Raw genomic sequence first — 72,089 nt, forward strand, 5'->3', positions numbered from 1 at the left:
TGTGTGTTAATATGAATAACCTTATAAACATTTTATTTGGTAATTGTTTCTAAATGTCGATGTATAATTAGTGGACTGCACTTTTGATAAAAATAAGGAAAGGAATCATGGAATAAGAATCAGAAGACCCGGGGAGTTCCCGTCGTGGCGCAGTGGTTAACGAATCCGACTAGGAACCATGAGGTTGCGGGTTCGGTCCCTGCCCTTGCTCAGTGGGTTAACGATCCGGCGTTGCCGTGAGCTGTGGTGTAGGTTGCAGACGCGGCTCGGATCCCGAGTTGCTGTGGCTCTGGCGTAGGCCGGTGGCTACAGCTCCGATTCAACCCCTAGCCTGGGAACCTCCATATGCCGCGGGAGCGGCCCAAGAAATAGCAACAACAACAACAACAACAACAAAAAAAAGAATCAGAAGACCCGGAGCTCATGCCCCTCCACCTCTAGGAATCTGAACCAAAAGACTTCCTGAGCGCAGTTTCCTCATCTGTAGGAAACCAATCCTATAATTCCTCACAAATATATAAGGCTATGAGAAAGATAATATAACCTAGTTGAAAATGCATAGTAAACTGTACAGACGGTAAACTTAGGCATTCTTTTTTTGGGGGGGCTGCACCTGCAGCATATGGAAGTTCCCGAGCTAGGGGTCAAATCAGAGCTGCGGCTGCCAGCCTATGCCACAGCCATGGTGGCAACACTAGATCCTTAACCCCCTAAGCAAGGCCAAAGATCAAACCTGCAACCTCACGGACACTATGTCAAGTTCTTAACGCATTAAGCCACAGTGGGAACTCTAACTTAAATATTCTTAATGTCTGCTCAGGGGAACCATTCTCTGTGAGGCCTCTAGCAATTGGCTCCAAGTTCTCAGCAGTTTATGGAATCTCAGACATTTCATGAGTTAGGATGTTTTCGACTGTAAGTAATAGGAATCTATACCTAATCTAACCTAATCTATAAAGACTTTTACTCATGTACGTTACAGGGAGTCTGTAATCTATGGTAGCTGTAATCTGTAAAATAAGAGAGGTCTGCAGAGAACAGGGAACAGGCAGGGCCTGGAAATTGTTGGGAAATGAATGCATGATAAAGATGAGTGCTTACGATGACTTGTTTCTTGGAGCTCTTTAAGGTTTAAGATTACTGGTAAATCCTACCCAGAATGCAGGATATAACTCATGAGCATTAGGATGACACATTTTAAAACCTCTAGGAGTTCCCCAGTAGCCTAGCAGTTAAGGATTCAGTGTTGTAATTGCTGTGGCTAGCGTTCAAACCCTGGCCCTGGTAACTTCTGCATGCCATGGGTGCAGCCAAAAAAATACTCAAAACTCTCTATAGCAGTGGTTATCAATCTTGACCATACATGCAAATCATACAGGAAAGTTTTCAAGGCTACTATTTTCTGGACTCAGCTCAAAATCTTCTGATGGGTCTGGGGTGAGGCTCAGACACTGGCATTTTTCAAAAATTTCCCCAGGTAATTCTTAAGTGCTGACAGGACTAAACTCATTACATATTTGAGAGCCAAGCACAGTGTCTAGGTATAGTTCCAGCATATCATAAATCCAAGTGGTCACCCTGAACTTGGAGCACTCCAGTTGCCAACACCAGGGAGTTACTTGTGGATAGAAGTGATAGGAGAAGGTGGTACTAAAACAAAAATGGGATTCATATGCCTATTCAGTCCCGAGCTTCTTCCCCTCCCTTTGATAACTACATCATCAGAGCTAATTGCATGCCCAGTGCGTACACACACACACACACACACACACACACACACCACACCACTTATTTGCTTTCCTCCTATGTGTAACTTTCTCCTTCAAGGTTACCTTAATCTAACCTGAATGCCATCTGATAAATGTGCTATACATTGGGCAAAGAGTAGGACTTAGAGTGTGATTCACCCCTCTTCCCTGGTCCCATATTCCTTTAAGAAAGTGGATCTTAAACTTTGATATGAATAAGAATCACCTTGAAGAATTTTTAATGCAGATACCTGGGTACCAGGTTATGATTTTAGTAGGACTGGAGTAAAGTTCAGGAATCTTCATTTTAATCATCCTCACAAGTGCTTAAGAGATAATTGGTCTTCAACCATCAATTTTAAGAAACTTTCTTAAGGATGGCCCTGGTGAAAAATGGTAAATACTATCCACTAAGGAGATGCCCAGAGGGCTCAAGAGATTTTAACAGTTAAATCTCCAAAAAAGACAGATGGAGGGCCAATAAACACATGAAAAGATGCTGAAAATCATTAGTCATTAGGGAAATGCAAATCAAAACCTCACTGAAATACCGCTGGGAATCTATTAACCTATTAAAATGGCTACAATAAAAGTAACAGCAATTTTCTGGGAGGGATCCACAATGGTTTGGCATTTTAGATATCAGGTAATTTCTTACAAGATTAAAAATACACTTACCTTAAGATCTGGCACCCTCACTCCTAAGTATTTGACCAAATGAAATAAAAATTTGTTTGTAGAAAAACTTGTTCATGGATATTTATAGCAGTTTTATTCATAATTCCTAAAAACTGGAGAAAAATCAAATGTCTTTCAAAGGTATAAGCTGCCTGTAGGACAGCCATACCATAGAAGAGCACTCAAAAGTGAAAAAGAATGAACTACTGACACACAGTGATATGCATGGATCTCGGAAGCATTATTCCTAGTGAAAGTAGACAAAAAACTGCATATTGTGTGATTCCACCTACTTGACATCCTGAAAAAAGGCATAGTGATAGTGACAGAAAGTAGATTGAAGGTTATCAGGGGCGGGGTCTTGGGGAGGATTTGACTACCAAAGCATAACGGGGTTGGAGGCTTTCTGGAACTGTTCTATGTCTTGATAATGGTGCTGGCTAAATGACTGTATGCTGAACATTGGAAAAGATGCATTTATTATATGTAAATTATACGTCATTCCAAAGAAAACTTAACCTGGAGGGGGAAAAAAACCAAAGGATAAAAAGTGGCTTTATTCAGTTCTCTTGCAGCACAGGGGTTAAGGGTTCAGCGTTGTCACTGCAGCGGCATGGGGCCCTTCTGTGGCACAGATTGGATCCCTGGCCAGGGAACTTCCACATGCCTCAGGCATGGCCAAAAAAAGAAAAGAAAAAAAAAGGCAGCTTTATTCAGATTAAACTCATTACATATTTGAGAGCCAAGCACAGTTTCTAGGTATAGCTAGGTCTAATTTCAGCAGCTCAGAAGGATGCTTAAGTGTAGAGATAATGCCCAACTTGTCTCTCCATGGACTCTCACATAGTACTTCCATATGTGACTGAATACTCAGAGTAGCCTACAAATGTGGCTTTAACTGGTAGTTAAAAGATGTGAGGCTAAGGACTTAAAAGAAATCAGGCATCCAGCCTTGCAGTACTGTAAATGATTCTGTCCCTTCATCCTATTATTTTGGTGTTTTGAAATCACTTTAATCACGTTCTGCATGTGTGTGGTCCTTCAAAGCTGGTTTGGAGAATAAATGCAGGGGGTTGATAGCAGCAATAGAGTGGAGCATAAAGAGGTAAGGTACTGAGAGATGAGGAATAAATACACTGCTTTTTTTCAAGTGAATAGTTCTAAGGAGTGTGAAGCCATTTGCTTTTAAAATCTATCTGCTGAGTTGTTCCTTCTCTAGAGAGTTTCTCTCATTTACAGCTTTCCTAGAATTCCACCTTAAAACAAACTGAATGTACTTATGGCCAGGATCTCTGCGCCGAAAACTTTTGCTTAAACGATGACACACTGCAGTTGGAGCCTGCTCACCCACATCTGGAAGCCACATGTCAGCAGCAGCTGTATAAAACAGGCAGCCCAGCAGACATAGGGTCATATTTTTTGCCAGAATCCCAGGCAGCATGGACCTCACTCTTCTGTGGGTGCTTCTGCCACTGGTCACCGTGGCCTGGGGACAGTACGGTGACTACGGGTACCCATACCAGCAGTACCACGACTATAGCGACGACGGGTGGGTGAATCTGAACCGGCAGGGCTTCAGCTACCAGTGTCCCCATGGGCAGGTGGTGGTGGCTGTGAGGAGCATCTTCAACAAGAAGGAAGGATCTGACAGACAGTGGAACTACGCCTGCATGCCCACGCCGCAGAGCCTCGGGGAGCCTTCGGAGTGCTGGTGGGAGGAAATCAACAGGGCTGGAATGGAATGGTAAGAGCCAGAGGGCGGCAGACGGCTGGGAACATGACAGCCCTCCTCCTGGGGGCTGCTTGACCCTCAGGGAAGAGCGCGCACTAAGGATTGGGCAAGTCCTACCAGGAACCTTCCCCTCGCGTGCTCTGGGTGATGCAGGACTGCGATTGAGCTGATGGCCCTACAAGACAAAAACCCAGGATGGGGAGTGTCCATGGCAGACAGACTCCCCTGTGGTTCTGCCCCTTCTAGAAGCAGCCCCACTCTCAATTCGGTCCACGGACTACTGTGGGTCTGGGAAATGTTCTCCCAGTTTGCCAAAAGATAAGTGTAAAAATGGAAAGTATTTAAGAAACTTTGAAGCAACTTAACATTGCTGTGATGTCCAAATGGCATTTAAATTTGGTAGTCATTTATTTTGACTCTTTAACAAAAGTATCAGTACCCAATTGTTTGGGGATAGTAAACAACGAGACCCTTACCCCAGACAGTTTAAGTCCTGATTTAGAGAAATGTAGGCAAAGAGAAATGAAATTAAATATCTCTCTGCTGCCTGATTAAATGTGCTCTCTCAGTTTTAAGTACCATGGTCCTTCTCTCTGTCTGAATTTGTAATGGGCTTTATTTCTACGAAATAGTTTATTTACTAAAGTCTTTGGGGAGAGAAGTACTGATCTTACCTGACTAGGTTCTGCTGTGGTTAATGACATAGGAATGGCCTGAGTCTGTGTCTTTGCTGTGGGGTATCACTGGCTCACCCTTGAACTTGATCAGAACTCATCCCAGGAGGTATGGACTTTGAGGCCAGTTAGTCACTGCAGCCTAGATGGAGGCAGGACTGCTGGGTGAGTTGGCAGAGAGGGTGGAGGCAAACACTGGGGGAGGCTGGCTGGGGGAGGAGGAAGCCCGGCTTGCAGGCTGCCACTGTGGTAATTGTTGAGAGAAGACTGAGGAGTCCCATCAGTGGTACAGTGGTACAGTGGGGGTCAGAGCACAAAACTCTGTGAGTCACAGAGCAATGATGGAGATCAAGACAAAAAGACTGATGGGTGGGGGAGCCAGGCAACAGAGTAGTAAAAACAGCTGCCATTGATTGAGTGCTTACCCTGAGCAAGCACTGTGCTGAGTGCTTTATATGGATTATCTCATTTAATGATCAAAACAAATCTGTAAGTCATTTTATAGGTATACAGGCTACAGTCTAGAGACCAGGGCTTTCCTCTTCTGGAAAGTGGTAGAGCCAAGATTTGGATTCAGTGAGCCTCAATACCAAAGCGTTTAAGTTCTTAGCCATGGTAACAGGCTACTTGAGAGTTTGCTGCCTCTGCCCAGTGGGGGCTTGGTCAGCACAGCCAGGGCCACAGTTCTGGACTCAGGGAAGTTCTTCATACTGGGGAGGGCAGGAATCTGCAAGATCAGAACAGGAGCTAGGTCTGGAGGGATGGAACCAGCTTGATTAACACCAAGATTGAGGAGGGGTGCAGCCAGCCTGTACAAGGAATGCAGAGAGGGTCGTGGGCAGCTGTAGGCAGGGGCCCCTTTGTTGCGCTTTACTCATCCATGCCCACTGCCCCTAAAGAGCAGATTTAATTATCCCAAACCCCTTCTGACGGATGGCTGACTCACAGCCCAGCCTCCCATCAATGACTGACAGTTTCCAGTGGCTCCCCATAGTCAGGCCCACTGCCTGGCACAGAGTATGGGAATGACCTAATTACAATGGTCTGTCTAGTCCTCCCATTTAGAGCACGATTATATGGGTGGGGCCCCTTTCTGATGCCCCCTTTTGAGCCACAGCAAAATAGTACCCAGATGATTTCTTAGACCCAAGGGAAGAGCCCTGGGCTCTGAGTCAGGAAGCCTGAATTTAGATCCTAGTTCTAAAAGACAACTTGCCGGGTGACCTTGGACCATGAGTTCAGCTCTCTAGACTCCTGCCACATTCGGGAAAATGAATGGTCAGACTGCATGATCCTGGAAGACTCCAGGGCTCCAATACTCTATGCTCTGTTTGGCCCTGAAAATACAGCTGGATTTTTCTTGTATTCTGTTGATGCTTGTGTTTATCTCTGCTAGGCAGAGAAGGCAAATTATGTTTCATTGAAAACTTGCCAACGTGTGACTGGTTTGTCATTAACTCTCAAACTATTTGAAGGGAAGCAAGAGAGGGAGTGGAAATTATATGATTTTATCTGGCCATTGGGAGTCAAACAAGAAGCTGACAGGCAAGATCTCTCTCTTTTCCACCTCTTCTTCCTCCACATTTTTGAGTATGAAGAGTCAAATGATTTTTTTACTTTCACCTTTCCACCCCCTGTTGCCTCCTTCTCCTGCTCCATTAATCACAGAGTAAAAAATGTACAAACGTGAAAAACAGTAGGACTCAGCTGCCCCAGGACTGAAACCAATTACCCCAGAGGTTTTTTTTTTTTTTTTAGATGATTATTGCTTTGAGTTTAGACTCCAGTCTCAGTGAAAAATCTGGAAGGAGAGAAATTGCTCATAAACTAGGGAGCAATTTAAACCTCCCCTTTGGCTTCAGGCATTTAGTCTGTTACAGGAGAAGAGTAGATAATTTTGTGCAGTTTGACTGCCTTGTGTAAGTACATTAGTTTGCAAGTTTATTTTATTTATTTATTTATTTATTTATTTATTTATCTGTTTTGGGGGGCACACCCAAGGCATATGGAGGTTCCCAGGCTAGGGGTCAAATCGGAGCTGTAGCTGCTGGCCAACACCACGGCCACAGTAACGCCAGATTCAAGCTGCATCTGTGACCTACACCACAGCTCATGGCAATGCCGGATCCTTAACCCACTGAGCAAGGCCAGGGATCAAACCTGCGTCCTCATGGATGCTAGTACAATTTGTTTCGGCTGAGCCTCCTTGGGAATTCCTGCAGGTTTCTTTTAAAAGGGGGGAGAAGTCTTGAACACAGATTGACAATAGTGCATAGGATCTGCTAAAGACACTTGCTAATTGAAGCGCAGTCTTTTTTCTTTCTTTCCTTTTTTTATTTCCCCAATACATTTTTTTTTCTACTGTACAGCATGGTGACCCAATTACACATACATGTACACATTCTTTTTTCTCACATTATCATGCTCCATTATAAGTGACTAGACATAGTTCCGAGTACTGCACAGCAGGATCTCATTGCTAATCCATTCCAAAAGCAATAGTCTGCAACTGTTAACCCCAAACTCCCAATCCATCCCATTCCCTCCCCACCCCACCCCACCCCCAAGCAACCACAAGTCTCTTCTCCAAGTCCATGATTTTCTTTTCTGTGGAAAGCTTCATTTGTGCCATATATTAGATTCCAGATGCTTTCATCATGGCTGATTGACTTGTAACACTACTGTTTTGTAAAGTTTCTCTGCTGAAAATCACTTCTTCAGGAGCCAGATTCTAAACTGTGCATGCTGCTCCCTGCATACAACTGCCTGGAGGCTTAACTTGGGTCCTGTGAGTGGTATTTTGCCATCTCAGAGTGTGCATGCTTCAACTGTTCTTGGGGAATCTTCTAAAACTTGGGTTGGCACAGGCTGTAGGTCATGTGGGTCCTGTGTGGAACAAAATGAAGCTGGGATTTTTCTAGTGAGTTTGAGATGGAGTGTGGTGGAAGGAGCTCTGGTCTTAGAATCAGGAAACTTTTATTCACAGCTCCTGTTTCTCTCATCTCTGAACTCTATGGTCTTAGGCATTCAGTTTCTCATTCTGGCGACAACAAAAAATGTATGAACCCACTTCACAAGCTGTTAGGGGGTGTTACTCTGATGCTTATAGGAGGAAGTGTAGAAGAACTCTAAAACAAATCTATATCTAAAACAAAGTCCTGGCATGTCATGGGCAGTCAGTAAAGATTTTTGTGAATCTGAAATTTGATGAAGCTGATTTGAGGCAAGCCAGCTTTGCATGGAGTCTGAATTCAGAGGAAGAGTGTTCAGTCTACTGGCACCTGTGTTTTTTTCTTTTTTTTTTTTTTTCTGAGCTTCAAAGAATCCTGAAAAAAACATTTTAAAATGACAGCTTGTATTAAAGCTAACTATTTGAATTTACAAATTCACCAAAGATAAGCCATGTGATAAGAGAGGAGGAAACCAGCATTCCAAAATCATGAGCTACTCTGAAAGCATATCCACTCTTAGTGCAAATTTTGGCAGTTTTATTTTTGGTTAAAGAATGAGTCTGAGTAAGAGCATATAACTCAACCTGCTAGGCTGAAGGAGCCATAGATTAAGGTACCATGTAACCAATATAAAAAGGAGTTGCAGGAGTTCCCGTCATGGCGCAGTGGTTAACGAATCCGGCTAGGAACTGTGAGGTTTCGGGTTCAATCCCTGGCCTTGCTCAGTGGGTTAAGGATCCAGCGTTGCCAAGAGCTGTGGTGTAGGTCGCAGACATGGCTCAAATCCCACGTTGCTGTGGCTCTGGCGTAGGCCGGCGGCTACAGCTCCGATTAGACCCCTAGCCTGGGAACCTCCATAGGCTGTGGGCACGGCCCTAGAAAGGACAATAAATAAATAAATAAATAAATAATAAAATAAAATAAAAAGGAGTTGCCATAGCATAAAATATGCAGCACAATAATCACCATTGTTATCTTTTAATTGGGAACGAGCAGTGAATATAAATCCTGAGTGTTACCCAAAGAAATTTCCTGCAGATCATCACAGAGAGTCAGGATGTGACCCATCAGTGTTAAGCAGTCATGAGAAACTTTATCAGTAGCAGCAGGGAGAAGAGTAACAGAGTTAAGGTTATGCAAAGTAAAAGAATTATGTGAAAAGACATTAACAACAGGACTTCTTAGGAAGTAAGGTAGCTGGCTGTTGAGATTAAGGAGGGCTTCTACAGCATGAGGTACGAAAATAGTTAAAGGGGATCCCACAATGATTTTCTCAGTAGACCTAACAAAAAAAGTAGTGTCTGTAATAGTTGTAACTTAAGAGTTATATTCTCGAGCTACAGGGTTAGGTTACTAGGTATAATACCCTATGGGTTGATGGTGGTCTCTGTGTTTTTGAGTGAGTGCCCCAGTGGCATTTCCTTCTTTTTCATACACATAAAGGAAAAAGGGAATCTGATAATTAGGATGTAAAATGCAGGTAGGTTCGTCAAACTCTCCTTTAAGGTCTCCAAGGTTATATCATTCAGTTTCTGCCAAAAAATTGGGTAAGGGTTGTTGTTCTTTAACAATGCATACAAAGGTCTGGCTATAAAAGAAAATTTGGAATCCAATTTTGGCAATAACTAACTAGCCCAAGAAAACCTTGCAGTTGGCATTTAGTTTGGGGTTTGGGGAACTTAGGAAACCATGAAGACTATTTGAATCTAGATGTAGCCCTAGTTTCAATATCAAGGGCCCTAAATGTTGAACTGGGTTTGGGAAAACTGTATTTTTTCCTTAAATAATGTTATGTCCCTTTAAAATCAAAAGCTTTAGGAAGTTGATACTGTATTCCAGTGAAGAGTCTGGAGAAGGAGAGCAAAGAAGCAAATCATCTACATATTGCAATGAAGTAGAACTCCTAGGGAACTTTATATCATCCAGATGGGCCTTCAGGATTTGTGATAAATGAAAACTCTCAGTAAAACCCTGATGCATTACTGTACAGGTGAATTCTTTCTTCCCAGGAAAAGAAAAGGGTATTAGCTAGCTTCATCACCTGAACACTAAAGAATATACTTCATAAATCGATTATGGTAAAAAAAAATTCTTCCAGTGGGAATGGATGTTAGTAACATGAGATCAAGGGATAACAATACTCTTTTTTGCTCAGATGTCCTGGACAAAACTCCATTCTCAGCTCTTAGGTTTTCTCACCAGTAAAATAGAAGCATTACAGGAACTAGTTAGTATACAAGACAATGAGGTCTTGAGCCTTGTAATCTTCTAATATGGCCTTTGTGCCTTGAAGTTCTTCTTATATTGATTGATTCTAGAAAGATATTTTAAGGGATCTATCTGAGTTTTAATGGGTGGTAGGCTGTGGATTTTGCCAATATCAGTTGGCGATTTTTCCCATAAGGAGGGGGTGGTAGTTGATTCCATATGGGCAGATGATCAGTGTTTCCAGAATCAACTCTAGTACCTTTAAAAACAAAGAAAAAAAAAAGGCAAAGTTATTTAATTCATCTGGTTGGCTGCTTTGATGACTATTGCCAAATTCTAGAATTACTTTCCGTTTTTGGGAGTAAGAAGTTCCTGCATGATGCTTCTCTAAGTCTTGACCTCATAAATGGATGGGCTGAGAAACTGAGGAGAAGGTGGTAAGTTTCAAAGTGTCAACAGGCCTAAGCCAAAGAAAATAAATTCAGACAGTAACCTCTTGAGGTTTAGTAAAGATCCCCACTAACTGAGGTGTTCTAGAACTTCATGTCAGGGGCTTTCTCTGGAACACAGAGAACTGGCTCTGGTGTCAGTTAAAGCTGGAAGTGATTCATCCCAAATCTCGAGAAACTTTCTTCATGTCAGTTAAGAGGGAGGATTGGAAAGCACTCCTGCAGTTCCTTGGAGCCTGGTCATTGAAAATTGGGAGGATGTTGGAAAGGCTAGTTAGAGGGTGCCTAAAGCACTTAAATTTGTAGCAACTTCTTTTCCAATATTCTGGCTTTTTGCAATAATAGCAGAAACTTGGGGAGGGGGCGTTGGTTTCATTCATGGGCCTTAATCTGCTAGAGTTGAAGATTAAGAATTTTGGTGGTCTTCCTTTTCAGTGACTCATCTAGAGTATGAGAGAGCTGGTTTATCAGATTATCTAATTTGGGGTGGACATGGTTTTCATTCCATCCTGGTCCTTTTTACTAGAAGGGAGAGGTCCTTGCCCAGCCCATTAATAAAGTTAAAAGCTACCTGAGTGGAATCAACATCTAAAAAAAGACCAGAATTTTATTTATTAATAACCTGAAGTCAGTTTTGTAATAGTCATGAACAGGTTCATCAGATTTTTGTATGTGCAAGCCTAAATTTTGTTCTAATCAACTAGCTTTGGAAAAGCCCTAAGAATTGTTCAATGAAGTCTCCTGGTGATTGTCCAAGCCTGAGCAAATGATAAGTTAATGAGCTGTAAATTCTAGAGACCTTTCAGGATTTTCCCCATTAGTGGTTTTCATCCAGTTCTGGGCATGGACTTCACCAACAAGCCTATGAACTAGCTGATGCAAGTTGAAGAAATCAGGTTGATGAATTTGAATGATGATATTAAATTTTGAGGCAAATCTGTGAGGATCTCCAGTTACTTTGGAAAATCTTTGACTGTGGCTCTCAGCTCAGCTTTATTCCAGGAAGTATGAGAAATTAAAAGGTTAGGCTCTGGACCCTCAGATCTCTTAATTTTAAAAGTGACAATTTCTGATAAGTTTGGAAGAAAAGAGAGTGGGCAGAGTTTCAGAGAAAATGGGAGGTTTGGCAAGAGATTTGGTATGGGGAAACTGGGTATATAGAGGAGATGTTGGCGGCAAAGAAGGAAGGAGGAGGATGGCACTGGATTTGGGGCCTGAGCAGGAGGAGCTGAAGGTGAGAGATAAGATAGTGCCAGAGGTGGAGCCTGAGTCAGAGAAGCCAAGAAAGAAGAGCCTGAGCCTTCCAGAACCATTTATCTTTTTTTAAATGTTTACCTCAGTTAATCTTAAAGTCCTATTGTACAGAGCTGCAATTTTAAGCTCCTGATAATGCTTGAAAACCTCAAAATACCAATCAAAATAGGCATTCCACTTAGTTAAGGAAATTTTAAAGCCATAGTTGTCCAACTTGGGTTTTTGTTTTTGGTTCTGTTTTTTTTGTTTTGTTTTATTTTGTTTTTTTGTCTTTTTGCCATTTCTTGGGCTGCTCCTGCAGCATATGGAGGTTCCTAGGCTAGGGGTCTAATTGGAGCTGTAGCCGATGGCCTACGCCAGAGCCACAGCAACGTGGGATCTGAGCCGAGTCTACAACCTACACCACAGCTCACGGCAACATCGCATCCTTAACCCACTGAGCAAGGCCAGGGATCGAACCCCCAACCTCATGGTTCCTAGTCGGATTCATTAACCACTGAGCCATGACGGGAACTCCTCCAATTTGGGTTCTAAGAAAAGTGAGTTTAGGGATTTTTAAAAGTTCTTCATAATGGCCATTGTATTCATTTAGTTAGAAATGCTCATGAAAAATGACCTTGGTTTTCAAACATAAAATGAGCCAAGAGCCCTGTAGGAAAGTGGTGCCTTCAAAATATTTATTTATTTATTTATTTGTTTGTTTTATATTTTATTTATATATTTTTTCTACTGTATAGCATGGAGACCCAGTTACACTTACTTGTATACATTCTTTTTCCTCACATTACATGTTCCATCATAAGTGACTAGACAGAGTTCCCAGTGCTACACGGCAGGATCCCATTGCTAATCCATCCCGAAGGCAACATTCTGCATCTATTTACCCCAAGCTCCCAGTCCCTCCCATTCCCTCCCCTTCCCCCTTGGCAACCACAAGTCTATTCTCCAAGTCCATGATTTTCTTTTCTGTGGAAAGGTTCTTTTGTGTATTATATTATATTCCAGATATAAGTGATATCATATGGTATTTGTCTTTCTCTTTCTGACTTACTTCACTCAGTATGAGAGTCTATTTAGTTACCTGGGATCCCATTTCTCAGAGCTTTTTCTCTAGAGTAAAAGAATAATTTTCAAACAACTTAAACTGCTCAAATAGCTTAAGCAACATGCAGGCTTAATAACAGCCAGTTCTAAGGGAACAGTCTATTACAAAAGAGCCAAGCAGAAACCTGCTCAGCACAGTTACAATAGAATAGCCTCTGTCCCCAAAGGAATAGGCTGATGGCCAGCCCTTTCCAGCTGGATCAGACTGATTTCAAAAACTGGGCTGAAGTAAGGAGTACTTACATACAGAACAAAGGCTTAACCCCAAATAGATGAAACTTTAAAAGAGATCTCTTAAAAACTTTAAAACATGGATAGCTTCAAAACACGGAGAGGCTTAAGCTCAAATCCAGGATACAGACTTACCCTCAAACCCCAAGAGTCAGTTAGAAAAGCAGCGAGCAACAGCATAGGTACCACACCTATTTGCTCACAAGCTTCAGAGTAATGGGGATGGGGGTGGGGGTTCTTTACTGTGTCCTCATCTGGAACAACAAAATGTTGACCTAAAACAAATAGACTGTCAGCTATGTCTCCGGAAAAATAAATAAATAAATAAATAAAAAGGGTTCATTTGGGATGAGCGAGAATGGCAATTTGGAGTCTGCAACCATGGTGAGCCATGTGCAAGTTCCCCACAGGATGGAGAGGAGAACTCTTTTACAGGGGGAAAGGAAGGTGGGAAAGGGCTGTAGTAAGCAAGGAGCCCGTGGCTTTTCATTGGCTGTGTTATAATACTCTCATTGGCTGAGCTCTTGCCAGGCAAGAGGAAATCTCTCATTTTCCTGTTGTGATCCACTATCATCCCAGGATCTGAGAGCTCCCCCTTCTGGTCTCCTGACTCTATTTTATTGAGGTTTCTGTTGATTAATTTTTTTATAGTGGGAACTCAGTTTTCCATAATCTGATTCTAATTTGAGACCAAGGTTCTGTATAACACAAAAAAAGCTGACCATTCAGTACACACCGTGATCGCCTCCTCCGAGAAGTTTTCCCAGACCACCTCCTCTAAAACATCTCCCACCCTCTAGTCCCCAGACGCTTTGTCTTTTCTGTGGTGCACTTGTCATCACCTGACTTGTATTTGTATATTGTTTGTCTCCTTCAAAATATAAGCTTCACGAATGTGGGAACTTTGTCTCATTCACCACTGCATAGAGTATTTCCCAGCACTAGAATAATGCAAGTACATAGCGGCTCCATTAAATATGTAGTGGGAGACCACATAAGACCAATTAGTGCATGGAGCAGCCGAAACCCCAGCCAGTGTCCCAGTGCCCTCAAAAAAGAAGCCTGAAGAGCTTCCTGTAAGGGAAACCATTTTGCTTACATTTATGATTCTCAGTATTCCAATGTCTATAATTTGGGGTTCCACTTGGTTGTCTACATCTCAGTTTGGCCTGTTGCATTTACCACCATGAGGGATGCCTTTTTTCGACTCCCTGAAGTCTCTAAACTATGCACAGAGAATGCTAACATGCTTGTTATCTCAGGATAAGTTCTTTATTAGATTTCCATTATCCCCAAAAATGTAATGTCCCCATAAGCTTTTAAAGATAAAATAGAAAAACTCTTGGAGTTCCTTTGTGGTACAGCAGGTTAAGGATCTGGCATTGTTACTGCAGCAGCCTGGGTCGTTCATTGCTGTAGCACAGGTTCGATCTCTGTCCTGGGAACTTGCATATACCACGGACGAAAAGAAAAAAAAGAAAGAAAATAGCAAAACTCTTAATTGCAAAAGCCATATAATTTAAATGCTGCACGATACCCTGGTTTGGATTGTGTAATATAAAAACGGCATTAATGGAAAAACTGATAAAAACTAAAGTCTGAAATTTGAAATATTAATTTCTTAATGTTCATAAAGCTACAGAGTTGTGAAAGATAACTTTAGTGGAAGCCTGGTGAAGGGCCTACATCAATCCTGTTTATTATCTTTACACCTCTTCTGTATCTCAAAAATCATTTAAAAATTAAAAGATTAAAAAGTAAGGATGTGGGCTGATAAGAGTACACATTGGGAGTTTAAAAGGCAAACAGAGCATAACAGAATCAAAGAATCTCAGCACTGTGAGTGATCTCATGCATAATCTAGATCAACCTCCCTACATCAGAGATTAGGAATTAAAGCCCAGAGAGTAAAGTAATTGAAAAAGCAATGAAAGAGGAACATAAAATTTAAGCGCTATTATCCTCATACTAATTGATATAGTGTTTTATAATTTATAAAGTATTCCTCATTCATACATTCATTTGCTTATTCATTCAAAATGCTTATTATCACAGACTTTGCCAGACTCCATAAATATGAAGATGAATAGCATACAGTCTATACCCTTGAGTTACTCATGGTCTAATCTTGTCTGATTTTCACAATGGTACTGCAAGGCAGCATTACCATTTTTCCCACTTGATGCATGAAGGAGAGTGTCTCAGAAGCACTAGGAGACTTACCCTCTCATAGTTAGTGCAGAGGTGGAGCCTACGCCACAACACTGATGCCACAGTGTTATGGGTGAATGTTAGACATCGATGGTATTTTCAGTCTTGAATAAAGCCATAATGACTTCAGGGCCATCACATCCCATGTAAGAGTGACTTCTAAGGGCAAGAAGGTGACTGTGGGAGAATAGACTTATGGCAGATCTAGGATTCATGCTAATTTTCCATCTAGGTCAGTCTCCTGAGTACCAGGAATCAATTGTCTGAGGGACTTGGGCTTTGCAAAAATGGCTCTTGGCTGTGCTTTATAACGATGGCAAAGATTCACTCCTCTTAGTAGGGGATTTCTTTTTGCCTGGGTACTTGTCAGATATAATCTTCCCAATAAATAAGAGATTTTCACAGAGTTAGGATATCTTTGTGTGTGTGTGTTTCTTTAAGGTGTCTTGAAGTAATAGAAAGATTATGAACTTTGGAATCAAACAGAACAATTCTCAAAATTCAGCCCCATTACTATCTTTAGGCTAGTCATTTTCAATAAATAAAATTTATAAGCCTGTTTCTACTTCTACAAAGGCAACCCCCCAGAATTGCTGTGAGAATTAAATGAGATAACATATATGTGTTGGAGTTCTCGTCATGGTGCAGTGGTTGACAAGTCCGACTAGGAACCATGAGGTTGTGGGTTCAATCCCTGCCCTTGCTCAGTGGATTAACGATCCGGCATTGCCGTGATCTGTGGTGTAGGTCGCGGATGTGGCTCGGATCCCGCGTTTCTGTGGCTCTGGCGTAGGCTGGTGGCTACAGCTCCGATTGGACCCCTAGCGTGGGAATCTCCATATGCTGCAGAAGCGGCCCAAGAAATGGCAAAAAGACAAATATGTGTGTGTGTGTGTGTGTGTGTGTGTGTGTGTGTGTGTGTGTGTGTGTGTTATCGGCTCTCTGTCTTTTGGAGAATTACATAATTTCTTTAAATCTGAGTTTCCTTGCACATCAAACTCTTTACTGGGGACTATTCAGGAGTAACAATCACGTTCTGGAGAGTGAAGCAGAGCCTCAGGAATGTCTTTTCACCATCAGACTTTTTTAAAAATTGAATTTGAATCACTTTAGTAATGGAAGCCCTATCCAACTTCCTCAGCCCCTCCCATTAACAGGCTGCCCTCACCCCACTTGTCACCTGCCTGGCTCCTGTATTTGCAATCCTCCAGTTTGTGGCCAAATGTTTAGGTGAGTCTTATTAAATAAAGAGCTTTTTTTAAAAAAAGGTGATTGAAAGGGAGGGGAGTGGAGGAGAGAAATGCCCCAAACTATGTCCATTTTTCTCCTTCATCCTGGGGCAGGCTTTGTTTCTGGAGGAGAAGGAAGTGGGGAGATGGATTGCTCATCTGAGTTCCTGGAGGGAGTTTCAGGGCCCTTCCCAGATTTGGGTGATGGGCTCTTAAAAGGTCCTTCTGCCTCTGATAATGGAAGATGTCTTGATCATTCACTCATTGATTCATTCATTGTTCTATTAAATATTTCCTGGACCAAGTGTCAGGTCCTCTGGGGAATTCAAATTGAAGATTAAGTGGTCTTTTTTTTCCAAGGACTTTAACATCTACTGGAGGGCAATAAGTCATACTCAATATCTATTCTGCAAAGTGGGTATATCTGCAACTAAGACATCCAAACTCCATAATCTTTGTTTTAAGGAAGCAGCAGCTCAAAGAATACATTTGAATCTACCAGCTTTCCATTGAAGGAGACTGGGAAGCTAAGGGCAGATTTTGTAGAGTATACTCACAAGTGCTGTGTGGACTGAATGCAAGTACAATGACAATAATAAGTAATTTACTAAGCATTAAAAGACGCTATCACCCAAGCTACAAAATGGTACAGCAAAATTGTATATATATTGCCTTATTTGGTCCTCACTTTAACTTCAACTGGTGCATATTGTTATTATGCCCATTTTACAGATTAGGAAACTGAGACCATTAGAGGGTAGGAAACCTGTCAAGATGACACAGTCAGGAGTGGTTGGAACACCAGCAACATATTATGTTCTTAACCACTGTGCAATATTGCTCCCACATAAGCAAGAAAATGTACCCTTACAAAGATCCAATTCTAGAAGAAATATTTTCATTGTGTTGGCCATACATACTACCAAACTCCAGTGCCAGCTCACTCTACCAAAATGTGAAGGCAATGAGACAGAATCTACAGGAGGTGTGTTCTGATTGGTTATCCAACTTTTAGCATGTGTTGCTAGGCCCTGGTCCTGTAGTGTTCAATAATCTCCACAGGGCAACGTTATCTAAGGTAGTATATAAGAAAGTGACACACACACTTCCCATACAGGACTACAGGGTCAGCTGCCAGCTAGCACAGAATTCGTGGGACTTGGATGGCCTACAGAACTGGTATCCCATGAAACATTAATTTTTGTTACAGGAACTTACCACCATGGGAATGCTATCCCTGTGGTAGCCTGAGAGATCAAGACAAACCAAGGCAATGGAGCAACAGCTCCCAGGAAACCACAGCCCAGCTAAGTTCCTAAAGGGCTATTTCAGAGGAAGGCAAAATTTTAGTTATGGTGAGAAAGAAGATCACAGAGAACACAAGTTTGCTGCACCATCTTTGTTTGGACACATATGAGCTTTGTTTACAACTCTTAGAGCTTTCTTTTGAAGTTGCCACTTACTCACACTGCTAGAATTAGGATAGGCTAGACCATACTGGAAATCAGCTCCCAAAACTACCCTTCAGATCACAGTTGTCCATTCCAACCATGTGGCTTCCTGAAATGTCCCAGGTGTTTTCCAAAGTGGTAATACTCCTGATGAAAGGTGAGCAATGGTACAGCAAAGAAGGCTGGATCATTAAAGGGCATACTTCTCAATTTACATCTTAATTTGCATTATTGATCTCCCATAGCTGAGTTCTCTAAGGTCTGTAAGAATTCTTACAAGTCCTGGGAACCGGGAATTCATGCTAATTTGCATGATGACCAAGTAGCAAGCCCCTCTCTCAATTCTTCTCTCAATGCAGAAGCACAATGACTGATACAGAATAGTGAGAGAGTACAAGTTTGTTGAATGGAGGAGTGAATAAACAGATATCTGAATATATATATAAGCATAAATGAATGAATGAATGATAAATGAATGAAAAGTATGTATGCTTTCTGAGCAAACACGAAATACTTTAATATCTGGTTTTGTCAGATCCAGAAGATCATTTATAGCAGTTAAAAACAAAATGTAATCCGGTCATTGATGGTTTTATCGTTTATGTCTTGGCAAGTTCCCTCTCGCCTATCAGCACAAGATACTTATTCTTACTTTATCTATTATATTTCCTGGAAACTTATCTTTACTCGGAAAGCAGGGTTATATTCCAGCAGCTGTCAGGTCATGCCACAGGGAGAACTGCCTGCTCTGCTCACTCATAAGAGGGAACATGATCAGTGGCCAGGTGGGTAAAAAAACACAAAGAAATGGATATAGCTTAAGACCTATTTTGAATTTTTTTTCCTTATATGTCATATGAATTTTTTTACTTTTTTGCATATCCATATATCCATTTTTTCCCACATAAGTTATTACAGTAGATTTCCCTATGCTATCCAGAAGGTGTTTGTTAATTATCTATTTTATATACAGTAGTGTGTATATGTTATATTCGTATCCTCCTAATTTATTCCTCTCCAACACAGTCTCCCTTATGATAATCATAAGTTTGATTTTGAAATCTGTGAGCTTGTTTCTGTTTTTTTGTTTTTTTGTTTTTGTCTTTTTAGGGCCAAACCCAAGTCATATGGAAGTTCCCAGGCTTGGGGTCCAATCAGAACTGTAGCCACAGGCCTACGCCACAGCCACAGCAACTCAGGATCTTAGCCTTGTCTGCAACCTACACCACAGCTCACAGCTATGCCAGATCCTTAACCCACTGAGCAGGGTCAGGGATCGAACATGCATCATCATGGACACTAGTCAGGTTTGTTAACAATGAGCCACAATGGGAACTCCAGTTCGTTTCTGTTTTGTAAATAAGTTATTTTGTACAATTTTAACAGATTCCACATGTAAGTGATATCATACCATATTTGTCATTGGAAGGGCCTATGAAAGCTCTTACATAAGTTGGGAATCCACTGTGGCCAGGTGGAGCACATTATCCTTTTTATCACCGCAAAAAGTAGCAAGCCTTAAGGCACTGGTGGAATGTGAGGCAAGAGTGGGATAATATAGCACTGGAGATGGAACAAAAGAAGAAATGGTTATCACTGTTCTAAACCAACACTTGCTTAGGAAGGTGCTGTGAAGATGAAAGGGACTGATTCCTAGATGAGCCTCAGCCCAGATAGAATGAGAGAGTGAAAATTCATGTGACCACGGAGAGGTTCTGTGGATTAGAAGAATAAGAACTGAGCAGCTAAGACAGGAAATGGACCCTTAGAGGGTGTTTGAGTTCAGGTGGCTGGTCACCACTCTGTAAGGAGGGCCTCCATTTGCCAGGACCCACGGTGGGCATTGTATAGAATTTTGACCACAACACTCCCTGACCATGTAGAGCTTGCAATCTGTGAGTGATAGAAAAATTCCTGGATAGGTAGTGAAATGTGAGGAATGGTGGAGAAAAGAAGGCTGGATAGTGCAAAGGGCATAGGTCTCAATTTACATCTTGTGGTTGTGGTCCCAGCTCCCTTGCTGATTCACCCTTTATAAATCACTGTGCCCATCTGGGCTTTGCCTACTGTTTAGGGGTAGAATGAAGAGTATCCTTGTGCTCAATCTCCAGGGTTCTATTCTTAAGCAGAAGAAAAGTTGGAATTTCATCAATCCACTGTGTTTCTCTTTGTCTTCTTTTTATTTTAATTCAAGTAAAATAAAATGTATGAGCTCTTATTTTAAATGGCATAAATAATACAATCTTGCTTTTGGTAAGATACAGATGCCTCTATATCTATTGATGCATCCTTCCATCTAAAAATATATTCATAAAGGTCTAACAAGAGCAGAGTTCCTTGATTCTCCTTCAGTTGAGAGATTCTGAATCATTTGAATTTTAATGGTAAGTATATGTCATTGATACTAATAAAGTATTATTTGCATAAAAATGGAAAAAAATTGTTAGGAATCTAGGTCAATTAAAGAGTGGCCCGACTCAGTAACTGTGGGAGCTGTGATCTCAGGAAGGGGATCTGTTTGTATGTCATTGTGGTTAGTTAATTTTGAGTTCTCTTCTCTTCAGGTACCAGACATGCTCCAACAATGGACTGGTGGCAGGGTTCCAGAGCCGCTACTTCGAATCAGTGCTGGACCGTGAGTGGCAGTTTTACTGCTGTCGCTACAGCAAAAGATGCCCATATTCCTGCTGGTGAGCTTAACAGCTAAACTCAACCTCTCACTACCACCGAGGCTGGAGAGCAACTGAGGGGAGGGTGCTCTGATCCATGTTTCAGGTTTCAGATAAACCTGGGTTGTCACAAAGAAGTTTTAAATACGGCAGCTAGCCTATAAAAGAGAAGAAATGAAGGAATGAAGGAACGAAGGAATGAAATGAAAGGCTAGAATAATATTCACACTGAGAATGACCTTACAAGCTATCAACCCAATGCTCCTACACCTCTCTTTTGGCAGAAAAGGAATGAAATACAATAGAGCAAGGTGGTAACTGGCCCCAAACCACCTAGCTATTTCATGGGGACTCATCTCCAAGCTGAGGTTTACCAACACCTGTTCAGTGCTCTTTCCCCTCTATCACCCTAACTTCTCATCACATCCAAGGCTGCTGGACCTATTCGAGAACCTATGTTTTGCTACAAGACTTCTTCGGAAGAAGCCACCCCTCTTTCATGTCAAAGTGGCAAATGCAGTATATCATTATAGACTGAAAAAAGAGGTTGGTGCTCTCTAAATCACAATTGTAATTTCAGTCTATAAAATTTTGTACCTTTCCTGCTCCCTGAGCTGATGCCAAATATCCTTTGACCTAGTCTTTGAGTTGACTAGGAGAATGTGTATGTATTTATTTACCCTTATAACTTACACTGGATGTTGACAACATAGTTGGTCCCAAGTTCTTCAGCATGGAAACAACCAGGCACTTCTTTGGACAAAGGGATCCAAAAGTGTCAACATTTGAAGTTTGGATAGCTCAAGTGATATATCTCTCTATAGTGTGATGCTGGGGAGGGCAGCCTTTGTGAGTTATGCATATTCTCTATAACCAGACAGCATTACTCTGCAGATGCCCGAGTAGGGCACAATGTCTCTAGGGATAGACAGCTCTAAAAGCTATCTAATGTTTTTCTGTCTGAGGCAATGATAAATGGTAAATTCAAGCTCAAAGTGAGCCAATATTAGTAGCTATTTGATAGGTCAGGGACCTCATCCAATCCTCCAAAATATCTCCATAAAGCCATTCCATTCCACCACAGCAGGTGAACAGGCACAGTTAGGGTATAGGATATAACTGAGACAGGTCATGAATGAAAGATCTAAAGGTCTCACATTCTGGGGTAGAGTGGAAGGAGCCCACCAACTGCTAAGATGCTAAGAATTCAATGAACATGGAGCTATGTGTGTAGGAACAAGTCTTGAGGTCCAAGACTGACCAATGGAGATGAGCAACTTTTCTTAAGTTGCCCAAGACATTTAAATCTCAGGTATCAAAATTCACCCTTGGCTTTGATCTGCAAAGGTCTGCCCACCCTCCCTCACCATCACACCCTTCCCCTTCCTCACCTTCCATCACCCAGACGTGTCACAAATGGATGGTTGAACCAAAGGGTAGGGGGAAAGACACAGCAAGTCAACTTTGAAGTGGTCCCTCTAAGGAAAGCTTCACTTGGCTGCACCTCTTTCTTGTTTTGTGATGATAGAGCTGAGAGCTACCTCAGTTGTCAAGAAAATAGTACATTTTCAAAGGGATACTTGGAGCAGAAGCAGAATAGATTGTCTTGTGCACCATGGTAAGCAGTGCATGACTCACTCTCCCACTGGTGTGTCTAGACATTTTAGTGGCATCTTTAACTTTCCTTAGTCATGACGTTATATGTTTTTCTAAATTGACTGAAGCCTCTTGGGCAGGAATTAGGTCTTATTTCTTCAGCATCTCAGTATATTGTCTGGCACAAAGTAGGCCCTTAATAAATTTCCTGAATGAACAACCAAATGTGCAGGCCCCTAGGAACAGTAACAGTGGTAAAACCTTATATTGATATGATGACGTTTTACAGTGGAAAAAGACTTCATTTACATGTATTGTTTTATTTGATCATTTTAACTACGCTTCAGAGTGAGAACTGTTTTCCCACACCTTCTTCCCACAGTGAAAATTCCTGATAAACTTCTTATTTGAAACCTTCCCTTTCATCACTTTAACAAGCTTAAATCCCTTCCCAGGGAAGTGGACACGTTTTTCTCTTCCCACTTTGAAGGCTATTATGCAGCACAGAGCCTGCCACTGAACTAGCAAAGTGAGCATCTATCCTCTCTGTACTTGCAAGCTTTTAGGGATTCAAGAACAGCACCATTCCACACAGGAATAAAACAAATCAGCCAACTGGCTCCTGCATGAGTGAGGGATTTATTTGTTTGGTAGGAACCAAGGTGCTGCTCCCATTTCAATCTCTGCAGTTTCTCATGAGATATGATTGCATCACTGAACTCTGGCAAGAAAACGAATTCTTGATAGATGCAGACATTCCGTCACTAACCGGTCCCCCTGGAATTGGATACATTTGTAAATTTTACGCATATTTATTTATATATGAGAATACGAGTTCTTAGTCCCATTCGTCTGCAAACCACATACACATGTCACTGGGGAAGCCACAACCTTTCAGAGACTGTTTGAAATAATTCCCCAGTCCCCAAACAGCTCCAGCAGCTGCATGTTGTACCCCAGGCTGTCCCCTGTCAGCATGCTGAGGCTGTCCAGGCATAGAATGTGGGTTCCAGGAACCAATAGTTTTGAATTGAGCATGTTTCCTTTCCTAAATGGTTCTCCTCCAGATTCATGGTTTTTTAGCAGTTTCCCTAGATAACATGTTTTGGCCAAAAACAACAACAACAAAACAGTGCCCTTCCTCAGAATCAACATAGATGAACTTGGAGTTTTCCTTCAGTCTTGAGATTCTATAAGTCTCAGATATTAGATTCTTTTCTCCATTGCCTATCCCCTCACTCCCTTATGCTCAAGTCATAAGCCAGAGAATGTTTTTTCTTAATAGCTAGATAGCTCCAGCTAACAATAGCAACAAAATCAGTTCATCAGAATCATCTTCCAGTCTTTCTACCCCAAAGCATCCCATCAAAGATAATCTTTAACTGCTACTCTCCTTTTTCAGATTTCAATACAAGATGAGTAGTGTTTGCATGACCATTCCCCATGAAATCGTGGCAAAGACTGATGTCAGGCACCTCCACTATGGCATCTGTCAGTCACCCCCATCTCTGCTCGGCAGCAGCATGTTTCCTAGAGGCCTGGTGAAAAGGGCAGCTTCTATGCTGGTTCTTCTGAGCAGGTTGGAGCTGTGATTATAGAGATGGAGACACCTACACGTTGGGAAAATAGGACTGGATGTTACATTTAAAAGCAGCTTGTATGGGGTTTAGATGCTTCTGTGCCCTAGAACAACCATTGCCTGGCATTGCATGATGTATCCCTCTGAGCCTGAGCAAAATCAATCATATTCCCATCAATTGGGGTAGCTATCATAACTATTGTGCCATATTTATCATTTAGAAATGTATTTGCTGCCTGCATGTCAGTGTTGCCTCCCTCACTGTGTTCAAACTCCAAGAGTAGAAATTTCAGAGGTATGCCTGGTTGTCCAGTAAGTACTGGGTAACCCAAGGCTATGCTCTACTTGCTACTCAGAACAAAGTAAACCTCCCAATTCCAAATTTGTGGCTTTTTTCTCTTTAGTCTGCCTCCCTTTACTGTATTATAGAAGTAATCATTCATTCCTCCATTCATTAATTCACTTAATCAGACTCAATATAAATGGATATAAAATAAGTACAATTCATAGACTTTGATTCAGTTCCTAATGATGATGATAAACTTTTATTTATTGTTATTTTATTTAACCTACCATGTTAGCTCATTTACTTCTTATGCACGGACATTATGACACTATTACACAGATGAGGGAATTGAGGTGCAGAAGTTGTAACTTGTTCAAAGTTCTGAATTCAATTCCAACAGGTCAATCTGCCTCTAAATCCCATGTTCTCTGCACAATAGTGAGCTCCCTTGATTTCAGTGAGGAAGTAAGAGCTGGACAGATGAAGTATTAGGTAACAACACAGTAAGCATCCACTAGGGAAGACAGAGAGGAAAGTGATTGTTTTTGCTAGACGGGAGATGTTGCAGGTGGAGTTGTACCCACCAAATGCAGGGAAAGGGCAACCATGATGTAATGTGGCCAATGAAAGCCAACATGAGTCAAAACAAATGTGTTTGCTGACCAGCCCTGGGCTTGGCCAGGGAGCTAGAGACTCGGTTCCAAGAGATCAATTTGGAAAATTATAAAAGAGACTTTCTTTCCTTTTCTAATTTAAGCCACAGATATCTCTGAAACTGTGTTCCCATGTTGTGATACCTATTTGAACTGTTTGATGCAGAGACTGTCAAAATACCAAAAGAAGACATGAACAAACTACATTCTTTCTCATACCCCCAGGGTTCAGTGTCTCTGCAGAGAGAGGCACTTTGGTGACTGCAGAGTCATTTAGTCCCACTTGACCACTTTTCACAGCTCTTTGCAGGAGAAGTCAGGGTGGCCTTTGAGGATGCCTTCCTTTAAGCATAATTGCAATTTCTCATCTTTGCAAAAATAATTCAAACAAGTTCTATCAGAGATGCCAAGCTATTGGCAAATTAGTCTAACCTAAAATATTTTCATGCCCTGTAACCTACCTGGAAAAGCATTTATTATGCAAGAGGATTGACTATGAACAGATTCCGTTCGTTTAAGACACTTCTCAATGATTTGTCTGTCAGAAAGGGGCATCCTCTTTTTAGCTGGATGTAGAACACATCAAGTCTACAAATGTTGAATTCCTCCTCCAAGCCCACTGCTGAATTATATCACAAAGGTGTATATGCCTGCTTTTGTACCAGTGTCCCCTTAAGGCGCTCACCATGAAGCAAGATGCTATAAGGTATTCTGTTTTTTAATCAGATACTAAATATATGATGTTGACTAGTTAATAGAACATTAAAATATGATATTTTAAATAAAGTGCTAAAAAAATTGGGAAGTACAGAAAATAGGAGCAAAACAAAATCAGAGATTGGGCTGACCAGAAGTAGCTACTCTAAAATGTTATTTGAGCATGGGCTGAGCTCTAAAGAATGGATTGGAAAACATTATTTATTCTCATTTTGAAAAAGCTGAAATATGGCTTCCTCAGGTATCTTTTCTGGTTTGTTAACTTGTAAGTTCTGGGTTTTCTTCCAAATTTTAAGATATCTGTGGTGTGTGCTTCTCTGATATGCCACAAATTGGGATAAGGCTGAGGATGCAACACTAACTGACTGGGGTCATTTGTGGATGTGCACACAAGTTGGAAACATCCTTCTAGGATGACCCCAAATAAACCAGTTGTCCTACTGGCCAGCAGGTCAGACACATACGTAACCAATAGGTGCTGATGCTATGAACTCTGATTTTGTGTTCAAGTCTCAGTAATCAGTAATATAGGTGGCATTTGATAAAATTTTATCCTGGGTCACTTTCTGTTGAGGAATAGATTCAAAACCCTTTCCTTTAACTATTAAAAATTGAATACTTTCTTAAGCAAACTCCTGACCATAAGTAAAACTGGCCTCTTTATCTAACCAAATTCTATCTCTTCTTCAGTTTTTAAGATGAATGTGATAACATATATCTGGGCTAAGCTCTGTGATGTGTCCTATTCTCACAACGAAGGAGGATGCTATCCATCACTTCAGCTCAGTCTTTTGTAATGCACTGGCCAGCAATGATTTATTGGTTCTAGTTGGATCCATGGATAATTTTGGAGCTTTACTAATCTTAGATGAGAAAATCCTATATCAGTCAAAAATCCCTCCAGTTCCATGAGTTCTCTTCAGTTCATAACAAAGACTGAAGGGAATAATTTCTTTCTATCTCCTTCCATCTCATCTAATACAAAAAGTTGTACAAGTGGTTCTGTGTTGTCAAATTCTTGCTTTAGCTTTGGAACATCTTTCTGTCTCTCTTGTATTATCTGTAGATGGCATAAAAAGTGGTATGAAGCAGAAATGGTGCCCTAGTAGTTATTCATCTAAAAGTGATAAAATGAACACACACACACACACACACACACACACACGCATGTAGTTCTTTGTAAGGGGGTATATAAGGCTCCTAATAGAAGAGCATCAGTAATAGACTCATTTCAGTAAACTGAATAAAGGCATTTTTCTGACTGGCCCTCCCTTCATCTTGCCAAACTAAAGCCTTGTTTGATTGTTGTAATTGGTCTAGGAATGTTTGGCAAGACTCAGTATGAAGTATTCTTTGCCAGAAAGCCGTCTGAAGTGACCTGGTAATTCACAAAGAATCTGGAACTACACAGAACTTTTCCCCACCCTCAGGAAGTTCAGTACCATAGCTTATGAAACCATAATCTTCTGCTTCCTTGTAGTCGCTTTTAATTTCCTGGCAAGTCCCTATGCCTTTGTCCCAGTGTCTAGTTCTGAAAGTTTAAATTCATTTTTTTTCCTCTGAGAAGCTATTACCAGGACTTTCGTTTATTAGAATTTTTTTTCACTTCTCATCTTTTTTTTTAGGGCCATACCTTCGGCATATGGAAGTTCCCAGGCTAGGAGTCAAATCGGAGCTACAATTGCCGGCCTACACCACAGCCACAGCAACGCTCCATCCAAGCTGCATCTATAACCTACATCACAGCTCATGGCAACACCAAATCCCTGACCCACTGAGTGAGGTTAAGGATCAAACCCTCATCCTCATGGATACTAGTCAGTTTCATTTCCACTGTGCCACAATGGGAACTCCCGTATTAGAATATTTTGTGCCTGCATGATGTCATCAAGAACTAAATGAAGACATATCTATCTGGTTCTAAAACTCAGAATCCTGGATGATATTGAAACAGCAGTTCCCTCTAAGAGTGGTGTTTGGAAGTTTCACTGATTGGGGCTTTTTTCTAACTGTATTTTTTTTTTGGTCTTTGTTGTTGTTGTTGTTGTTGTTGTTGTTGTTGCTATTTCTTGGGCCGCCCCCGCGGCATATGGAGGTTCCCAGGCTAGGGGTCTAATTGGAGCTGCAGCCACCGGCCTACACCAGAGCCACAGCAACGCGGGATCCGAGCCATGTCTGCAACCTACACCACAGCTCACGGCAACGCCGGATAGTCTAACTGTATTTTTAGTTTCATAAAGTAGGGGTAATTTCTATCAGTATCCAAACTCCTTCCTTACCTCCTTTAACCTAGGGTTCTATGAGATAGTCTAGACTTCATCCTATGATTTTTATAACAAAAATGAAACAACAATAAACTCCCCAAATCAAGTAAAACAAAAACCTGTCTGGGACCAAGATGGAAATATACAAATAAGCATGTGCAACACGTTCTCCAGGGCATTCCAGAAATTCACTGAATAGCACTCCCCAGAGAGGCTTTCCAGACAAACTGTCCAGTTGAACAGGAGGCCTTGGGTCTAGTCACTACCAAAAATGAAACAATTGAAAACACTAAAGGAAGCATTGATGATTTTGTCTCCCCTTTGAAGTTTAAAACTTCATGATTTTATAAAAGTGCAAACCTCTCTTTCCCACTTTATTCCAAATGTACGTAACTATCCAATCAACCTGAGGATAGTTCAATAAGAACTTAAAAAAAATAAAAATCTAGCCTAATTATTCCGAAATAGTTTTGGCAACCAAATGTAGCCTAATGCATTATGGCCTTTTGTAGATTCTGCCTCATGTTTAACATTTGGCAATTAACTTTTGTACATTGTATCTAAAGAGTGCTTTAAAATTTCTGGAAAATATTTTGTCCTCCCTGATTCAAGAAAAACACCTCGCACTCCATCTCTTGTAGTCCTAATTGGCATTATCCATATTCTGAACAAATCCCTCTTTCTTTGGGTAAACTTGAATCTAGCATTTGTTAGAATCCTCAGGGATCATAAATCAGTGGAACTCAAATGAGACCCTATTAGGTCCATTTATGAGTCATTTAATATTATTAGAAAGATAAAGTCCTTGTTCTGCATCTCTTCAGAAGCACAAAATAGACTTGGTATTAGCAACTGCATAATGTGGGGGAAAGAATGGTTATGAATGATGAGAGAAGTTTTAGGGCTCTGACTAATGCAGGTTATCTTGACCTAACCATTGATCTTGCTGCATCTAAGCATTGAGACCCTCCTAGGAGACCTTCTGGTTTATAAATCAGTCTTTCAAGATATCATGATAATACCTGTAGTATTAAGTCTACATAGGGTGAGATCTTTCTATCATCAATGTATAACGACCTGGTGACCTCAAAGCAGCTTAAATTATTGACACTCACTATTTGTTTCCCAAGCAAACTTGGAGGTGCAGAAAAAGACTTGTGGGATCCCATATCATACTGAAAGGACTATTTTGATCCTGAAGATCCCCAATGGTGAAGCCTTAAGACAATCAAGAAATTCTAGATTTATTTAAGGGTGGAACACAACAAACCTACTCAGAGGGAGGCCCAGAATTCACTTAATCTTGGAGGAGAGAGAAGGATAGGAGTAGGAGGAAAAATAAACAAAATTTCTCCTGGGAGTTCCCTGGTGGTCTAGGTGTTAGGATCTGGCATTTTTTCACTGCTGTGGCCAAGATTCAATCATTGCTCTGGGAACTAAGAGTCCACATCAAGCTGCTGCACACCGCAGCAAATATATATTCTAATGACTCAACTTCTTCCATGTTCTTGAGTATTATTGGTACTAGTCCCAATGACAAACTTATATGGTAGATTTCATTCTTCTATAGATCATGAAACTGAGGTTAAGTGACTCTCCAAGGCCCTTTGTTTGGCGAATACCTAATATGTACCAGGAGCTGTTTTAAGTGCCAAAGAAACAAAGGCAGACAAGGTAAAGACTACATTTGTACAGCTTAAATTCTACTTTAATATTTTTCAAATACTTTTTTACCATGATTCACAGTAAAAAAAAAAATATTAAACTATCACACAATACACACACCATGTAAGCACATACACATGTATGTATTTGAAAGTTTCCACACACATACATAAGAACTTATTATTAGTGTATACAATGAAGTCTCATTTTTTTTTATTTCTTCCTCCTATTTATTTATTTATTTATTTAATTTTTTGTCTTTTTAGGCTTGTACCCATGGCATATGGAGGTTCCCAGGCTAGGGATCGAATTGGAGCTGCAGCTGCCGGCCTACTCCACAGCCACAGCAATGTGGGGTCCGAGCCACATCTGCAACCTACACCACAGCTCACAGCAACATCAGATCCTTAACCCACTGAGCAAGGCCAGGGATTAAACCTGCATCCTCATGGGTACTAGTTGGGTTCGTTAACTGCTGGGCCATGATGGAAACTCCTCTTCTTCCTTTTTAAATTTCACCTAGTAATAACCAATTCAACTGATTTCATAATCTACTAATAAGTCACAATCCACAATTTAAAAACATGATTCAAGTGGACTTGAATGGAAAAGACTAATGTTGATATTAATCAATATCTCCTCAAGGCCTGAGGAGTCATCTCCATTTTTTTAGGGTATAGTGTAATGGCAGGCAGGAAGATGAGAAGTGGGAGGAAGCTGCCCATCTTTTCACAGCCTTCAGTGACTTAGTGGAGGCCATTCAACTCTGGTTTGGGTCTCCAATGATGTCCCAACTCCATCTCTCCTTTAGAGCATGTCTCCTCTTTGCTCCCAGCAATGATAGCTTTATTTTTTTTTCTAACCTTTTTTTTTTTCCTCCCACATAGGATGACAACAGAATATCCAGGCCACTATGGTGAGGAAATGGACATGATTTCCTACAATTATGATTACTATATGCGAGGAGCAACAACCACTTTCTCTGCAGTAGAAAGGTGAGCCTTTCCCCATGGGTTAGAGAGGTCAGAGAGTAGCTCCATGCAAGGATCATGTCTGCAGGAATTTTGATCTGAGGTTTTCCCTACTTTAGTTTCCTCCTTGGTGTAGGATTAACTGGGAAATCTACATAGAACAATGGAAAGCACTGGAAATTGAACTCATGGAGCAGTTTACCCTTGGAGATAAGGATGAGTTCCAGCTTGCTCAGAGCAGGAAATCCACAACTTGGTATTCCATGACATTCTAAGCTCTTCTTTTTACTCAAAGGGCATTTTTTCTTACCAAACATCAGGAAGAGAGGGCAAACATGATTGAAAGAGTGAGGACTCACTGGCCAAATAAACCCTCTCCACTGCCGTTTCTCTCTATGGTTGGGTTGTGGGAAGGGAAAGAGAAGCAAAGGGCACTGGAAAGGAGAAACAAAACTTAGCAGGCATATCTAGAAATTAACATGGGGAATTTAAATAACAGAAAAGAAAAACAATGGTAATTCTTTTTATCCCTTTCTCTTCCAATTGCTCCCAACTGCATCACAAACACATCAGAACAAAACAATAAGGAAATAAAAACTGTTCTCCCTACTAATAAAGAAAGATATGTGAATACATCCAGATGTTAAAAGGTTGATTTGACCTACTTTTAATCAGGTTATCATCACTTTACACAGAAAACAAAGTCCTAAAAATGTTAGCAATAAATGTTTGCAAATAGAACAAAACAACTCATTAAATTTAACTTATTAAATAATGGACTGGTAAATTTGAGTGTGCCATCTTTTGGGTATATTTATATCTCCCCAAACTGAATTTAACTTATTTAATATGACCAATAATTTAAAAAAACAAAAATAAGACAAAAAATGAACATGAAGTAGCTCTAAAAAGACACAATACATGTGGCAGTATCCATGAATAAAACCCCTTACATTTACTATAGGAGAACCCTTCAGTTCTCATACATTAATTATTTATATACTTTTTCTTTTTTTTCTTTTCTTTCTTTTAGGGTCGCACCCATGGCATATGGAGGTTCCCAGGCTAGGGGTGGTGCCTCCGGCCTACACCACGGCCACAGCAGGATCGAAGCAGTGTCTGCAACCTACACCACAGCTCATGGCAATGCTGATCCTTAACCCACTGAGCAAGGATTCATTTCTGCTGAGCTATAATAGGAACTCCAATTATTTATATTTTAGATACATTTTTTAACTAACTTAGTTATTATTTTCTAGAAGTGGCAAATTAAAGAAATAACAGGGAAGATACAACTTAAAATGATATTCACTTCACCAGTGAGAAGGAATAGCTGAATGACATGACACACACAAAAATATATTTAAGAATAGAACTGGGAGTTATGTCTATTCACATGATGAAGCATGATCATGTGAGAAAAAAGAATGTGTACATGTATGTGTAACTGGGTCACCAGGCTGTACAGTAGAAAAAAAAAATGTATTTGGGAAATAACAATTAAAAAATAAAATAAAATAAAATCTGACCAAAAAAAAAAAAAAAACCCTAAAAACTCAAAAGACCATGGAAGACCAGTGACATTAAGCAGCAGTGCATAGCCCCAAAGGGCAGCATCAGATAACAGTACAGCAGGGTGTTCAATTTTCTTAGTGCTGTCTCCAAGTCAACAAGAAAATTAGTTCTGCATTTCCTGTTTAAGAAGGTAATTAATACCAAATATATATATTCGGACAGTTAAAACATCCAATTGCTATTGGCATGAAAGTTTTCAGTTACACGGTTTAACCTAGAATCTTGGAAAACTGAGATATTATAACTTGCCTTTGTTTAAAATGAAATTACCCATGCAATTTTGCTCCTGTCACTGATAATCAGTGGCTGAAAGATCCACAACTTGGATTTCTTCCACTTTGTTGAAAGACGCTGCGGCCACTGCTTTAGAGAATTATTGTCAGTGCAATACTCACTGGGCAGGAGCTTTTCTTCCACATGCAAATCATAGTGGTTTCTTCCTGGAATGGATTTGCCCACTTTGGGCACTATTGACATCTGGGGCCAGATAATTCTTTGTTGCAGGAGCCTTTCCTATACATTCTAGGTGTGCAGCAGCATCCTAGCCCCTACCCATGAGATGGCAGAAGCAACTTCCCTTCACCCACAGTTGTGCCCACAGCAACAACAAAAGCCTGAGGAATACAATTTCCCCTGATTGAGAACCTCTGTTCTGGAGGGAAATCAGCAACTAAGCCTCATTCGAGTATCTTGGTTTTTACCACCAAGTCTAAATTTTGCTTTGCATTAGTGAACAACCTCTTATAAGAGTAGTGTGAATGCCTGGCTTAAGATCTCATGTATTTGTGTCTGTTGGCACAGAGATAAATAAGACTTGTCTACAGTTATGAAATTCATTTGTTAAACATACACGCCACCAGTTTTCTGACCTCCTTCTGAAACAAGTCATGTCCTCTGCTGACAATGGCAGGAATAAATACTAACAAATATTCAGGTATCCAGGCTCTCGAAGGTTTGTACTGGAGCCCCTATGCCCAGTCACTCTAAACAAGCAACCTTGAGCAGCAGACTCTAAATTTAAAGCTGTCTTATCCTGCTGGAGCAGCATGTTCCATAGCTGCTGGCAAGAGTTATCTCCTAGGACAGAGAGTGGTCAGTTTCCCTTCCAGATCCAAGGCTGGATAGAGATCTTGTCAGTGTTAGTGTTTAAAAGAAACTGAACCGTGAAGGGGACTCACCGATTGAAAAGGAAGAAGGCTTTTGTAAGGTTAAATAACCTCACTATGCTTTGGAATGATTTGCAAAATCGTATATAGAATGACTCTTAATTTTGCCCTTTATCAAACCTTTGCTAAGAATGGGACGGCCGTGTGCTCGATGGGATTATAGACATCCCGTTATGGAAGTGTTGTGGTCTAAGAGAAAGAGCAAGATTTGAGTTCAACAACTTGGAACTTGAAATTGTCAGCTAATGAGTTTAATAAAGGTCATTTCTCTGAGCCAGCTTCTTCACCGAAGCAATGACTTGCAATGACTTATCATGAGCGTTAAATGAGAAACTAGATAAAGCACCTAGTGCAATGCTGCATGTGTTGGAGGACTCTGCAAAAGTACTTACGGTTATCATTACCATCACCAATATCACTGTTAAAAGATGTTAGACCAGAGAGCACTGTGCAGATTAGGCTTTTGATAAGTTTTTGCTAAATGGGTGAACAAAGAACTTAGGCTAGCTCTTAGCAAAGAACATTCCTTGAAATGTATTCACACCATGTTTTTCAAACTTGAGCAGTTCTATGTCCTCTCATACCCCTGCCTGATCATTTAAACAAATATGCAACTTAATTTCTGTTATCTAAGAATGGCAGGCATTTTCTCTTTCACTTCACAGGTTTTAGATGTTTTCTCTCTCTTCACTTCCCTGTAATAGCGCTTTCTGAAAGGAAACACATAGGGTACAGCATGGAGCCTAGCACATGATAAGTATTTAGGAAAAGAGGGAATGAGCAGATGGATGGCCTATGTAAATGAAGATTTTTTTAGGATGAAAATGGAGACCATATTAAATAAATACTTTTATTCCAAGCTGTAAACCTCTATGTCCAAGAGGTACCTTTGGGGCAGAGCAGTGGTGAGCTGATCACTGGTGATGAACAGGACCTCCACACACAGGTAACCTACTTAGACCCCTCCAAGGTGCAACCTGGGCTGGAGAAGGAAGTGTCCAGGACTCCTGACCTCACAGACAATAACCTGTAGGTTTTCTAGAGACTTCGTAGAGGTGTCTTCTGAGAGGAAAGTGAGATTATGTATCCCTTCAGTTTTTAAATTTTCCAAAGGTTGCTTTGGAGAATTGCATTTTCCACAGCAATGGGAAAAGCTGCTTCCTTTTCTTCCTAAGGTGTCTTGTCTCACTGACATTACTTTTCTGACTCTCTCCCCACAGGGATCGCCAGTGGAAATTCATAATGTGCCGGATGACTGACTACGACTGTGAATTTGCAAATGTTTAGATTTGCAACCTACCAATCTGGGTGAAGGGAAGGGGGCCAGGAGACCAGAGGATGTCCATATAAGTGAACATCAGTTGGGACTCCTAAGTGATTTCTGCTGCTCTCTTTTCTTCTCCCCGAGCTGGTGGGTAGTTGCAATGCCAGATTTCTGGGCCTTTCTGACTGGTATCACACTTATAATAAAATCTACAATTTCTCACTTTCAACATGTTCCATAGCAACCATTTTATATGAGTGACAATGGCTCTCTTGCACACCATATAGTCTGTGTGCATGCTCATAGCCTGAAAAAAACCCTGGTTCTTGGAACACCTGTCACAGCCTTTCTGCTGCTTTTACTACCAAATGAGCTGCCTGATGCTTAGCAATGTCTGTGAAGAAGTTCAGTGGAGTGAAGTGAAGGGGCAGCAGTTGAGAAGGTGGCAGTTAAGGTTCTCTCAGCTACATCTGTTTGAGTGACATCTGGGGTCCCCCCAGAGAGCAGACCTTCTGCCTCAAGGGGACATGCTTCCATTCTGTCTTTCCACATAAGCCACATTTGCCTGGAAGTTTAAGTGCAGAGCTCTGCACTCCATGAGGGAGAAGACAGGGAGGTTGAGAGATGGAAAGTTTTGGGGATTGAAAGACTGAGGATCAGAAGAATTTCCAAATTGGAAGATTATTAGCATACCTAGTAATGAAAATGAGCACAGGAACCAAAAAAGCCTCCTGTCTCAAGTAAGACAAAAACAAGAAGGAGGAGAGAGGTCAGAGAATGGGACTCAAATTAGGAACTTGGAAGGGAAAGGGAGAAGGGTCAGGTTGCATTGGGAAATCAAAAAAGTGCTTTGATTCACTGGCACCTGGGAACACTGGCACATGCCCTGTTGATGTGAGAGCTGCTGACAAACTTACTTGGATTGGCCTCAATGTTCTGGATGGGAAATCTGCCATGGGGGCATCTACTTCTCCTCTCTGTGTAGTTGAAGGGCATCTTTCTCAGAGGTGGCACTGTCTCTCCTCTTCCTGTGATGTCTCTCTCTCTAGCCCCTTGTACTCACTTCATCATAAAAGGAATAAAAATATTAACATTCAGTATGCTGCAAATGTTAAGGGTCAGTTTTTGCTTGTTATTCCTCCTCTTTCTAATTATTTGTCCATCAATTCAGAAAATATAGCTCAGCCTTGTGATTTGTGCCAAGAACCATGCAGAGCACCAGGAATGCAATACCGATAAAGACAGAGTATGGCTGAGAAACCCAATAAGTAAAACGAAGTGCTAAGGGCTTTCATTAAAATTGGACAAAGAGCAGAACCACATTTCCTCAATTTTAAATCTAGGCTGATTTGTCCTCAGCAACCTACAAACCTCCTAGCACTGATCTGTCACATGATTTTTAACCAAAGGGAGCCCCTATTTCTTTTATACACACTGTTTGCCTTTTCCTTTCAGATCTAGGCTGCCCTTCCCTTCTCTTCTCTCCTAGGAGACCCAGGAGAGCAGGCAGCCAGGCAAAACCACAGGGGTCACCACCTTGTTATGCACCCCATGAAGGTGGCCAAGAAAACGAATCTCAGGTAGTGGTGTTGCATTTCCCGTAGTGAGGTCCCAATATTAAGAAGAGGGTGGTAGAGGACTCCTTTGCCCTAATGCTGAGGCCCTTTTTTGTACAGTGGTTTTGCTTTATTTCCTCCCTTTGATTGTTTCTACCTCTCTGGCAATTTTAACTTACAATGAGCTTCACAGGATCATTTTTCACAAAGGGCACCATTAATATTTTAGCAACTGCAACACTGGGTCAGGATGGCGGCCAGGAAATGGCCTTAGTTGAGTGTTTGGAGCACAGCTGAAAAGGAGGCAAGCAACGTGGACTGACTGACTTGGCACCATGGTGAAAACAAAATGCTGAGGAGGGGAAGGGGGCACCAGGGAGTGGGTGCTGGGAGTGGAGGGATGCAGCTGGGAGGAGCAGTCCAGGAGATGCCAGAGAGCACAAATCAAAACAGAAACTGATAAAGCGGCCCAATAAGTGTTTGTGCCAAGCCGAATAAATGAAGAGATAGAAGAGAAGAACTCTTTTTGCATCTAGGCCAAGGACAGTAACAGTAAAGACATGATCAATGCGGTTCAGATCTGAATAATTTATACTTTCCACCATATGTCAATCAGTAAGAACTACCAGACTGGGGCGAAATCCCAGATCTTCTGACTGCAAGTTCTCGCTCTCCATGCTCTCATTACTCCAATGTTTCTACTAACTTGCTCACAGCCTTCATTAAAACCTCTCCACTCTGTGAAGACATTTATCTGGGGAATTATCGTGGTTCCTTGCAATTCTAGAACTACATGAATGTGATCATCTGCCCCAAATTGTTTACAAAGGGCTTTGCTAAGGCATTTTCTTCCAGAGAAGAAGCTCGGGATGAGAACTGAGAACCTGGGTCCTACTCCTGGCTCTGATAGAGTGTGGTTGTGTAAAAAAAACAAATATCTAAGCCCAAACATTTTTTCATCTTCTTGGTATGAACAGGAACCCCTTTTCCAATAATTTCACAAGATGGTGCTCACGTAAAATGGGAAGAAAAGAGACAGATTCCTGCCTCACAGAGCCCACAGTCTAGGAGTGAAAGATGAGAAAATAGACAATGAAGACAAGAAAGTTGCCTGAGGAAGCTAGATCTATGGTTGGCCCTGAAGGACCAGAAGAACTTGTGAAATGAGTAGAAAAGAGTGTGGCCTCGAATTCCAAAAATTTATGGGCACAACTCCTGATTCTGTCAATTTTCAGCTGCATGAACTTGGCTCAGTCCCCTACCTTCCCTGAGACTCTATTTCCTCACCAATAAAAATAATAATAGTACCCACATCATGGGGTTGTTGTAAGGATTAAATGAGATCTCATAGTGTCTTGTACATAATAAGTTTCCAATAAATGTTGTCAGAGGAATGGAATATTATTAGTATATATTAGAAATAGCATTTCTCAGGTAAGCTGGATATTAGTATAGATAAAGAATAAGAATATTTATAAAAGAGGAGGGACTTGAGTTCTGCAACATTCATTTTATTATTCATTTATTCTTGATTTGATGGTTGAATCAATAAATTATTAAGTGCTTATTATATACAAATCCCTGCACTAGGCACAGTTCTTGCATTCCAGAGAATTATAAAGTAAGGGAGTCAGGCAAACAAACAAACCTTTACAGTCCAGTTCGATAATTCAAGAATTGGTAGCATTTCAATAGAGAGTGGTGAAGGGTTAGGGTCGCAAAGAGGAATGTGGCATTTCAGGCAAGGGAAAAATATAGTGCTGAAAAGATGCATAGGCTTAGCAAAGCTTCCCCAGGAAACACTGATGTCATCAAGGTGTCCAGGAGGCCAATCATGTAGTCATAATGCCTTACGGATGGATGGGTAGCTGACATCAGCACCATAAGGCATTCTTCTATTTGTGCACCCTAATTACAATTCATGTATTTATCTACAACTCAGACTTCAGCTGAGACCTCCTAGAAACAGGAAAAAGGAATTTATCAACTCCTCTCTCCACTCCCCCAGGTTCCCTCCCCTCTGTCTGGGAAGTTTTCTCTCTATCCTGGATCTTTATTCACATACATTATCTTTATAATCAACTGCTTTGACCCAGATATGGAGCGCCACATACTTTTAGTCCCTTCAGAGGACTGTATTCTCACAAAAGCATTAATGAATGTACAAACTCAAATTTTTAAAAAAATTAATTTAGACATTTCCTTCTTCCCTGTTTTTTTTTTTTTCCTTGTTGTTCACCATGTAGTCATGGGTTTTCCATCTCTGTAGGTGGTCCTCCATCTAGCTTCCAACCTACTTGGTTCTCTTCTTACCCTTCCAGATTCTTCTTCTCCTATTCATAAAGAAGAAGGTTGCTCAGTGCAGCCGATATCCAAACAGGCATGCACATCAAGGTGGCCCACACAAGCAAAGGCCATAGAATCAATAGCATCCACTCTCCTTACACACTTTCAAATTAATTTTAATTAAACCACTTCTATTCTGGTCTCTCAAACCATTCTGTTAAGAAGTAGTACCCGAGCCTGTTTACCATTCTGATATCCAGAGTCATTGAGGTAAGTGAAACCCTTGGCAAAATGGGTTTATTATGTTACCCATTAACTTGTTGCATTTATTTTGTCAACTTATTCCTTTGTAAAGCAAAGATAAGAAAACACGCCTACCTCAAAAGTCATTTTTAACAACAATAGTAATAGTAATATATTCATATATATCTCATATTTTCATGGGATTTAAAACTTTTCACAGAATGGGATAACCATTATCTCCTAAAAACTAAAAGCCAACCAAAACTACCTACGTATTTTAAAACCTATTTATTAGACCCACTGTGCCTTGCTAAGCATAGAAAATGTACCATTAGTGAACTCTTTCTCCTCCTCTTCCCAGTGCTCCCAGAAGGGACCCAGTTATTCCTGTGAATGAATATCTGTATCAGTGAATAGAAATATCTTTTAAAAAGGTGAATGATGATATTCCCTGAATTTTCTGAATTGTAGCATTACCATTTATTTCTTTGTTCTTTTTTATACTTTTCCATCTTTCCCAACATTAAAAACAATTACCAGAGTTCCTGTTGTGGCTCAGTGGTAACAAACCTGAATAGTATCCATGAGGACATGGGTTTGATGCAAGGCCTCGCTCAGTGGGTTAAGGATCCGATGTTGCTGTGAGCTGGAGTGTAAGTCTCAGTTGTGGCTTGAATCTGGTGTTGCTGCGGCTGTGGCATAGGCCAGCCACGGTAGCTCCAGTTTTACCCTCTAGCCTGAAATTTCCATATGCTGCAGGTGTGGTCCTTAAGAAAACAAACAAAAAAAAAATTAAAATTAAAAAAATAAAAACAATTTCCATAGTTGTGTTTATAATGTTTTTATAATCTTATGGAACAAAAACGGTCACAAAGTGCTGCCAAGCAATTCAGCAGTATCCCGTGTTCCAGCTGAAAGGTGAGCATATGGTGACTTCATAGAAAGAAAGAGATTATAAAACCAGACTCTTTCATCTAACTGGCTGCCTAGTGGGTTATAATTTAATATGTGGAATTACCTGCTCTTTCCAACATCTCTCATCATCCCCAGAGACAATGGAACAGATGTTCATTCTGTCATATGGCTAATGTGAAACTAATGTTTAAAAGTCCTCCACTCACTGGAAATCCTACTTGTCCTTCAGGGCCAAGAATAGACTCAGCATCCCAGAAAACTTCCTATTGCTTCTTAAGATTGGTTGTGGTTCATTCCCTTTCTCCTTCAGAACTCTGTGTCTTGTTTTCACTCCCCTGAGGGCAGTTTCTAGTGCCTGGCAAATGTTTTACGCATAGTTGGCATCCAAGATATTCGTTTTAAAATTAATCTGGATTTCTAATTTTTTCAGTTTTTATTGGGAAGACCTGTCAAAGCTCTAAGCAATCAATAATTGAAAACATGTGTAAAGGCACTTTGAAAATTGCATGGTTTTATGAAGGGATGTGGTATTATGATGATGCTGTGGTTTTGAGGGGGGTTGATGCCATCTTTTGCTCTCTTTCTCCAGCATCATTAGACAATCATTGATTCCAACCTTTTAAGAGTTCGAAGACACACCGGTTAATCACAATCACCACTTACATGTTTAGAAAGTGGGTCACAGTACTAAGGACCAGATTGTGAATTCTGGTGTTTTATGACTTTTGAGCTATACAGGGCTAGGTACTTGCTGGACATGAAATAGAGCCTTGTTAACTAACCCCTGAAGAGACTGGGGGACTGAGGAGCAAAGGGGCTCAGGTTGATAAATTGGTGTAACTCAGTGTTAATTTGGATAATTTTTTGAGTCTTACAACAGCATATGAATTCCAAGGGTGTGGGAGGGCAGTGATTTTTGTTGGATGCATTCCCTACACAACAAATATTTGATGAATAAATAAAAGTAGAGCCCTAAAACAAATGCCAAACAAGATTATAATGTCATGGATATAGACTTTATGACCCTTGTTACTTGTTACTCTCACTAAAAGTCTACTTCTGGAATTAGCTGGTGAATAGCTGGATTGAAGCAGTGAAGCCAGTTTCTCGTTCCTGTTTATATGGTTGTCTGACAGGCATTGATAAACCATGCTGGTGTCCCACATCTTCCCTCTCTGTGACTGGTGAATTTCAGTTGACCTGGGTATCTCCCTGGGCCTCTTTTGTTGGCAGACTCAAAGGTGAGCTCATTAACCATTACCCCTTGGAAAGATGTTCTTTGTAATCAAACAAGGTCTGAGTCACACCTGCCTGTCCCCTATGGAGACAGTAAAATCTCATGCAGATTTGTTCTGCCCATCAACTTTCAGGAGAAAGAAACTTAAAAATCTCTCGCAGCGTAAAACAGTACAGCTCAAATTGAAGGACTTCACAGAAATTCAAAGAGAAGGCAAGCTTAGTTCTCTGCATGCATAGGTAAGCCTTAATAAAACTCACCCCACTCTGCAGAGGGAGAGAAAAAATTGAAAATATGTGGATGAGTGGATTATTGGGGCCAAGCATCAGACTTAGCCCTTCCCAGAATGGCACCATCACTTGTTCTAAACCCACAATCTCTCACTTCTGTGCTTTTGTACATTTAAAGTTGACTGTTCTTCAACAAGATATAATCAATCACCTGCTTTGTTCCTGTAACAAACTGAAAGAAGCCCCGAAGCATAAAATATACTCCTTTCCTCAGGGAGATTTTTGTTCTAGATAGGGGGGAAAAAAGACATAAAAATCTAGAAAGATTAATAACTGAAAGAAAGCTGCTTACCATCAAGTGCCCAGTGAGTGACAATCAAGGACATAGTGAGTGATAGGCACAGGAAGTCTTACACGATTGTAGCATTAGGAGGATCACCGTGGGCCAATGAAATAGAAGATGTTAGGACGAGGAAAGGGACAGTAAGAGTTATGGCAGGAGTGGAGACAGCCTAGGAAAACCTATAGAAACGAGGGCTTCTCAAAGAGATGAGGGAAACTTTGGGGCCCTTGAGTCCAGTTCTTACATTCGTCAACTAAAAAGTATGCACAACATAAAAGCTGAGAGTTATGTTTTATTTGGTGGTCAAAACTGAGGATTTAAGCCTAGGAGGCAGCATTTCAAGTAACCCTGACAAAACTGCTCTGAGGAGGTGAAGGGGGAGTTGGATAAATAGGAGTTTTGCAACAAAGGGCAGGTAGTAGGAACAAAAGATTATTGTTAATAAAGGAAAATCAGATATCTCAAGTTAAAGAATTTGGGGCTTCTCTCTATATGGGAAAATGCAAGAGTCTTGGCTCACCGAAAACTTTCCTTTGATATGCACCTCAGCCATCTGCAGCCAGGATCTTGTGTTTTCACATCCCAAATTTCCTCAGGGCTCATGCTTGGGAGCAGCTGCAGTCTAATGGCTGCTAGGTGGCAGGTATTCTTTGTTTCCTGAGTTCTTTCTGGGCTCACCAACTCAACCTATGAGGTGCCTACAATCACTGATGACTATGACATCCTTTGTTTAGTGATATGGCGCCAATATTTTATTTCTCAACAGGATGGCTTACTGCTATTTCAGGTGGGCTCAAAGGTTTCTGAAATAGAAGGTAATTTGCCCAAGGTCACACAGCTGGTGGATATGGACTTTGAACTCTAGTCTGGCTATTTGCAAAGCCAAGTTTCTCTCTGCAACATTAACCCAGAGTCAAGGGTTTTCTTTTAGAGACCAACTATAATGGAAAAAATGAAAATCATTAAAAAGAACATTAAAAAAATGGTTTCCTTTTAGAGTAAGGAGAGAAGAAATTTTTAGACTGCTTTTTATTGTTCCATAGCTAAATGTTATACAATATACAGAAAAGATCTACAGATTTATTCCAATATTTTACATATTACCATTGGAGAGAGAGATATTTTGGGGGGGTTTGTTTTTTTTTTGGGGGGGGGTGTTCGTTTGTTTTGCTGCACTTACAGCCTATGGAATTTCCTCAGCCAGGAATCAACCTGTGCCTTAGCAGCAATCCAAGCCACTGTAGGTATCCTTAACCTGCTGTACCACAAGTGAACTCCTAAGATTTATGTTGCTGGAGGTTTAAAACCAGATAAGTGGTCTGAAAATCGTAACATTAATACTCCGCTTTTTCATATGATTGTAGACTTTATCCATTATAACAAAACAAGGAACAGATTCAATATCTCCTATAGGAGTTAACGTTGCCAAAACTCAGCTTCTGTCCACTGGTGCCAAACAGAAATGCCGAGACAGAGTTTTGGGTGAAATAGAAAGGAGTAGTTTTTATTGTTTGTCAGTGAAGGAGGGCACAGTGGGCTCCTCCTTTTGGAGAGAATAGGACGTGGTCTTATAGTTTGGGAATATAAAATAGGGCCACAGATAAGTCTCAGGGTAGATGCAAGCTTGCATTCTTCTTTAAAGCTGGGCTGGTTCTGGTGGTGTTTAGTATCTTCTTTCTGGAATGAAGAATACTTCATCAAGTAGTTAACAATTTCCATTTGTTGGGGGGTTTAGTTCTGTGAAGAACTCAAACATATTGCTAAATATATACTCCTTGAGGAGGAATCAGGAGCCTGCCACAAGGCTGCACTATTTTTTCTTGACTGTTCCTCCCTTCCCTGATTAGCAACCATTTGAACCTACCCTTTGAAACGTAGGGAAGCTCAGGGAGGCTGAATGAAGCCTATTTCCTATAAACAAGAAATGGGGGACACAGAAAGTGTTGTTTTGTCCCCAGGATCCCCATAGGGTCCTGCTCAGTTTCATTTACAATAACTCTTTGTTGCTTGTCTTCTAAAAGGATTTTAAGTAATAAATCCTCAATTCCATAAACTCATTCTAACCTAAGTAAGCAGAATTACTCTGACAACTGAGATAATAATTATCTTTGCTTGGTCCCCCAGCCTCCACAACTGTTTCAGCACCCCACAGAGTCACAGCCTCATTTCTCTTTGCTGTGTGTGCCCTGGGAAGATTTCTATCTAGAGAATCATTACACTTAATAAGCACCACTGTTCTCTTCAGTTGATTAAGCCCCAGGATACCCAGTCTGTGAGCAGAAATGTGTTGGGCTGGTATCAAAGCTCTAGCACACCTCATCTCATGAGGCTCTTTTCCAATGTTATCTTGAAGGATGAAAGTTACCTACATCGTTAATCAAATGCATCACTGGAGTTTGGTAGTTACAGTCAATTCAATAGATACATAAATTATTTTTTCTTAGCTTTGATTCACAGTGAAGGAATCTGGACATCTCATCCAAGGAAGTAGAATAATGTGTCCCAGCTCCAATCAAACATTGTAAAAGATCACACTTGTTAAAAAAAGTAGGAAAATAAAATTTATAGTAGTGGCAATTTTGAGGTCCTTCCACATGAAACCAATCATCATTAAAGAAGCTACTATTAACCTTATATGCAGCTTCAGTCCATGCACTCCACAGTAAATTCAAAGTCCATCTCCATGTTATGAGGTAATCAGTTCTTTGATTTACCTGTGGCTCTAAATATAGGTATCAAATCATGATGATAGCAATTGTATTTGTATGAACTCTGAGCCAAGAACCCTACTTAGCCCTTCAGTGCACCTCATTTGATACTTATAGCAGACTTACAAGACTTTTTACCAATAAGAAAAACTACTCAGAAATTGAGTTACTTTTTCAAGGCCCCACACCCTACCAGCAGAGCTGACTCAGACCTGGCTGAGTCCAGTGTATTCAATATAGACTGTGTAGACAATGCTCTGGAAGACCAATCTCATCCTTTCCCCGCCTGAGACCTCAGCCAGCAGGAGCACCAAATCAAATCAACTCAACATCTGAAACCATGAAGTCAGTCAGTCATGCCCTGGTATCACATGGTCCATTACTGTATTCCCAACACCTAGCTGAGTACCTAGTACTAACACAGTGATCTTTAATTCTAATGTTCTTGTCTTCCATGTGCCCTATAGTGCATGCTTCTTAAATTCTGCTTCTTAACGACATATCCCATCTTCCATGGGATCGTCCTCTGGTCCATGATTCCCTATCCTCACCTACCTTGATTTCTCCAGGCTGGTTAGGAGGCCTTCATGGAGGATCTCACAATGCTGTGTGTAGAACACCATCACTACCTTTGCCACAACACTTTATGGTAACTATTTAAAATGATGTTCCCACCCCCAGAAAGCAAATTCCTTGAGGACAGGGACTGTGTCATATTTATCTCTAAATCCCTAGTAGTTACTACAGTTTCTGACCCATAGCAGGTGCTCATCAATAAATACTGAATTAATAGTATCTGTCAAAAGACACAGTAGTTACTTGGCAGGAAAAGTGCTGCAAAGGAAAGCCAACTTTTGGACAAAGATTAGACCTTCCAGGAGACTTTAAATTTAATATATCTCAGAATGTTAGGGGACTTATATTTCTCACCAAAGGTTTTCAGCTAAAGACAATGCTCTTTAGTACAAACTGAAATTTGATTATACCATCAAAGGTAGGTAGAAAATAAAAATGCAAATAATCTTCATAAAATGCAATGAATTTTATAAAGCAAGAAGTTTTTAATATGTGTTTTCAAATCTAACAATACCTAATCATTATCATCATTACATTTATTGGTTAGTTTACACAGCAGCTAAATGCATTCCAAAACATGCTCTGTCTCACTGTTTGCCACTACATAATGCTTCTCATCATCAGGAGAGGTTTCAGTTGATTGGCCAACAAGTGTTTATTAAAAACATCTTGTGGGGACAGCACCACATTGTTTGCAGTGGGAAAAATAATGAAATAATAGCACTCAAGTATCTCATAATTTATTTAGGTAGAAAAGAGACACCCAAGGGCAATAAGAGGTAAGATATAAATACAAAACTCAGAAGCTAACCACTGCAGATCTGAAGGGATGAGACAATCCCTGTAGGCTTAATGGAGGAAGCAGAGATGATTTGGATAGTTGGAAATAAAAATAAAAGGCTCTTACAGGATTTGTGGGTCAACATAAGATTCATTTGTTTGTCTCTTCAATTCATTTACCAAGTATGAATTGGAGCTAAGGGTCCAATGCAAATTCATTTCCATCTCCAAGGGCTAGTTCTGTCCCAGTCTTGTGTGTTCTGTTACCAATAAATACAAACATAATGAATAACCTGGACAGCAACATGCAAATCAATTAAATTAGAATACTCTCTCACAACATATACAAAAATAAATTCAAAATGATTTAAGGACCTAAATAAAAGAAATGACACCATAAAACTCCTAGAAGAAAGCATAGGCAAAATATTCTCTAACATAAACCATACTAATATTTACTTAGGTCAGTATCCCAAGGCAAAAGAAATAAAAGCAAAAATTAACAAATGAGACCGAATAAAATTTAAAAACTTTTGCACAGCAAAGGAAACTATCAACAAAGCAAAAAGACAACCTATGGAATGGGAGAAAATATTTGCAAATTATGCAACAAAAAAGGATTAATATCCAAAATATACAAACAGGTCATACAAATCAATATTGAAAAAATAAACAATCCAATCAAGAAATGGACAGAAGACCTAAATACACATTTTCCCAAAGAAGACATATAGATGGCCAACATGCACATGAAAAGATGCTCAATGTCGCTAATCAGAGAAATGCAAATCAAAACCACCATGAAGCATCACCTCATACCTGTCAGGATGCCTATCATCAAAAAGTCTACAAATAAATGCTAGGAAGGGTGTGGAGAAAAGGGAACCCTCCTATACTGATGATGGGCATGTAAATTGGTATAGCCACTATGGAAAATGGAGATTACTTAAAAAACTAAAAGTAGAGCTACCATATGACTTAGCAATTCCACTCCTGGGTATATATCAGAAAAAAATCTAGATTCTAATTAGAAAAGCACAAGCACCCTAATATGCATAGCAGTACTGTTTACAATAGCCAAGACATGGAAACAACCTAAGCACCCATTGAGAGACTTAAGATGTGGTTTATGTGTGTATATTTATCTATATGGTTTGTGTGTGCATATATATATACACACACACAAACACACACACACATATATACATATATATGTATGTATGTATATACACAGACATATGGATTCCATTATATATATATAATGGAATATTCATGGATGGACTTAGGAATATTTTACTTAGTGAAATGTCAGAGAAAGACAATTATTAAATGATATTCTTTATATGTGGAATGTAAAAAAAAAGTATTAATGTAAAAAGAATAGCAAATAACCATATACCTCTTTTGCAGATGTGAATGGTAGGTATTGTTGCCCCTAATTTACTAATGAGGAAGTAGACACTCAGGTATTGTGACTTGACCAGGTTTACATAGTTATATAAGACAAGGCTCAGACTTGAACTGAAGTCTTCTAACCCCAAAGCCCAAACTCTTTCCAGTACTGTGAAAGAGGCAAATGTCAAATTTTGCCAAAATTTATCATTCATTCTTCCAAATTCCTTCCAACATGAAATTTTATAAGTGAGATTTATAAAAGCAGGTTTAGCTGTAAGTATTGGAAAAAAATCTACACTATGTCATTGAATCTAAAAAGTACATAATCATTCCTACACTCTATCTATGGGAACCAATTCTGCCATTATTCAGACATTTTGACTGAATTGTTCCATCAGGCAACAAATCAGGGCAGTGAAGAAATAAACAACATATCTAACTTATTTAACTGGGTGATTGAAGCGTAACAGATGAACCATTTAAGAGTGAAACCACCATAGTCTTGGCCAACTTTAATGTTACCTTATTTCTTCAGTGTTATGATATATAATATGCCAGATTCCTACTTGTAAACAGTATCATGCTCTCATTAAAACTGCATTTTGGCTATCAGAGGTTCTAAAAAAATTCAAGTTGGCTATTCAAAAATATTCATATTAGTCTCATCTCTTCTGGTTTCTTTCATACCTCTACACTCATATAATATCCTATTATTCATTTGTTTAGTTTTAACAAATTGCTGAATGTATTATTATTGCTTTGATTTGAGCATTACATGATTACTAAATGTTCATAGATACCGGTCAGATTTATTACCACTGAGCTACAATGGGAACTCCATCCATATTTTTTTTTAATTGTGAATATTTTTTGAGTCTGTAACATGTGTAAGATGCGAAGGTCTTTACACATATCACCTAATATATATTATCTTATTTGTTTATTTATTTAGGCTACACCCAAGGTATGTGGAAGTCTCTGGGCCAGAGATCGAACCCACACCACAGCAACAACTTGAGGCACTTCAGTGACAACTCCAGATCCTTAACACTTCACCGCAGGATACTCCTCTAAATTACTATAACCACCCAGTGAGCTAAGTTTTATATCCCCATTTTCCTGATGATTGAACAGTGAATTAACTTGCTCACATTAGTGGCGGAGTAAGAATTCTAAAAGACATCTTTTTGATTATCTTAGCAAACATTTATTTTTCTCTTTTATTTTCATGACTTACTTATTCATTTAGATGTTGAAAAGTCACAAAAACATTTATGAGAGAGCCAGTTAAAAATCTATTAGCTATTCCATAATTTTGTTTTCTCTGTGAATTGGGATGTAACCTCCATTTTTCTATTTTAGTGACAGAAAACTGCAGCACTAAACATTTTAGTCATGGAACATGGAATGTTCTCTGTAGGAGACTGGTTTGAAAACCAGAGCTAAGCAAATTAAAATTCTGAGGAAGGCAGAAGCAGGGATCCTTGCCTGGCACCAAGAACACTCCTGGCAGAAAATTAATTGATCTTCTTTAGCATTTTTGCAATGCCAAGGGCTGGGATTCTAGGCAGCACCAAGAAAATCTCTGTTGGGCTTTGTGAGATCCAGCCCCATTAATGACAGCTGGGTAAAATATGGTTTTAACAACCCTAAATTTTTTTTCAACATTGCCCTGAGTTCTACTTGGCAACTCTGGATATTTCCACCTCTGTTTCCACCACCAAACTGAAAATCTCTCGATATGAAAGGAAAACCTTCCACCCAGCCATAGCAGCTCTTCATCTCCCTGAAAGTTTCATGCAGGCTGCATTAGCCTGAGGAGCCCTATAAAATGGGGATGAGGGAGGACACAACATTTGCGTCTTGCTAGACAACATTCTTCATCTTTCTCTTGTGTTCCAGAAACATGCACATAAGTCATGGTGCAATTCAGTGTGGTTAAAATATTATACAGGAAATAAATGTGCTTTTCTCGTTGTTTTATATTGCTTTGTTTTATTTTAGTAGAAGTATTCAAAGTTCTGCAGAAACTTTATAGAGTTCCCTGGACACCTAGCAGGTTAAGGGTTCAGCATTGTCACTGCAGGAGCTTGGGCCACTGCTGTGGTACAGGTTTGATCCCTTACCTGGGAACTTCCACATGTCATGGACACAGCAAAAAAAAAAAAAAAAAATATGAAAGTTTGCAGAAACTCCCTAATTTTGCTAATACGCACCTTTATAAAAGGACCTTTATAAATGAACAACATAGAAAAAGGGGGAAATTTGGACAGCAGGTCATTAAAGGAAAGTCTTCTTCCCCCAGGACAAGATCAGTGGAGTCAGTAAAATTTTTAAATCCTCAGAAGCTCTCATTTAGGCTTTTCGTTTTTTGTTTTGTTTCATTTTTTGGCAATGTAAGTAAGGTCTCCGAGTCATAGGCACCCTTAGGAAAATGGACCTACTGGGCAAAATTTAAACCCTCACTCAACTTGGATGGAAAGATTCTCAGAGGTCCAAATGCCTCCTTACTGTGTACCTGCAGTAAGGATACGAGCTGGGCAGTGAAGAAGGATATGTAATCACTACAAATAAAAATAAACAGAAACAGAGGAGGAAAAACATGAACAGAGACGGTAAAAGGAATATAACAGCATCTAGGCAAACCATGCCCCAAATTCAAATAGCCAATCAGATGTCACATAACATACTCCATCCTGACTCTGGCCTCTGAGTGGAGGGAGAGGTTTTGGAACTCATCAATAATGAGATAAGAGGAAGTTCATTTCCCGAGTAGGCAGACTCTTGGGAAAGAAATAATTCCTTAAAAGGTGCAGGGAAGTGATGAACAAAGATGATTCTTGGAGCTCTAACCAGAACTTCATACATTTAATGACACTTCTGAGGGAGAGAGCCTGTTTTCCTTGTTAGCCTCGACCGGAGCATTTTACAGATGGCTCTGGCTCAGAAGGACAAGCCCTTCCTTTGCATGTATCCAACTATATGGAAGAGGGCAAGGATCAGATTATTCATGGCTCATACTCACCTCTGCCTAGTTTCCAATTACCAACAGGAATAAACCTCTTTGTCTAAATTGTCCAGACAGCTACCTCAATTGCTCCTTTCTGTTATGAAGCTCACTAACACACATTTACTTGGCCTCTAAGTAAATGGTCAACTTAATGTGCTGAGAGAGAGAGGGAGAAATAGAGTGGGAGAGAAAGGTATTTCTTGGGAAACCATAGCAAAGCTTTGGTGAGCAGAGATGGTTATGCCAAATCAGAAGAGAGGTCTCACAATGCGTATTTATCTACCCAGAAATGACTTTTTTTGGAGTATAGGGACCTCATTCTAATGCAGAATGACAAACCACCCCACTCTGCCCAGGATTACCCCAGTTTTAGTGCTGAGTTATCCCTTGTCTGGGGAAACTCTTCCCTGGTATGCAGAAAGTCCCAGTGGTGATGGGGATGAAAGGCTAGGTAAAAAGTACAAAACCACACAGAGGACCAAAAAATAGGTGCTGAAAGCAATACTATTTTGGGTGCCAGTGAATGCAACACAGATTATCTGCCTTCTATAATGGTCGTTGCTTTTTCCCATGACTTCTGTTTTAGTCTATGCCACTGTAACAAAAAAACATACTCTGGGCAGCTTATAAACAACAGAAATTAATGTCTCATGGTTCTTGAGGCTAGACGTCTAAGACCAAGGCATGAGCAGATTCAGTTTCTGGTAAGAGCCCACTTCTTGGTTCATAGATGGCACCTCAGGACTGCATCCTCACATAGCAGAAAGGGCAAGGGAGCTCTACTGGCCATCTTGTATAAGGGCACTAGTCTTTTCCGTGAGGGCTCCACCCTAATGTCCTAATCACCTGTCAATGGCCCCACCCTCTAGTACCATCGTCTTCAGGGTTAGGTTTCTATATATGAACTTGGGATGGACACAAACATTCAGACCATGGCAACTGCTGATTTCAGCAACAATTATATATTGGCATTTCACAATAATGAAATGTAGCGTTACCCCTAGTGATAGGATTTAAGTGTTCCACTTAATATCATAGTAATCATGAACATTAACAGTCTATTTTAAACTTTTTTTAACTAAAAAAATTATTTTTAGGACCATGCCCATGGCATGTGGAAGTTCCCAGGCCAGGAATTGAACCTGCACCAAAGCAGTGATCCAAGCCACTGCAGTGACATTGCCAGATCTTTAATCCACTGTGCCACAAGAGAGTTCCAATAGTCCATTTTTTACTTTGTCTGTGGACCAATAATTGAGCTTCGTAGTAATACAGAGGTAGCGAATTTTTTTTCACTATATTTCCTAAGAGTTCAGATAATGAAAATGAGAATGATTACAATATCTACAGTGGCATGACTCAGACATTATCAAAAGACAAGGCTAACTGTGCTGTTTTAGTGATGGATAGAAGGACAATTACAACTGGATGGTTGAGGGGAGGTAAGTAATCAAAACAGTAAGTAACCAAAACAGAGCACAGTGCACAATCTGCAGAAAAGAATTTGGAGTTAGCATTTATGGTGAAAGCACTAAGTTAAAGACAGAATCTCATAAGTCCAAGGTGAAACAGAAAAAAATATTTATTTCAATTAAAGAATTCTTTATTTTTTATTTTTTTAATGGCCACACCTGCAGCACATGGAAGTTCCCAGGCTAGGGGTCAAATCGGAGCTGCAGTTGCCGGCCTCCACCACAGCCACAGCAACACCAGATCTGAGCCACATCTGCAACATACACAACAGCTCATGGTAACACTGGATCCTTAACCCACGGAGTAAGGCCAGGGATGGAACATTCATCTTCAAAGAGACATCATCGGGTCCTTAACCCACTGGGCCACAACAGGAACTCTGAGTTTTTTGGGGGTTTTTTGGCTGTTGCTGCTTTTTAGTGCCACACTGGCAGCATATGGACATTCCCAGGCTACGGGTCTAATTGGAGCTGCAGCCACCAGCCTACACCACAGCCTCAGCAACGCAGGACCCAAGCCATGTGTGCAACCTACTCCACAGCTCACGGCAACACCGAATCCTTAACCACCTGAGCGAGGCTAGGGATTGAACCTGCAACCTCATGCTTCATAGTCAGATTCTTTTCCCCTGTGCTGCAAAGGGAACTCCATGAGTTTTTTATTTTTATATTTGTTTTGTCTTCTAAAAAGACACCAATTCTTGTTGAAAATCAGCATAGGACAATCACAGCAATGAACATACATTATCCTATATTTGCCTTTATTTCTCTAAGGAACTAAGTAAAGCCACATTTTCTGATTTATAAATTAGAAGCAAAATGCTTATTGTTGCTTAAAATAGAAAATTTTAGTAATAAATACTAGTATAGAATTGATTCTGTCAAATCTTACCAATAGCCATGCTTTCTACAGTTTATTAGGGATGAGTTGAATCAAGGCAACAAAAAATGTTCCCTCTACCTCTTCAGTAATTCAGCTTGAAAATGGATTTCCCAATCATTTCTTGAATTTTGGTTGAGGGGTAAGCTCATATTTTGTCCTTTGGTTCCTTGAAATGGCACTTAAGATGAAATGTTGTGATCCTTTGTATTATTGTCGAAAACACTACAGCTAAAGCATTCTTTAAATTTTAATGTACCACGTAGAGCAAGCACTTCCATATTTCTCTAATTATGGTTGAAAGTACTACAAAATAATAATAATTATTAATAATTAATAATAAGAAAGCATTGTCTTCAAATATTTCCTGTGTTGCTTTGGGAAGAAGTCTTAAAGAATTTCTTGGCATTTTGTATGTACTTTTATTAAGGTCATTTTTGTCTAAGACCTTTCCTATAAATTCTTTGATTTTCATTTGTTTATCAATTTAAAATATATGGGCTACGTATGTATTCCTTATATATAACATTTTTTAGTTATCAATGTATAGTTGATTTACAATGTTTCTTCAATTTCTGTTGTACAGAAAAGTAACCCACTCACACACAGTTTCCTGTGCTGTAGAGTAGGACCCCAATGCCCATCCATTCCAAATGTAATAGTGTGCATCCACCAGCCCCAAACCCCCTGCCCATCCCACTCCCTCCCTCTCCCTTCCCCCCTCTGGCAACCACAAGTCTGCTCACCATGTCCATGATCTGTTTCTGCTTTGTAGATAGGATCATCTGTACCATATTTTAGATTCCACATATAAGTGACATCATATGGTATTTGTCTTTCTCTTTCTGACTTACTTCACTTAATATGAGAACCTCTAGTTCCATTCATGTTGTTGCAAATGGCATTATTTTGTCCTTTTTATGGCTGAGTAGTATTCCATTATGTATATGTACCACATCTTCTTCTTAATCCATTCATTTGTGTGCATACATACATTTTGTTTTCACATTCACAGCATTTAGAAAATTGATTCAAGCTAAGTTCACGAGAAAATAATTTTCAAAACTGTAGTATCAATGGCTTTCCTTCTTTGTAGAAAAGCCTCCTGGAAAGTCTAATTCTTAAGACATTTCTTGGTGATCATAAAATGAGACCAAGGAAAACCAAAATAATCAAATATTGAGTGAACATCAGGCTTTGCTAATGAATGCTTCTATTTCTACAGTAAGGATTTACCTGTCAGAATAACTAGATACTTGTTACTATCTATCTAGACCACTCTTTTTCAGAAAGAGTGTGAATGGAACATTGCCAATATCTAAATCTATGACTTTATTTCTATGTTACTAAGGCAGATGACCTTCATGTACAATATAATTGAAATTTTTTTCAGACATGTTAACTTTTGAAATCTGGTTACAGTCGATAGTCCTGATGGCCTGTGAGCCAATCACTTCCTTTAAGATTTGATAACAGTCATTGTAATGAGACCTTCTGTGAATCTAGACATCATAACCTCCACTTGACTGTGACCAATACTTTTCAAGCAAAAGAGTATATGTCACTTCTAAACTGAAACATTGCAAAATCCTCCTTAGTTCTCTGTATCTGCCAAGATAACCAACAACAGCCAATTCTCCAGACAGGGTTTAGTCTGGGTCCCAAGGGCAAGAAAACATGGAACATAGGCCTCTAGATATTTTGTGAAGGACACATGTTATGAATAAGAAATAAACCTTAATGTTTTTTAACCATGGAGATCTTGGGGTTGTTTTTCACTATAATAAAATCTTGCCTATTCTAAGTAGTAAAATTGCATTATATAGTTTATCTGCGGTGTTAGGTTATTTCTGGTGGCAATTTCACTTCCCTTTTGCAAAGTTTTTGGCAAACACTCACTGTTGCTTATCTCCACATACCACCTATGAAGCCATAAACAAATAAATTCTATATATGAAGTATTTATGAACCTGATGGATACTTAGCCATTCAACCCTAGCTCTGTATGCATACCTTGAACTGCCTCAAAAGACCCATTACTTCAAACATTTTTATCCAATTATGATTGCCAAATAATTTGACATTTTCAAATAGAATTTTCTCCTATCAAAATAACTAAGAAGGGACTGTGACTATGACCAAATAGTATTTTATGTTTGTCTGGTTTGGGGTTAAAGAGATCTAGAAGGATGTTAGGTTAGTTCTTCCTATCTTTTAAATAACACAGTCCACCTTCTCCTCTTCCAACCACTAGACTTGACCATCAACCCTGATGGTTTTCACAAATGCTAGGAAAGTTTTCCCAAATGCTGATCAAATCAAGATTCTCCATGAAAGATAGCTCTATGTACATGAAAATAACAAATAACTACATCTCCTTTGTCCTTCCCTTCCCCTGATGGCAGCTTCAGCATCGCCATCTTTCTCTCTTCTGTCTTTTTGTGGAAGAAAGGGAATAAGAAAGATACCTTGAAGGAAATTTTCCAAATCAGATATCAGTCTGCTACAATTGAATCTGGCTTTTCTCTGACCCTTTTTTAAAAAGCAAACTTCAGCTCTGTAAGATACAGAAGGAAAATATGCAGGACTTTTGGATAAAGGACTTAAGACCAGTTGAGTACTACATAAATGCTATTTCTTATTTTTAGGGACTGACAATTCACAAGTTGAAAATGTAATGAAGTTATACATAATTTTCAATGTGATTATATTCAAAGTCATAATTATACAAGGAAAATTAACTTATCCTTGTAGCTTCTTACTTTCTTTGATAAGTTCCTTTGAGGCGACTTGCTTAGATGCTCCAGAAATTAAGGCTATCAATAACAATCACTGCAGAAGAAAGGAACACTGGGCTGAAAGTCTTGGGAATGTTGCCACCAAGTCACCCAGTCCTTCACCTCTGTGTCTCTGGTCATCATCCAGCAAGTGCTGGCAGCATGCAGAAAGCTCATCCCCTGTCCCATTATCATGTTGTGACCATTAAGGGATGGGTCAATAATTATTTTAACCAATCCCCAGCGATTTATATACTAAGCTCTACTCTTTCATAATTATAATACAAATTTAAGGTCAGAATGGGTCAAAGATGCAGGAGAATATTTAGTGAGTAATGAATTAAAAATAATTTGGAGTAGTCCCCTAGCCAGTGAGAAATGTGTTCCACAGAAATTTGTTTAAGTAATTGTTAGAGGTATTGTGTCTTATATGCAATAGTTAATAGCTATGATGGTTACCATCTATTGAGTTATTATAAACTAGGGGATGGGTCCTCACTGAAATCCTATGAGACAAGTAACTTTAGTGCCTTCATTTTATAAGTGAAGACCTTGAGGTTGAGTAGAACTAAAGAATCCGCAAGAGCTCATATTATATGAAGCCAATTCTGACGGTTTCTAAATTTCATGATTATAACCTAATTTATATTGCATCTATCAGTAAATCATTAAAGACTTTGAAGGCTTTTTTTTATTTTAAGATGATTTTAACAGCATAGAAACAGGAAAAAAAAGTTTAAAAAAGTCAGAGGAAATCTTAATGTCAAAAAGGGAGAGGGAAGAAAACAAATGCACCCTATTAATGTCCGGGTAAGAAATTAACTGGAAAATAAAATTTGCACAAAATCTTGAGATTTTTAACAAAAGGAGTTTGACAATGGATAAAAGGAGACCTAGCTAAAACATATATAATTGATTTTTGTAATTCATATGCTTTTATATTTCCTATTGACCTCAATTTCCTTACTTGATATTATTCTTTTTCATCACCATAAACTCAATGTTTGGCATACACTCAAGTGAGATACATAGTAAAAGTTCATTAGCTGACAAATGATTCAGAGTGTCATTTGGTTCTCTATTATTCTTTAGTTGCTTGATTTTATTTTAACCATCCTTCCACTTGCTTCAAGTGACCCTATATTGAAGCTTTACTCTGACTAAATATTACCCTCACTTACATTTTTAATGACATTTATTATATTTTAACCTCATAAATGCCAAAACTTCTATGTTAAAGATATGTTTTTAAATTCATATTTAATCCCTACTTACTAATGACAATGAATAAGCTAGGAACATTTATAGAGAAAAGGAGACACCAAAACTTTCATCCATGCCCTTGGGCAATCTTAGATCATCTAAGATCCCAGAGTCCTTCAAGAACTTGACTCTATTCCTCCAAAGCAATTGTTATCCCTCAAACTCTAAAAGGTTAAACAAGGCAGACTCTAAAGGGTTGTTGCACATATCTCTAAATATATACATACATATATATATATATACACACACACACACATGTATATATATTTTTACATATCAAAACAAAATAGGCATAGTAATAGCTCTGATCACAGAAATCATTGAGAAACAAATAATAAAACTCAAGGCATATTCATTTTGGCAATAGGTAGGTATTGTCATCTCAGTTTCAGGAAAGGAGACATGGTAGGCATAATTCTACCCTATGATGCAAAATGCATGTCCTATGAACAGTGAGCCAGCATTACCTTCATTAATGAGGTATGCAATGGTTTTTCATGGTGTTAGCATCTACTTTTTGGAAAGAAAGATTGGATAAATGCAGACTCCCAAGAAAGAAGTTAACCAACACTTCTGGAATCACTGTTAAGTGTGAGTCACTCAGTTCACTTCTAAGTAATAGTCTTGATGTTGCAGACTGCTTAATACCAGAGAGAAGAATGGAAAATTACTCCTTGGCTGGGACATAAAATATTAAGAGACACCAAAATTCAATATGGTAACTGATGCCTTTTGAGACACTTAATGCCCTAAGAAATTTTTTAAAAAACTGCCTCTCCAACTCTCTTTCCACTGATGGATCAAGTGTATAAAAATCTTTTTAAAACTATGTTAGTTCAGCTAGAAAATATATGACCTTGTCCTAACGAATTGTTTGTTCTGTTATCATAGTCTTATTTTCTCATCAGGGGAAGGGAAGGAAGAATTTATTAAAAGTTATTTAAGGAGTTCCCATCGTGGCACAGTGGTTAACGAATCTGACTAGGAACCATGAGGTTGGGGGTTCAATCCATGGCCTTGCTCAGTGGGTTAAGGATCCAGCATTGCCGTGAGCTATGGTGTAGGTCACAGACGCGGTTCAGATCTGGCATTGATGTGGCTCTGGTGTAGGCCAGCAGCTGTAGCTCCGATTAGATCCCTAGCCTGGGAAACTCCATATGCTATGGGTGAGGCCCTAAAAAGAAAAGAAAAAAAAAAAAAGCAGAAGGCCATCACAGCGGAAGAGTTCAGAATTGGACAGATCAGTGACTGAGGATTCTCACATCTTCTCACTTCAAATCAAACTGTTGGAGTTCTCTTGTGGTGCAACAGTTTAGGGATCCAGTGTTGTCATTGCAGCAGTTTAGATTGCTGCTCTGGCATGGTTCAGTCCCTGGATGGGGAACTTCCACATGCCATGGACATGGCCAAAAAAAGAAAACTATTTATTTCAGGTTTCCTGTCTCATCCAGTGTTGCATATAGAGAATGGAGATGGTAATGTGACGTGGAGTGAATGGTGGCGCCCCCTCAAAAGTATATGTACACATTCTAGCCACCAGAAGCTGTGAACATGACCTTAGTTGAAAAAGAGTGGGCTGTCTTTGCAGATATAATTAACGGTCACTGCCAGCTTAGACTGAAAGGAACAGAGACAGGAAAAAAATGAAAGAGGGCTATTGGCCCTCTAAATTCTGTAGTCAGGAAATAGACAGATGGAGCTACTCAGCTGCAGACATGTGCTACTCTTCAAAAAAAGAAGGATGACTCCAAGGGCAGAGCAGGTGACACAGAGGCCAGCGGAGCCATCATGGAACCTAAGGGTGTAGCCTAGAGCCAAAAAGTCTTGCTCTCAGACTTGTAAACCTACTTAAATTTGCTCTGCTGGGCTTAGAATTTGCTTGGCACCACCTTGAAATTTGGAATTGATATCAATCTTATATCTTGCAATCAGAAGGAAACTCTAAGTAGCACAGTTCAAGTGGTTAGAGTTCTAATATTATTATTATTTTTTTTATTTTCCCACTGTACAGCAAGGGGATCAGGTTATCCTTACATGTATACATTACAGTTACATTTTTCCCCCACCCTTTTTGTCTAGACAAAGTTCTCAATGCTATTCAGCAGGATCTCCTTGTAAATCTATTCTAAGTTGTATCTGATAAGTCTAAGCTCCTGATCCCTCCCACTCCCTCCCCCTCCCATCAGGCAGCCACAAGTTTTTTCTCCAAGTCCATGATTTTCTTTTCTGAGGAGATGTTCATTTGTGCTGGATATTAGATTCCAGTTATAAGTGATATCATATGGTATTTGTCTTTGTCTTTCTGGCTCATTTCACTCAGTATGAGATTCTCTAGTTCCTTCCATGTTGCTGCAAATGGCATTATGTCATTCTTTTTTATGGCTGAGTAGTATTCCATTGTGTAGATATACCACTTCTTCCGAATCCAATCATCTGTCGATGGACATTTGGGTTGTTTCCATGTCCTGGCTATTGTGAATAGTGCTGCAATGAACATGCGGGTGCATGTGTCTCTTTTAAGTAGAGTTTTGTCCGGATAGATGCCCAAGAGTGGGATTGCGGGGTCATATGGAAGTTCTATGTATAGATTTCTAAGGTATCTCCAAACTGTTCTCCATAGTGGCTGTACCAGTTTACATTCCCACCAACAGTGCAGGAGGGTTCCCTTTTCTCCATAGCCTCTCCAGCACAGTCAGGATGGCCATCATTAATAAATCCACAAAGTTCTAATATTATTATTCCATTGATGAGGCATTTGAAGACTGTGCTAGGCTGAAAAATGGGTCCCCCAAAGATTCTATATCCTAATTCCCAGAAGTCATGAATGTCACCTCACATGGCAGCAAAAAAAAAAAAAAGAGTTAAGGATTTTGAGATGGGGAGACTATTGTGGATTTTCCAGGTAGGCCCCAAAGGCAGTCACATATATCCTTACCAGAGAGGCAGAGATTTTACACGTGGACATACAGTGAAGAAAGTGATGTGAGACAGTAGAGAGAGATTTGAAGATACTGGTCTTGAATGTTTGAGTGACATGGTCACACACCAAGGAAAGCTAGCAGCTACCAGCAGCAGGGAGAGGCAAGGAAAGATTCTCCCTAGTACTTCTGAAGGTACCATGGCCCCGCCAACATCTTTGTTTCAGCAAAGCAATACTGATTTCAGATTTCTGGCCTCAAGAATTGTGAGATAATAAATTTATGTTGTTCTAAGCTACTGTATTTGTAGTCATCTGTTATAGCCTCCCCGGGAAACTAATACGAAGCCCAAGAAGACTTAACAGCTTGGCAAAGGACTTATAACTAAAGAATTGACAGAAAATTAAAATGCCTACATGTTTGCAGTATTCTTTCCACTACAACATTTAGACTGAAGGGATTTTTATTAGAAATTCAAGGGCTAGATATGGAAATGAGGGTGAGCAGGAATAAGAGGTGAGCACACTCAAAATTATGATTCCAGTCTTCCCCAGCTCTCTGGCATAAACATTTCAGGACACGAATTTTGCAAGAGGAGAGCAGGGTTTCTAGGGCACCAAACTGGCACTCACTTCTCCAGCCAAGAACATGAGTCAGCCCATGGTCATGAGCATCACTGGCCAAGTCTGCCCAATGAGCCAGCTGTTTGGGTCTTCACTTTTCCTCTGCTCCACGTTTGCAGGTGGATCAGTAAAAGAAAGATTCTGGAATTTGACAAGCAACATCTATAGAGATTAATGACCCTTTTAGGCTGGGACCTCATTAATTGACTTGAATGATGAATGTGGCTAAGAGTTGCAGTTTGCTGCTCTAGAGCTCATTGAGCACACCCACATCAAGTAATTGTCACCAAGTCATTGACTCCCCAGCCAGCAGAAAGTGTGTTGCCCTTGCTCTTTCCAACTCACCAGGATAGTAGGATATATTTCATTAAAAAGTTTGGAATCTAAGAAGGGCCACTGACTGGAATTCTGAGCTTCACATGTCTAGGGGAGTCTGAGGAGATGGGAAATCATCAGCCTGACCCAGGGGTCACATGGTACAGATCAGTAAGTAAACTGCCAGAATATCTGTGCCCCAAATCGCCTTGCATACTTATACATAAGACTCGGGTACATCAAGTGACTCTTTGAAGGTGAAAAGCCCTGCTCTAGCAGTCAGAGGAATTTATTTAAGTCCCAGATCTTCTAAATTTGGTTTGGCAGTTCATGTGACACGCTAGAACCTCAATTTTCTTAGCTGTAAAATGGTAAAATGAAGGCCTACAAAGTTCTTCTTGGGAAACTCTTGTGCACTGTTGGTGAGAATGTAAATTGGTTTGGCCTCTATAAAAGAAACAATATGAGTATTTCCCACACCACCCCAAAATTAGCTACAGATTCAGCAAGCCCACTTCTGGGTGTATACCCAAAAGAAATGAAAACAGGATATCAAAAATGTATCTATACTCCTATCCCTGTTTACTACAGCATTATACACAACAGCCAAGATAATGGAAACAACCTAAGTGTCTGTCAATAGATGAATGGATAAAGAAGATATGCTATAGGTACACACACACACACAATTTTCACATGATATGCAGGGACCTCGAGGGCATTATGCTAAGTGAACTAAAAGAGAGAAAGATAAATATCACAGGGTATTATATATATGTGAAATTGAAAAAAAATTCAACCTACAGAAAGGTAGAGTAGGAAAGTGGTTGCAAGGGGTTGGGGAAGGGGTAGAGAGGAAGGTAGGGTGAGATTGGTAAAGAGCACAGAATTAGCTATAAGATGAATGAAGTCGAGGATCTAAAGTAAAACATGGTGACTATAATAATAACATTGTATTGCATAATTGAAATGTGTTAAGGGTATAGAACTTAAATTCATTCCCACTAGTAAAAGGAAAGAAAGAGAAAGAAGGAAGGGAGGGAGGGAGGAAGGAAAGGGAAGAAGAAAGAAGATACATATGTAAGGTGATGGATGCATTAATTACTTACATAAGGTGAATCCTTTAACAATGTATACATATATCAGACCACCATGATGTACCCTTTAAATATCTCATAATTTTATTTGCCCATTATATCTCAATAAAGATGAATTTAGAAAATAAAAGAAATGAAAAGTTTTTTTTAAAAAAAGTTCTTCCTGGGGTTCTCCTGTGCACAGAGGATTAAGGATCCAGAGTTGCCACTTCTGTGACTTTGATCACTGCTATGGCCAAGGTTTTCTCTCTAGCCTGAGAACTTCTGCATGCCACAAGTGTGTCAAAAACAAACAAACAAACAAACAAACAAAAAACCCACCTGGACAGATGCAAACACCTATTCCCCTTCCTACATTCTTCAGTACTACATCCTACATCCGCTTACCACATCCCAATGGGCATTAGGTAGACAGGTTCTGCAGACTCTCAAATATGTGACTGGATACATTGACACAGTGTTCTCTTCTTTGCAGGTGTTTGAAAATAGCATTCTGAATCTCATAAATGCATATTTATCTCTTACTTTCCAGCAGAACTTGACTGCAGTGTGAATCATCAGTCTATTGATTTTAGAAGTGTCTGTCTGCTCTGATGGAAGAGAGAAGAGACATCGGTATTAAGTGAAAGATTGAAGGTCTATACAGATAAAAAGAATTACCATCAAAAAGGTCTTCTTTTCCTAAAATTATAAAATTCTAAATTTTCTACTCCTCCCCCATAGTTAATATAAGGAAATTCTCAGGAAAATGAGCTTGGTATAATAAAAACAAATAATCTGAGTTCCCATGGAGGCCAGTAGTAATGAACCCAACTGGTATTCATGAGGAAATGAGTTCAATCCCTGGCCTTTCTTTGGGGGTTAAGGATCCTGTGTTGCTGTGGCTGTGGCATAATCTGGCAGCTGCAGCTCCAATTTGACCCCTAGCCTGGAAATTTCCATATGCCAAGGGTGCAGTCCTAAAAAGACTAAATAAATACATAGAAATATGAATAAACAAGAAAGCATACAGCCCCATGCAATTAATAGGCAAATGAAAACTTGTGTTCAAATTCCAAATTTTCACTTTACTGAGTCGACAAATGAACCTTACTTTGTGGAAGGGAAACATTATATTATTATATTATATTATTATATTATTATATTATTAACGGGAAATGGAGTATATTCTCAATTTGAACCCCAGTTCTTCCATGTACTAAGTATGACAATGGGCAAATTAATTTTCTCAGACTCAATGTATTTATTTATGATATGGGAGTAATAATGATTTTCTCACAGTGTTATCGGGCTTCAAAGGAGAAAAGCATTGTACTAGACATTCTGTAGAGCCAGGAGCTGATTTTGCCAAAGATAGAGGACAGCTTGGGTAATGAATACAAATGAAAAGGTATTTAAATAACTATTTTAAGTAGTTTGGCCAAAGGGGGAAGAGGAAAGAAGAGGTAGAAGAGATACAGGGATGTGTGGATATAGACTATGACTGATACTATTTTTTTTTTTTTTGGTCTGATGGTTTGAGGGTTACTGTGTTGTCATTGATGGAAGAAGGTCCCAGGTATCAGAAGGGATTCAATCCAGTAAATTTAGTAGGAAAAGGGACACCACTTCCACCGATGTGGATGGACAAGAGGGAAGCAGAAGAAGATGGAGAGAAAGAAATTGGGATGCTGGGGGAAGACTGTAGGAAGGGGAAGGAGCCCTGGCCTAAAGCTACAACACACCAAAGCAGGTGAGGATGGAGGTTCTCTGTGGGAAATGATGGCTGGATGCATAAGGAGAGTAAAAGATGACCAAAAAGTTCTTAGGAGAACAACTCATAACAACAAAAAGATAAGTTTGTTCATTTATCCTAAGGGTTCACCCAGGACTCACCCAGGTAAGACTGAAGACTCAGTAGAGACTGAAAACTGAATTTGCAAGACACATATCTGTAATGTGAAACTTTTCTCCAGCAGAGAAAGAAAAATAGTCTTAGCACCCAAATTTAGGAATACAGAATATGGGTCATCTGAGTGCTTCAGGAATAGAGATTTGCTGAATGATTGGAGTAAAACGACAATTATGCTGCTAATAATATTGCAATGTGCCTCTACTCTGCCAGGGGAAATTTTGGTTTGGATGGGGTTCAGAACATACAAGTTTAGGAATTCATAATATGAGAATAATAGTGTCAATAACAGGACAGTTTTTGTTCATCATTATTACTGTCCTGATGCACAAAATGATTAAAACTTTCCATATGGGGTTTGTCTTAAAGAGCTGTTCACACAGGTTTAAAAATGGGATTTTTAATTTTCCTATCTCAAAACTTTTCTACCCTGGCCTAAATCACAGCCACAGCAACTCGGGATCCAAGCCATGTGTGCAACCTACACCAGAGCTCCCGGCAACTTAACCCACTGAGCGAGGCCAGGGATTGAACCCACATCCTCATGAATGTTAGTCAGGTTTGTTTCTGTTGAGCCATGATGGGAACTCCCCTTCAGTCTTTTTCCATCTCTGTGAATTGTGTCACCATTTACCAATTTGCTCCGGTTAACCCATATTCATCCTCTCCTTCACTCTCACTCCCGCCTCCACATCCAAACCAACAGCCAGTGCTGTTACCCTCACATCTGAAATATTTTCTGAATCCAACTACTTCATGCAGTATCCTAGTCCAAGGGTTGCAAACTTTTTATCTAAGGGCCAGATTTGGTCCCTGGGTTAGCCTAAGTCTAAGCCTTTATAATTTTATATCCTTCTTATTTATGCACTCCCCTTTGGACTATTTTTGTAGTAGCTACCATGACCCTTTTGAAACAAAAATCAAATTATTTTACTTAAAATTCTACAATGACTCCTCATTATAATGAGACCAAAGCAAACCTCTGGCCTCCAAAGCACTCCACGATCTGGCCCCTGCTTTCCACTCCTGTTCTCCATTTTCCTAAGCATGCTCTGCTTACACTGTCCATTTTTCTATTCTTTGAACCCTCCAAGTTTTCCTTAACACAAACACTAGTCCCTGAAGCTCCTTCTGCTTGAAATGGCCGTCTCTGGGCTGATTCCTCTTTCTCATTTATACCAACTATCTCCTCCTCAGAAAAGCCTTTTCCAATCCACCTGGCAGAAATACTCCTTTGCACCACACTTTTCCCAACTACTCTATGACCCATTCTCTGGGTTAGTTTCTTCATAGTACAACAATCTGAAGTCATTTCATTTATGTTTTATTTGCATCATCGACATGTCTTTCATGGCTGTAAACTTCATGAAGGAAAGGATTTTTGTCTCATTTCTTGACGTGTCTATAATCCCTATAACAGACCTGGCAGATAGAAGGCAATCAAAAAATATTTATTGAATGAACAGAAGAATGAACAAATGCATGAATGATCAATATTACATGGTTTGGAGATGAAATTCAATGCCAAAATCCTCCTCTCCTTGTCTTCCCATCATCCCTCTGTTCCCTCATTGTCAACAGATATTTGATAACTTTTTAAGGTTTGTGGAGCTACACTGAACACTGTGATGTTTTAATCAGGAAAAGAATCCATGCTAATAACTTACCTGTCTTATTAATGCTTATCTTCCCAGTGTCATCATTATCATATCTTAACTCAGGGGGTGATGCTAATTTGGACAAGGTCAAACACTGGGGACAATGGAATAAAACACTGGGGTTTTATTGGTTCTATGGACCTTTGAAGGTTATTAACAATCAACAGAAACTATGGTAACAAAACAGCAGGATCTAGAACCAGAAGACCTGAGGTTAAGCCCTTCTCACTATTCACTGGATATGGGGCCATAGACAAAGGGCTGAAGCTCTCACACTCCATTTCATTATTTATAAACTGGGGTAAATTTGAGATGACTCCATGGATGTTCTGTAAAGATTAATTCAACTCTACGTGTAATAGGGCTCTGGAATGCTGTCAAATCTTTGTTATTGTTAAAAATGTTGTCTCTTGGGAGTTCCCATCATGGTGCAGTGGAAACGAATCCGACTAGGAATCATGTAGCTGCGGGTTCGATCCCTGGCTTCACTCAGTGGGTTAAGGAACGCCAGGAGCTGTGGTGTAGGTCACAGACTCGGCTTGGGTCTGGCATTGCTGTGGCTGTGGTGTGGACCGGCAGCTGTAGCTCTGATTAGACCCCTAGCCTGGGAACTTCCATATGCCATGGGTGCAGCCCTGAAAAGACAAAAGACAAAAAAAAAATGTCTCTGCCTAAATGGTCTGTGCTGTGCAGATGCCATATAAGATCTGACCTATTTTGTCTTCTGAACAGAATGAGACCTTTATGGATTTTAATGTGCTACTGATTTAGGACCCATTTGAGTTTTAACAGAAGCCTTCAATTTACAGGAAGCCTAACAAAAGAGTCAATGCTAATATGAAAATTTTAAGTGAAAAGAGGGCAGGAGAGGAGGCTTTTGTACAGAGCACAGTCTCTGGAGTTAGGCCTGCTTCTAAATCCTGATCCTGACATTTATTAGTTTAATGACCTTGGAGAAGTTCTTTAACTCTGAGTTTTGGGTAACTAACCTGTACATGGAAGATAATAAGTCTTATTCTAGGGATGTGTTAAAAAGACAAAAAGAAAATATGTGTAAAAATGCCTGGCTCCATGCCCAGTTCATAAGAGAAACAGAGACATTGTAGTCTCTTTGCCATAATTCATAGTGGGCAGCATAGCAACTGACTCTTCTCTTCTAGAGGAAAAGAGCCCAAAAGAGAGGGCACTTCAAGAGCATTTGAGTTCAAGTGGGACAAGAGAGGATTGGGAGGGAAAGACCAGAGCCATGGGTTGATGCCTAGAATGGGAAAATTCCACTTCTAATTAGGGGGATCCCAAGTAAGGATCTGGAATCTAATGTTAGAAAGGAAATGGACCTGTTTTCAACCTTTCTCTCCAAGGTTGTGGTTTTTATAAGTGACTTTCCCACCTTAACCAGAACAATTTGGGAGATCTCCAGTCCAACCTCCAAATTTAACATGTGCTGACTTACTCCTATCTCTGGAGCCAGAGAGAGGGCCTTCAAAATCCAGGCCCCATTTAGGCATGAACTTTACTTAAATACATGGGACAGGAAAAGTGCTGAGTGAGGTGTATACATTGCATGGGAAGTTAAAGGTCGTACCAGATCTGGTATTCCAAATTTGTTCAGAGCATTGCTTTTGTTCAGCTAGAGGCTGCTAATGAGTGGTGAAATTCATTCCCAGTTGAGAGAAACCTTTCTTTTTGTTTCTCTGTGCTTTTTCTTCCAAAAGGAGGCTAATTGTTCTTTCCGATTAATTTCTAACTGTATATGCTTAGTAGATTTAAAAACAGGCAGGCATGCCATATAAGGAGATATTAAATGAGCTACATCCTAAAATAACATTCTTTTTTTTTTCTTTCTTTTTTCTAAAGGCAGAGTATAGTTGCCTAAGCAAGTCTCACCTGAGACCATAATAGGGTAAAGGGAAAGCAATAAAATCTTCACTGGCCTTCAAGAGGTTCTATAACATATTGTCATTCCCAGTGATGTGTCAGTGGGGCCCCTTTCATGACACTGAAAGTGGAATTTCCTGCTTAGTCTTACTACCAGTAAACCTGGTGAAACAGCAAAACTTCTCATTAAGAACGAAGGACGAAGGCTTGCTAGTCTTAGGTTAGAGATGAGGAATGTCTGATTTGAGCTAGGTGAACAATGTACTCAAGGAGTCATGTCACAAATTGTTCCAAGCCATGAGTAAAATTGCCTCTGGAAGGACTTTGGGGTGTTTAAAGGCAGCACCCTCATGTGAGGTGCTTATAAGAAATATCTCTCCAGGAGTTCCCATCGTGGCACAGTGGTTAACGAATCCGACTAGGAACCATGAGGTTGCGGGTTCAGTCCCTGCCCTTGCTCAGTGGGTTGGCGATCCGGCGTTGCCGTGAGCTGTGGTGTAGGTTGCAGACGCGGCTTGGATCCCGCGTTGCTGTGGCCCTGGCGTAGGCTGGTGGCTACAGCTCCGATTTGACCCCTAGCCTGGGAACCTCCATATGCTGCGGGAGCGGCCCAAGAAATAGCTAAAAAGACAAAAAAAAAAAAAAGAAATATCTCTCCAGGAGTTCCCATCATGGCTCAGCAGTAACAAACCCAAATATTACCCGTGAAGACTTGGGTTCAATCCCTGGCCTTATTCAGTGGGTTAAGGATCCAGTGTTGCCATGAGCTGTGGTGTAGGTTGCAGATGCAGCTCAGGTCTGGCATTGCTGTGGCTGTGGTGTAGGCTGGCAGCTACAGCTCCAATTCTACCCTTAGCCTGGGAGCTTCCATATGCTGTGGTTGTGGCCCTAAAAAAAAAAAGACTGAAAAAAAAAAAAAAAAACCTCCACCAGGTGATTTCCTTTCTTTATACCTCTATAGAGCTAAGAAGAATGTTGAATGAATCATCCCCATGGCTGCCTCACATCTTCGGGAAGAGGGACCTGAGTGTTTGGTTTTGAAGTATCTGCGATTCTCATTACTTTGATGAGATAATGAGATAAGAACTACTAGGAGGAATGGTCTTTCCTTCATCATAAACAAACCCTGTTTTCATGCTAAAATAAGACCCTAAAAATCTCATGGTATGAACCTCCTTTTTGGTGGTATTTATGAGTCAGGTAAAACTCCTGTCCTACACAGACCTTTGGGCTCTCAGTTGGCAGCCTCAGAGTCATGACCTGGCCCTTTCCTCTGATAAGATTGAGTTGGCTGAAGTGGTCTACTGTTTATCTTCAAGGCATTGACCTATTAGCCATGCATACAGAAGTCTAAATCTTATTTTCTCTTAAATCATTAAACTACTGCTCCAGATATGATTCAAAGGTGGAAGTAAACAGGCATGGAGGAACAATGAATTTATTTATTCTATTCATATGATAATGATTCATACTCATGATAGCAGAATTCAAACAATGCAAAAATCAGTCTCCCTCATGCTCCAGTCCCCCAGTTGTTTATTATTTTTTTCCTCTGAGAAAACCTAAAATATTACCAGTTCCTTTTTTGTGTTCTTTCTTCAAGAGAGAGCTTAGGCATATAAAAGTAACCTTTAAAATTGCAAGTGGCAATAGATATATTCATACACTCATATGTATTTTGCTCTTTATCATTTACTAATCTATATTGGAGATCATTTTATATCAGTAGATCTACTTTATTCTTTGTAATGGATGGTCTATTGTATGGGTACATCTGTTTTGAGATGTACCTTAATTTATTTAACTAGTCCAATATTGATGAACAGTTAAGTTGTTATAGTATTTTGCCATTTGTGTATTGGAGCAAGTATAATTTTGAGCAAAGATGAATGTGGTCAGGATCGCAGTCCTTAAATCACCAGTCAATTGCCTATCTTCGCAGTCTGTGCCAAAGAGGGCATCAGAAGCACAAGGGATTAGGTATTCTTACTCCCTACCACACACACATAACAAAATAATAATGATGATGATGATAACAACAACAATAATAATAAAGGGGTGAAAGGAAACTTTGGGAGGTGATAGATCAAACGCCTTTATGGTGATAGTTTCATGCTGGAATAGTTATTTGCAAACTCATCTTTCAATATGTCCAGCTTTTTTACATTGTCGATCATATCTCAACAAAATGTTTTTTTAGAAAAATGAAGCACAAAAGATTCTCTGACCAAATGCATGGCTGTATTACTATGTAGTAAATCGCTTGCAAAGGTAACTGCACTACTTCCACCCATCCCTACATGCTTGCTCCTTTGCAGTGCACTTTGCCATTCCTTGCATCAGGAGGGACAGTCCATTTGTCTAGGCCTTCTATCTGACCTCACCTTGTGATTGTTTTCTACAATAGATTGTAGCAAAAAAAAAGTCCCAGTCTACTGATAGTGAATGCCTGAAGCACTCGCCTGACCATATTTACACCTAGCAAGGTCACTACCACTGGGGCCAGTGTTGATGGCAAAATTGGCCCTTTTGGTCCTTTTTATGACTACAGGACTCACCTCAACAAAACCATCAGGAAACTTTGAAGAACTCGACTTATTTCTCTCAGGTTCTGGAGGGTACAGAGCCTGCGGAGACCACACAGCAAGGTCTTGGTAGAGAGAGATGCATGAGTGTTAGACCTGGGACTCTGCCTTTATTAGGGTCCAAGCTGTAAGTTGGAGTTTCATGAGTTTACTCTTTATTGGTGAATTTAAAGCAAATTAATGGGAATTAGAGTGTGCGCAGGGAGAAGGCTTCCATATCTACTTTCCTCAGGTCTTTCTAAAAAGGAGAACTATCTGGGGGGTAGAAGAGGGGTAACCTAGTTTCTTATCCAGTTGTTTTGCTAGCAACTACGCCACACAGTTGGCAATCTCTTTTTGAGATGGATGTCTACTATTTACCTTTGAAATGGATGCCTCACCACTCAAAAGGCTTAATGTCAGGCAATTACATTACAATCAAAAGCTTAATGTCATGCAGTTAGACTGTAGAAGCCTTGCATCTTCTCCTCTAGCCCTCTTTAAATGCTGCCTGAGGCCAAGCAAAGAACCTCAGCCTGAAGGTGAGAGGAAGTCATGATGATGGTGGAACCCAGTTGTGAACAAGGCCACCTTAGACCATCAAGACCAGTCATGCAGCTAGATGACTGTAGCTGTACCAGCTGATTCTAGCCCACATTGCAGACCCATAAAAATCATAACAAGAAAGTGGTTGCTACTTAATTATTTGTTTTTAGCTGCAGGATTGTTTATTTTTTTAATTTAATTTTTGCTTTATATTGGAATACAGTTGATTTACGATGTGGTGTTAATTTCAAGTGTATAACAAAGTGATTCAGTTATATACATATATGTATATCTATTCTTTTTCAGATTCTTTTCCCATATAGGTTATTACTGAACATTGAGTAGAATTCCCTGTATTATAAGTAGGTCCTTGTTGATTATTTTATATATAGTAGTGTATATTTTAATCTCAAACTTCTACGTTATCCCTCCCCCCACCTCCATTAACTTGAAAAAATTGCACAATGTGAGAGTCGTGAGTTGTTTTAGTTGAGGCAAATAAGGACTATAAGCCTGTAAGATAAAATTTCAGATAGCTCTGTGATATTCTTCCAGAGGAGGTGAGTGGGACGCTAGGATATATAGGAGTTTTGCAACAAAGGGCAGGTAGTAGGAAAAAAAAGATTACTGTTAATAAAAGAAAACCAGATACTCAAGTTAAGGAATTTAGCACTTTTCTATGTTTAGGAACATGCAAATATCTAGGATCACTGAACTCATTCCCTGATATGCACGTCAGCTGTCTGGAGCCATATCCTGCGTTTTCACATCTAGAGGGCTCACCTTTGGGAGTGGCTGCAGGCTGATGGCTGCTAGGCAGCAGGTGTTCTTTATTTCCTTCCTGAGTTCCTCAGGGCTCACAGGCTTACCCTTGAAGGTAGTTGCAATTCCTAATGACTATGATATTATTTATTTACCCATATGTCAGGCTATATTTTAATTTCTCAGTCCTATAAGTGGTTGCTATTTAAGTCTTCAAGTTTGTTAAGTAGCAATACATAACTGATTTCACTTGCTAGGGATCTGGCCAAACCTCTCTCTCAGAACATTCTACAGGATGGACCTAGGAATTCACATTTTAGCAGGTTCTCCAGAAGGTTCTTTTTCCTTTTTTTTGACCTCACATGCAGCATGCAGAAGTCCCCTGGCCAGGGCTTGAACCCATGCCACAGGAGTGACCCATGCCACCACAGCAGTGACAACCCCGGATCTGCAATCTGCTGAGCCACCAGGAACACTCAGGTGGTCCCTTTTTTTTAATATAATAGTTGAGGCATAACTTAAATGCTACATTTATGTGTTATATAAAGTTGTGAAGCAAAATAATAAACAACCATAAGTCCATTACTACCTTAAGAACTACAAAATTATCAACATCATAATATCTGTCTATACTCTCCTTCCATGACTCATTCCACTATGTCCACAAGAGAGAGGTAATAACATCCCGAATTGGGAGTTCATCATTCTTTTGCATATACATATATGATATATATACATATAGTGTAGACTAAATATGCATATATGTGTATATGTGTGTGTGTGTATATACATTTACACACAGTATATTTGGGTTTGCTTATTTTTAAACTTTATTTAAAAATTGTATCATACTACATACTAAAGCAGAAAAGTAGAGTGTTAAGGGCATTAGTTTCATTTTAAGTCACCTGTGTACAAATTCTAGATCTGCCACTCAGTATCTGTGGGACCTCAGGCAATTTACTTAACCCCTGTAGGATGTGGTTTCCACTTCTACAAAATAGGGATGATAATAATAATATCTACCTTTTAGGGTCTTGGTAGAGACATATCTAAAATAACATATCTAACATTTTAACATATCTAAAATAATTAGAATAGCGCCCACACAGAGTAAGTGCTCTGTATTATGACTTTTATTTTGAATTTACTTATTACACTCAGTGTTATATGTATACGATTCATACATGCTGTGTGTACCACTGGGATTCATTCATGTTTTACTGATATATACACTCCAATACAGAACTATACCATGATTTATTTGGCCATTCTTTAGTTGATGAGTATTGTCATTGTGCCCAATTCTTTTCCTTCACAATAATACTACTATGAACATTCTTTTACACATCTCCAAGGAGATATATGCAGGATTTTCTCTGGGGTGTATGTCTTGGAATAGAGTTGCTGGATTGTAGATGATGAGAATGTTCAGCTTTACAAGATGAGGCCAAGTCCACAGTGGTGATACTAGGAGACAGTCCTATGTTCTTGTTCTTTCAGATCTTCACCAGGATTTGATTTTCTCAGACTTCTAAATTTTAATGTATTTATTTTTGAACTTTAGAGAAAATTTTTTGCTGAAGGTTTTGGTGAAAGTATGATGTGCCTTTTAAAAAAAAAGTTTAATAATCTTGACTTTGTTGACTTACCACTTGAAGAAACTTAAAGGTCTTTCTTCAAGACTTCTTAGAATCCCTACAGCCCCTAGCTCTCCTTATCACCTCTTTCCCATTGCAGTTCTCCTTTGCCTCCCTACTGCTGCCCTTTTTAGCCACTCTTTCCTTTTACCTCTGTCTTTGTTGATCTTGCTTACTCTCTGCCACCCCTTAAGGTTGCCT

General features: G+C 39.8%; 1 protein-coding gene across 1 annotated transcript; it reads left to right on the forward strand.

Annotated features, from left to right (window-relative positions):
* Positions 1-3,767: 3,767 nt before the first annotated feature.
* DPT (dermatopontin) lies at positions 3,768-35,422 on the forward strand. The gene is made up of 4 exons (XM_047783990.1): positions 3,768-4,170; positions 20,485-20,610; positions 30,237-30,344; positions 34,282-35,422. The coding sequence occupies exons 1-4, from the start codon at positions 3,866-3,868 to the stop codon at positions 34,346-34,348; spliced, it is 606 nt and encodes a 201-aa protein (XP_047639946.1). The 5' UTR covers positions 3,768-3,865; the 3' UTR covers positions 34,349-35,422.
* Positions 35,423-72,089: the final 36,667 nt, after the last annotated feature.

This window comes from Phacochoerus africanus, chromosome 6 (assembly GCF_016906955.1).
Source record: "Phacochoerus africanus isolate WHEZ1 chromosome 6, ROS_Pafr_v1, whole genome shotgun sequence".
Lineage (NCBI taxonomy): Eukaryota > Metazoa > Chordata > Mammalia > Artiodactyla > Suidae > Phacochoerus > Phacochoerus africanus.

Bases quoted from the DNA above. Each gene is read 5' to 3' on its own strand.
- DPT (XM_047783990.1), top strand. From the start codon at position 3,866: ATGGACCTCACTCTTCTGTGGGTGCTTCTGCCACTGGTCACCGTGGCC. The intron at 4,171-20,484 runs GTAAGAGCCAGA...TCTTCTCTTCAG, and splicing joins AACAGGGCTGGAATGGAATG to GTACCAGACATGCTCCAACA. The intron at 30,345-34,281 runs GTGAGCCTTTCC...CTCTCCCCACAG, and splicing joins ACTTTCTCTGCAGTAGAAAG to GGATCGCCAGTGGAAATTCA.